This window comes from Lutjanus erythropterus, chromosome 16, assembly GCF_056507025.1.
Source record: "Lutjanus erythropterus isolate fLutEry1 chromosome 16, fLutEry1.hap2, whole genome shotgun sequence".
In the NCBI taxonomy this organism is placed as follows: domain Eukaryota; kingdom Metazoa; phylum Chordata; class Actinopteri; order Lutjaniformes; family Lutjanidae; genus Lutjanus; species Lutjanus erythropterus.
Window position 1 is genome coordinate 38,165,257 of NC_139332.1, and position 69,863 is coordinate 38,235,119.

Sequence of the window (69,863 nt, forward strand, 5' to 3'; positions counted from 1 at the left end):
TTATTTAATCAATCAAATTAAATTTATTTGATCTATGATCAAATAAAGATCTAAAATTTAACACGTTACAAATTATATATATAATATATATGTATATATATATATATATATATATATATATATATATATATATATATTTAACTGACTGGCTGTAACTCATTAAAACATATTAAAACATGAGTCTAACTTTTAAAACACACTCATGGAAGAATTTAGTGTGGTGCACTGCACTGTAAAAAAAAAAAAAAGAAAAGAAAAAGAAAGGACAAGAAAATCTTAGTTACAGTTTGATTTTGACTTAAAACACACCTTCAAAAAAAAGGTCATAATTTTAGACTTTTATTTCTCATAATTGTGACTTATCATGTGATATCTCAGTAGTTATGTTTCAGTCCAAATGTTTCACAAATTTTAACGGAATTTTGAGTAAATCTGCAAAAGAAAATGTCAATGAATGCTTGTTTCTATCCATGAATATTGTTATTGTACTGTGTTCTTCTGTTGCTTCATTTATGTTTTGTAGTTTTATATTCTTATATTTGTACTTTGATTGTATTTGCATTTGTATATGTGTTTTATTGTTTAACACGTTCAGAGTGGAAGGTAAAGTGAGATTTTAAATGTACAGAGAAACTTGTAACAGTAGAAGATAATAAAACCTTCGACAGACTTGAGGAGTCAGTTCATGAAGATGAGCAGCAGGTGGCGCCAATCATCCATCATATCATTACAGGTGAAGAGGACGTCATTAAACGAACAGCAGTGGAACCTCAAACTGTGAAAACAAGCTTTAAATCAGACATTTGGGGTGGTTTTATGTGTTAATGTGACGAAGGTTCCATCGGTTCTGTGTGGAACCATCACACAGTGACACAAACTCAGACCATCTTATTTTAACTTCAGAGAAAGTTTTGAAAACATTTTCCAGGTTTTGTATTTTTTTAAATAACTTCACGGATTCTTGAAAAAACGACTGATTGAAAACAGCTGAGAAATAAATATTACAGTTCTTCTGTTAACATGGAAGCGCTCGATGCGCTCGATGCAGCGTCTACACAAAATAAATAAAAATAAGACAAAATAAGTTGTGAAAATAAACAAATTACATCATATAAAACAAATAATATAATAAATACAATGAAATTAGAATAATAATTGAAAAATAATGACAGATAAAAGAGTAAGATAAATATGTATTTTTTGAAAATATAAACAGAAATAAATGTGAAAATAACTGAGAATGTTTATAGTTTTTCTTTTAGATTTTGTTATATATCTTGATATTTCTATAATTATATTTTTAAGGGTATTTTCTGATTTATAACCTCTTGAAGATAAATTGTGCTACTTTGCTGTTTTAAAGATGAAGGTCTGGGTGGTGCCAAATGTAGACATGTTGTTTAATAAAAATAAAATATTATATACACATTATATGAAAACAAATAAATAATTAAAAAAATAATATACAGGAAAAAAATAGTAATTTATATGAAGAACATAAATGGATATGTTTTTCAAATATATAAATAAATGTATACATAAATAAATGTGAAAACAATGAACGTGATTATAATTGTTCTTTTTTATTTCACTATATGTGTTTATATTCATATATTTATTTTCTTGTTCATGTCTTGGTTCAAACGCGCTGCAGCCTCTGCAGCTCCGTCACCGATCAGGCTTTTATTTTGAAATGTGACCCGGAAATGTTCGCTGGTATCGGCTCGTATTTTGTTCCGCGTTGAGCAGCAGATCCACAAACCTTCATCGATAACAGTATCGATTCGCGTGTCCGTCCCGTCAGTATGATGAAGATGAAGATGAGGATGAAGCTGCAGAGTCTGAAGGTTGTGGTTGAGCAGCGCCTCACTGCGGCTGTCGACGACATCTGTGGACATTTTGAAAGAACAATCAGAGAGTTTGAAGAGGAGCTGGAGCTCCGACATCACACACCGAACACACACACACCTGAGAGACAGAGGACAGGTGAGTCTCACTGGACAGAACCAATGTCTTGTTTTTTTCTCAGTGAAAATTAAAATTGTGATACAAAAAAGATCGTTTCCACTGATTATTTTCAGTCAAAACAATCACAAATATGACTGTTTTTTTTAACCATATCATGCAGCCTTACTGAGAGGCCACTTCATTAGGAACAGCTGTTTGTCCCTGTAGTGTCCTGCTTAATCTGTATAAATACAGGAATGACAAGTGATAAGGTTTGATTGATACCAAAGCCATTACTGATTCTGCTTATCGATACCTGTGGATTTTCTGTTATTATTATTGTTGTTGTTGTTGTTGTTGTTATTATTTTGTATTCATTTTTTACATGAGGCTGATACTGAACTTTAATGCTGAAAAGTTGTGTGTCAGTTGTTGTCAGTTCTCTAAACTACTGCTGCAAATTTTGTGCATTTTCTTTAACCAATAGCTATAAATGTTAACAATTAATTAATTGATTAATAATTTATAAGATATAAAATGCATGTTTTTTTTTTCATTTTAATTTTTCTTCAATTACAGCAATTGTTAGACAATATCAATAAATACATTTTTAATTGTATCAAATTCCTGATAAACAGTAATTAGTGAATGAGTAATTGTTAACATTTGTGGTCAGATCACCTGATTGGCTACTGAAATGTAGATTTGTCTACAAACTCAAATTATATTTAATTATATATAATCAATTATGATTTTGAAAGTAACTAAGTAGGTTACATAGTGTAATGCATACCCAAGTACGAGTAAAAGTACAGACTTGAAAATCAACTCGAGAAAGTACTAGTACCTAAAAACTACTAAAACTACTTGCAGTAATTTGAGTATTTGTAATTACTTACTTCCACGCCCTGGTTTATTATTTATTTATTGATCAAGAACAAAACAAACAGGCCGAGCAGCAGTGTGTCACTTAGTCAAAATAAATGTTTGTTCATTTTAATGTAAAGACTGAGTAAACACACAATACTTGCATATTTTTACTGTTAGTATTTATTTATTTTAGGAACTTCATGTTTTAGAGCCCCACCTTGTTTTCTCAAAAAGCTGAGCACCTGAAGCTCATGATGTTCAGTTTTTGTTGACTGTGTCAAAGTTCATTCAGCTCCATTAAATACTGAAGTCTGACTTCCAGATCAAACGTGTGAAGAAACCCAAGTGGAGGAATTTATTGGAAAATACTGAAATTGGTGATGCCACAATTTCCCATTGCTGCACGTTAAAAACTGATTTGTGTTTGTCTTCTTGTCTGATGTCGTTCAGTGCAAAGAAACATCGTTAACCAACCATCTAATATGCTCGGCTTGGTGTCAGACTGTCAGTTCTGAAACTCAACATATCTACATTTATATCTGTATCTATGAGTTTGATAAAGAAATGCTTTTAAAAAGTGAAAAAACACAATTAATAGAATAAAATAGTGACTGATTTCCAAATAGAATCCAAAGATGAAGTTATGGCAGGGGTCAGTAACCTGCAGCTCTCTGTGACTTTGACAAAAACTTATATTGAAATTAATAACGATGATTTTAACATTTTATTTTTGTCATCTTTAAGTGTTTCCTATGTGCTTCAAATGTGTAGCCTGTACAGCAAATTAAAAAACAAAGTTTTAATATATTATCAACTGAAATGCCTGTCATAGTTCACATCTGTGGCTTGGCATCTTCTCTTCTTTTGCCAGTGGTGAGTCTTGGCCCATCCTCACCAGAAAAACACCAGTAGAGAGACTCCCCTCTGGTGGTGAGAGCTGCTCACTACAGTACATCACCTTAATCCAGCATCTCTGTGTCAGTTTGGTAGAAAGAGGGGTGTCTGTGTTTTTGACAGTATTGAAGATCATGCTGTCAACCATCATTATGTACATTTCTGTTTTTTAGAGTGTTCTGCAGCCATCCAGCAGCTTTTGGTGAATAAAGAAGAGGTTTCCCCTGAGCAGGAGCAGGAGTGGAGCCCTAGTCTGGACCAGGAGGACCCAGAGACCCCACACATTAAAGAGGAACAGGAGGAAGTCTGGACCAGTCAGGAGGGAGAGCAGCTGCACAGACAGGAGGAGGTGAAGGAGGAGGAGCAGGAGGAGGATGAAGAGGAACCTCGGCCCTCACAGCTTCAAAATGAACCTCGAACCAGCAGCTCATCTGGTCAGATTGGACCTGATATAGAGAACTGTGGAGGACGAGAACTGGCAAGGAACTCTGAACCAGATCATTACCTTAAACCAGTTAGTGAAGACAAGACTTCAAACTGTTCTGATGCTGAGACTGAAGTTAGTGATGAAGACTGTAAGAAGAGCAGAGAAACTTTGTCAGGTTTAAACTCTCTGGTGCACAGTGACGTCCCTATTGTGGCTGATGGTAAATGTAACTCCATAAAAAAGTCTTTTATCTGCAGTGAATGTGGCAGGAAGTTTGGTCGTAAGGACAGTCTGAGGAGACACATGAGGTTTCACACCGGAGAGAAACCCTACAGCTGCTCTGTCTGTGGGAAAAGATTCTCTCAGAGGCCAAACCTGATCCGACACATGAGGTGTCACTCTGGAGAGAAACCCTTCAGCTGCTCCTTCTGTGATACCAGTTTTGCTGTTCGGAGTGCTCTGGTGAATCACATGAGGATTCACACTGGAGAGAAACCATTCAGCTGTATGTGTTGTGAGAAAAGCTTCACACAGAAGGGTGGTCTGAAGAAACATATGACTGTGCACACAGGAGAGAAACCTTACAGCTGTCCTGTGTGTGACAAAAGTTTCTCTCAGAAGGCGAATCTGACATACCACTTCTCGGTGCACACAGGACAGAAACAATTCAGCTGCAGCGTTTGCGACAAAAGATTCACGTGGCAGTCGCAGGTCAAAAGTCATAAGTGTGTTGGTGAGAGCAGCAGCAACTGAAGCTGATGAGTCAGGTGTAAATAAAAAGTGAAGAAAACTCAGTGTTTAATGAGGAACATAAGAGAATGACTAGAATACTACAGGGATCTCTGCACAGAGCAGTTGTCACGTAAATTTTATTTAAACAGCCCAAAATTACAAATCACAAGTTTGTCTCTGGAGGTTTTATAGTCTGTACAGTGTATGACATCCTCTGTCCACACAGCCTCAACTTGGGTAAGGAAAAACTCCAAAAACACTTTTAAGGCCCCAATCAGACAGGGTACAGTTTTGGCAGTGTGAGGTGTCTTTTTCTATAGGCTATAGTGTTTTGCACACTGCACACTTCAGTTTAACTTAATTTCTATAACGTCAACCCAGAATCACAAACCACAATCTGCTGCCAGGTGCTTTAGGCCAAATTCCAAACCAGCCCATCCAACACTTCCCAAACCAACACACTCCTCTCAGGTGCAGCACCTCCTGTATGAGGTGAAATTATTTCCAAGGATCAGTTCTAAATTTCTTTGCCTCAAACAGACATTTGATAGATGTTTTTTGTGTACACATGATAGAATGACATGATGAAAAATGTTTAACAATCTTATTATGTTGTGGATGTACCTCATGTAATCACCACTTACATCTTCATCAAAGTTGATTATAAGATTTTTTAATAATTATTTAATTACACCCTCCATCATGATGAATGTTCCTGTTTCCATCAGAGAGAGATGAGGGCGTTCCAAAGCTCACCGCTGTAATTCCACCCTCACCTTTATTTAAGTGACCCTCCACATTGAGTCTGATTCGTCACAGAGTGGGTGTGACTTCAGCTTCTACTACAGTCAGATGTCTTCATTCTGTTTTATGTAGGGCTGCAACGGATCGCAGTTGACCCGTGTCTCGTATGGATCACAGTTGACCCGTGTCTCGTACGGATCGTCCTCTACGGTTCTGACCACATGTGAGCATCATAGTTTTTCTGTCACTGTTAGTTTTGTATAAGTTCTAAAAGCTGAAATCTCCATGCAGAGCTGCAGTGAACAGAAGGACAGATGCTGCTGTGTGCAGCTCAGCTCTCAGTTAAAAGTCGTCACGTCGCCTCGAGTGAAATCCAGACCATAACTTTTTTCACTGATGTAACTCTGCTGTCACCATAGAAACAGATCATCAAACTTTGGTGATATCAGCTGTCTTAACTTGTCCACAGCTCCTCTCTGCTCACCGCTGCAGCTCTGTCTCACCCCGTCTGTCACACAGTGTGTCTGCTGATTGATCATCACTTCTAACCAATCAGATGTGCTGCTGTAGGCGGGACATTGAGCCAGACTACAGAGTGTAGTTGTGTATTATACTGTACAGTGTATAATGATCTAATATATGTATAGTATATACATAGTACAGCACTGTATAAGTTTGAAGTTTTTAATATTATTACCATCATCATTACTATGATCATTATTATTACATTACATCACTATGGTGATAATGATCCGAAAAATGATCCGATCCGTGACTCAAAACCGTGATACGATCTGAACTGCGAGGTTTTTGATCTGTTGCAGCTCTATGTTTTAGCCACAACTTAAATGTTTTAACGTTGAGCACAAAATAAATTTATTTGTCAAAATGACAAACAGTGAGCAGGTTCATCAACATGTCAAGAAATGACTCAGAAAAATATGAAATGTCATAAAAATAGCAAAACACACTGGAGTAGAGCTTTAACAGGGAAACAATCAAGTGGGTCGAACCAGTAAAAGTAAAGCATAATCCATTGATTATTCTGGTGATTGATCGAGTGATCAGATAAGAAATATTGTGTGTTCTGCATTTTTTTTCTATTACATTACTTTTGCTTTATTTAAGAACAATGGTAAGACAGGTCTATTGAATGAACAACTATAAATTACTAAAGTAAAAATACTCAGTAAAGTAACTTTACTTTTACTGTAGATTTACTTTACTTTAGCACAAAGGTAAAAGTAAAGGTAGTAAAATCTGCAGAACCACAAACAGAAGATGAACAAACTCTTTAACTGAAACACCAGAACGTTTTGATCACATGTTAAAATCAAAACATGGTTCTTCTGGAGCAGGACAGACGCTCCCAGAGGACAGGGGACAGAGGACAGAGGACAGAGGACAGGGGACAGAGGACAGAGGACAGGGGACTGGTTTACCAACATGCCACCTTTTTCTCCTCTTATGAGTTTGCAGGTCACGACCCTCTGTCTGTCTGTCAAACTACAGACAGCAGACTGTCTGTAAACATCATGTTTCACTCTGCAGTGTTTCACACAAACACTTTATTTGTGTGAAACACAGGTTTTGTCATTTTTATTTTTTTAATCAGTCCGAGATGACGACGGTATCAGTGATTGATTAGTGATCAGTCTGTCCTCCTCTCCTCCCTCACCTGTTCACTCTGCTGTGAGAAGATCTGAAAGTTTCTCACAGACAAACACAGACTCTCCTGTTTTATGTCCTTATACAGTTGTTTAATTTTCTAAGAGCACCTGGTTGGTGATGATGTCATTAACCATCATGTTAGTTTCTGTTGTCATTAACAACAGTCTCCTCCACACGCAGCTTCTCTGCAGTTGGTCTGTGCGTTTCCTGATCAGATAAACCAGCGCCGGAAAGACGAGAAAAGTTCTGCCAGTTAAAATAGAAGCGTCCCGTCAAAATTTAAAATCTATTAATAATTTATTGGTTATAGGTCCGGGTCCGTATAGGACGGCGTGTGGGTCCAGACTCGGACCGCGATCCGCCTGTTAAGGACCCCCGATGTAGAAATCTCATAAATATTATAAAATGTGAAGAATGTGGATCAAGCAGGGTTTGTTGTTAACTTCAGGTTTAATTCTTCAGATTTTTGATCTAAGTGTTTCAAAACCTTTAATCTCTATCAGGGCTGAGCAATAAATCAATAATATAGATAGATAATATACTATCTAATTGTTAATATAGATCAGAAGATATGCCATAACTGTTGTTTTTTCCTGGTTTTAAAGTCAGTGTTACAGTGAAGTGATGTCATTTCCTGTTCTAGACGTTCTATTATTTAGTCATTATTGCCACATTAGTGATGATTATTGATCCAAAATTTTTTTTGTGGTCATATTTTGTAAAAGCACTAATGATCAGCGTTGGGAGGATTACTTTAAAAATATAATCTGATACAGTTACTAATTACCTGTTTAAAAATGTAATCAGTAACATGATCAAAGTAAACTTTCTGTTTACTTTTGAAATTGTTTAGTCTAATATAGTGTTTTGGGCCTGCGACTAATGATTATTTTCATTATCAATTATTTTCTCCATTAATTGATCAGTTGTTTGGTCCACAAAATGTCAGAAAATGTTGACCAAAGTCCAAGATGACGTCCTCAAATGTCTTATTTTGTCCAAAACTCAAAGATATTCAGTTTACTGTCAGAGAGGCGGAAAGAAACCAGAAAATATTCATATTTAAAAAACTGAAATCAGAGAATTTTTTTTCTTAAACAAGCTATGAATCAATTAATTAATCCCGTCACAGTCTTATCAATCGAAAAATAGATCCAAACATGTGAAGCACATGGACGTGTCGTCCCGACCTGCTCGTCTGGATTAAAAAACCCAGTGTTGATCGCTGTCATGTGACCTCTGAGCCTGACTGTTTTTGTGAGGTTTAGTGAAACCAGATCACCAAAGACAACCTGATGTGTTGAACCTGCTTCGTAGGACAGACGTCTGGAAGAGGACAGGATGCAGAGAGACAGAGACAGATATTATGAGCTGAGACTATGGGACTTTATTTACTGCGTCGGATAAACCAGTGAGGTTTTTACATGTAAATGTAAATGTACTCTAATACTGAGATATTTATAGAAAATAAATGTTCACTGAAGAATTTGGACTCGTTGTCTTCTGTTCAGATCTGACCAGAAAGACATAACACTTTAAAGGGAGAGTCTGTATTATCTGCAGTGTGGTTCTATGAGGTTCTTCTCTACAGTCAGTGTATCACCTACAGGAGATGGAGGTCAGTTTGGAGAAGCAGCAGGAGAACTGGTCCAGGAGGCTAATCAATGACTGCTGTGGACGGGGTCAGCAGCAACACGGATTTCAGACAACTAAAAAAAATCTAGTGGACATTATATTCAGAATATTTTCAAGTCTTTTCCTGCTGTCAGACAGACTTTATATAAGACAAATATCACTGTGTCCAAACCAACCAAACTCCACTGATGAAATCAGTCATTTTATCTCACAGAACACAGGAGTTTTTGAAAATACCAGTGAAAGTTGTATGATGTCATTTTATACAAATACACACATAAATATAACATGAATAAATAAATAAATGTAAGATTTACTATGTAAATGTATTCAATATGTGATTTGTACAAAAATGTCATATATGTCTATTTATTGATACAGGAATGTTTTACTCCATAAATTGGTAATGACATCATCCCCAAACATCCAGGACCAGTCAGGTTGAAAACAAAGGCAGAATCTGAGATTCTCTCTGTCTCTCTGTCTCTCTCTCTCTCTCTCTCTCTCTCTCTCTCTCTCTGTCTCTCTCTCTCTCCCTCTCTCTCTCTCTCTCTCTCCCTCTCCCTCTCTCTCTCTCTCTCTCTGTCTCTCTCTCTATCCCTCTCTCTCTCTCTCCCTCTCTCTCTCTCTCTCTCTCTCTCTCTCTCTCTCTCCCTCTCTCCCTCTCTCTCCCTCTCTCCCTCTCTCTCTCTGTCTCTCTCTCTCTCTCTCTCCCTCTCTCTCTCTCTCTCTCTGTCTCTCTCTCTCTCTCTCTCCCTCTCTCTCTCTCTCTCTCCTTGCAGAGACAACATATTTTTTATTCTTTCTCTATTATTATTTACTTTTATGTATTTATGTATGTAGTTTATTTTTGTTGGTTTCCTTTTATAAAGTTCTCTGTATTCTACTCTATATTTTATAAACTCTTCATGTGTTTTATGTGTAAAAATCACACAAATTATTATGATACTTATTAACAGCTTTTATTTTCACAAGCGACAGGAAGTGACATCTTCTTTAGCAAAATGGCGTCTAGCTTGTTTAGCTTGACAACGCGCTCGTGTCTATGATTACTAAGTGTGTGTAAGGATAACGTGTGTGTGTGTGTGTGTGTGTGTGTGTGAAAATGTCTAAAGTCCAGATGTTGAGAGCGTTGGTGAAGCAGCGACTAACTGCGGCTGCTGAAGACATATTTGGTCTGTTTGAAAGAACGATAGCAGAGTACGAGGAGACACTTTGTCGTTCAAAAGAGGAGAACGAGAGACAACGGAGACTACTGGACGCTGTTTTCAACCCTCAACTTCGGTTACACAGAGCAGGTTTGGACCCACACTCACTCACTGATCACACACATCTGATCACTGATCGATCAGCTCTGATCACTGATCACACACTCATCACTACTCACACTCTGGATCTACTGACAGCAAACAGCAGAGCGCCTCTATTCTCTACTTTACGGTAACTGAACCAGTCAGTGTGACAGGAAACAGGCTGCCACACTGTTTACTGACTGTTTACTGACTGTTATTGACTGTTTACTGACTGTTTACTGACTGTTTACTAACTGTTATTGACTGTTTACTGACTGTTATTGACTGTTTACTGACTGGCTTTGCTGACCATAAGAACAGGGCATATTCTGAGAATATGCTGCAAATAAAAATCGTATCAATATATTTATTGATCCGTATCGGTCTCCATGTTACCGTGAACGCAGGAGGAGTTTTGTCAGGATCCTGTTGGACTGATGACTCTGTTTTTTCAGTGATCAAACTGTTAACATGTTCTGATATGATGCTCTGAAGTTACATCAACAAAAAACCAACATGCTCACAGACAGACTGTGTCAGTGCGTCTCATCCCACTGACCTCCAGTGTTTGACTGACGCCCCCTTCACCTGTGGGTGTGGTTTCTAAAAAAGTTCAAATAAATAAGGAAAGGAAAACATAATAAAGCAGAACCAGAGACTGAATTAAAACAGGTTTCCTGGAATGATTCACTAACAGGCCTGAGATATTTTTGCTCTGTAGAATCGATCCTGCGTCAGTTTGTCGTGGTGGTTTTTCACATCCTGACAGGTTTTTTTAGATGTCTGAGCTTGTTCTCATCTCTGTTCACCCTGCACATGAAAAATCTGGGGTTCTCTGACCTTTTCTGAGAAAATGTGATCAGCTGACCTTTGTGATTTTGTTGTGTACTGGAGGGAGGAAGCTGCTCAGGTGATAAAATAAGTTTGTTGTATTATCACTGGATGTTGTACACAAAATAAGACGTAAAGTGTTATCCAAAATCTATCACGATATATAGTCTCATGTTATTATACAATATAATATTTTGGGATGCACCAATCGACCGGCCAGAGACCGGAACCGGTAGGTTTTCAGCTGACCGGCCCTGACAGGTGACCGGCTGGTCAGCCTCACATATCTGATTCTGTGCGTTATTAGGTGCGTTCGAGATGATCCAGGTCTGCGCAGAATCGATCAGCGGCGGTCGGCGCACAATGCATGTCTGTTAGATTTGTGTCCGACTTGATCCCGACTTGCTCTGATGTCATGCACACGTGGGCAACGATGACCTCACGAGATCGAGGCGGCCGCAGTTTGTAGAGCCAGGCGCCGCAGCTGCTCTCCACCGACTGCAAACACCTGACTGTCACCTGATCAATGAGCTGACAGGCTCTGATTGGCTCTTAACTTTGACAACAAACACCACTTGTTGTAATTTTCTGTGTAACTGTAATATTTAATGACATATCAGTCTTCTGTTGTCTGATGAATAATCAGATATTTAGTGTCTGATAATAATAAAGGTTCTATATATATGACTGATCAAAAGAACAGTTTGGTTCTTTACAAGGCAGATAAAAGAACAGATGAGTCAAAAGGAGGATCTCTTCTATTTTAACTTCAATCAACGATCAAGAACGCACTTTATTTCTTCAGCTGTGATCAATGACCTGCAGACTACAGGTAACCTACAGGTGACCTACAGGTGAATTAACAGGATGTTCATGTCTCTTCCTCTAGTCTCTCTGAAGTCTGTTGAAAACTGTCCGACTTGACTGCAGACTTTCGTCTCCACCTCCTGTTGCGTCCTCCTGATCTCGTCTCTCCAGGCGAGGCGCAGGTCATCTTGAACGTACCTATTGTCACAGGCGAGTTCTGCACGATGTTCATGTCATGCGTGCAGCAGACAAACTGACGATGACATCACCACAGCGCTGATAACAGCTACACACTCTGACACATGTCTGGATGAAGCTGGTGTCAGTAACACGAGTCCAAGAACAGGATAAACAGAAGACAGACAGTCTACAACGAGACAGACAGCTGACAGTGTCACAGAACAGCCGTAAACTTTGTAGCTCTTCATGCTAATGTTAGCCAGCAGCAGACTGCTGTTCACAGAGGGACAGTTCAAATCTCACTTCCTGTTCTGACTGAAGAATAAACAACCTGTGTTGATGCGTCTCCTCAAACATTTTCTCATCCAGACTCCTTTAACTTCTGCGTCTGTTTTTCTCATGTTATACTGCAGCGAACTGTTGCACCGTGTCCGTCTCCAGTTTGTTTACATCTGCTTCCACAGGAAATCACGTGAAATCGCGTCCCGCGAAATCCCACAAGATTCCATGATCTCACAAAATCACATTCAGCTAATTCATAATCTTAATATAAAATTATAATAAGGCCTGGCTGTAACCTGGCTGTGACTTTGGAGAAAATTTAAATAGTATTTAATGAATATTTAATAGTCAGTGTCTTATTATGAACATCCAATTTAATTTTTACAAGAAAAGTTGCTGCCAATTACAGTTCTTAGAAAGACTGAAAATCAGAATCGGCAGGTCAGACCCTTAAAAAAAAATCTGAAATCAGAATCAGCCAAGAAAATTGAAATTGGTGCATTTCTAATAATATTGATATATTGCCCAGACCTTGTGGGAAAGCCATTTGGTAAAACTGGCCATGTCTGGCAGGCCATTTGGGCAGCCTGACCACCCTATTCAAAAGTGTTGGCAGAATTTATCATTTAGCCATTTGGAATACCGATGAATGTTGTGGTCAGGCTTCCTTAATTCCTGCCATGGTGAAATTTTTTCCAAATGGCCTTTGTCCCCGAGATGTTTGGAAAACTTTCTGGTATTTAAGGTGTGTGGCGTGGTATTCCCAAATTAAAGTTTTGTGTTTGTCCAGAATTTCCTGGCCCCTACTGGATGGGGTTCTAAATGCTGACAAATGGGAACAACTTATTTAAATTTCAGTCATGAACACTGAAATGTCATAGCTTGGAAACCCATGGAACAGTTGGAGCGCCATTTTCTGTGACGGGTCCAATTTCTAGTGTTCTCCGGTAGGGAAGGGCCAAAACCCCCCCTTTTTTCCCTAACTCAATAATGGGGTGGCATTCAGAGTGTCCAAGATTTCTATGGGACTAGTGTGCTTTCCCCTTCTAAGGTGGCCAGAATAATATCATTAGGTTCTTACTCTGTGAGTCCTTACTATGTTGCCTGCATTTTCAGTTTCCAAGGGGCACCGCTGGATGCAATTGGATAGACATGCAACCAATCAGAGCGATAAAACATGAGACATAACATAGCTGGTAAATTAAACTTATCAAATCCTGTCAGAAATATAGTCAAGACATTTTTGAAAGTTTTTGTATGGCCACATGTTCATTTTGACTGAAGTTAGACAGAATAAGAATGCTTGTTTTTTGATAATCCAAGGTTTTCTAGTTCAACTATTCTGCAAAACGTTTGGACAGAGGGCTTTGAGGTGTAAGACACAAATTTGTTTAAAGGTACAGGTTTATCAGAGTTGCCAAACATGATTCAGTTTAATCTTTCTAAAGAAACAATAACTTCATCTTCACCTCAATAATGTTAGTCTTGCCTGCATTTGCCTGTCAGAGCAGAAAGTTGATGGTGAGTGAGGACCTTATGTGAAAGGTTAATCACAGGATTCTGCTTTGCTGGCAGAGGAGGTACAGAAGAGTGCCTTATTTGCACAACAAGCTGGTCAGGCCAATGTAAAGTCACGTCCAAAACAGACTCTTCTAGCTCCTCTCAAAGATGGTACTTATCCATGTGACCACTGTGTCCAGTGCCACAACACATGGAAAACTCATGTTTTTAGACATCCAAACACATCTGACTGACACAGGCTTTGACTCTGTTCATAAAAAGGTTCGTAAACATTTAAAGGAAAGGCACTGAATCCCCGTCCACCTTAAGCTGTAATTGTCAGGTTTTACAGCTTGAGCTTTTGGTGTGGAAGTTAACATACAGACAGACTATTTGTCAGTGGACTCTTTTCAGTGCCAAACAGAGATGATCCTGTAATATGAAATATGTATAATGATAAGAATGAAATCACACTTTTCCTCAATGTGTTTTTGTTTTGTCACTGTTTCCCTCAGATGTCCAGCAGCTGTTGTTGATTAAAGAAGAGGTCCCCCCTGAACAGAAGGAGTGGAGCCCCAATCTGGACCAGGAGGACCCAAAGTCCCCACACATTAAAGAGGAACAGGAGGAAGTCTGGACCAGTGAGGAGGGGGAGCAGCTTCAAGGGCTGGAAGAGGCTGATATCATCAAGTTCACATTCACTCCTGTCCCTGTGAAAAGTGAAGAAGATGATGAAGAGAAACCTCAGTCCTCACCGCTTCATCAAAGACAAACTGAACAGGTGAAAACAGAAGCTGATGGAGAGGACTGTGGAGAACCAGAACCTGACAGGAACTCACATCCAGATACACATTTAACACTTGATACTGAAGACAAGAATGAAGAGTCTTCTGAGGCTGGAGACAGTGATGGTGATTGGGAGGAGACCAGAGAACATCAATCAGGCTTAAACTCTCTGATAAATAATGAAAGGCCTGTAAGTGATGCATGTCAAACAAGCAAGAAACTATTTAGCTGCTCTGAGTGTGGTAAAATATATTCCCAGAAGGGCAGTCTGAAGGTACACATGAGAATTCATAAGGGAGAGAAACCATTTAGTTGCTCAGTTTGTAGTAAAAGATTTATCCAAAAGGTACATCTGACAGAACACATGGCAGTGCACACAGGGGAGAAACTATTCTGCTGTAGTGTTTGTGGCAAAAGATTCACTTGGCGTTGCCAGCTCAAACGACACAAATGTGGTGGTGAGACTTCACAACTTCATGTAGTTTGGACCAGTCTGGACCCGGAGGAACCAGAGCCCCCACACATTAAAAAGACACAGGACAAAGTCTGGATCAGTAGGGAAGAAGAGCGGCATCAAGGGCTGGAGGCAGCTGATATCATTAAGTTCACATTCACTCCTGTTGCTGTGAAAAGTGAAGATGATGATGAGGAGAAACCTCAGTCCTCACAGCTTCATCACAGACAAACTAAACAGATGGAAACAGAAGCTGATGGAAAGGGCTGTGGAAGACCAGAACCAGACAGGAACTCACATCCAGATACACATTTAACACCTGACAAGACTGAAGACTCTTCTGACACTGAAGTCAGCGATGGTGACTGGAATGATACCAGCGAACCTCAGTCATGTGTAAACACTCTGAAAAATACTGAAGCCTCTGTTAGTGACGTAGGATGTAACACTAGCAAGAAACCATTCGGGTGCTCTAATTGTGGGAGAACATTTTGCCGCAAGGATCATCTGATGAGACACATGAAAACACACACAAGAGAGAAACCATTCAGCTGCTCAGTTTGTGGTAAAAGATTTGGCAAAAAGACAACTATGGAGCAGCATCTTAAATGCCACACAGGGGAAAAACCTTTCAGTTGTTCATTTTGTGATAAATATTTTTTACTGTCTTCACATTTAAAGTCACACATGAGAACCCACACAGGAGAGAAACCATTCAGTTGCTCAATTTGTAGTAAAAGGTTTGGCAGAAAGGCAACTCTGCAGCATCATTTGAAATGGCACGCAGGAGAAAAACCTTACAGGTGTTCACTTTGTGATAAACATTTTTCACTTTCTTCACATTTACAGTCACACATGAGAACCCACACTGGTGAAAAACCTTACAGCTGTTCACATTGTACTAAATGTTTTTCACGGCGTGACATTTTAAAGTCACACATGATTACCCACACTGGAGAAAAACCTTACAGCTGTTCACATTGTGACAAGTGTTTTTCACGGTATGACAGTTTAAAGTTACACACGAGTACCCACACAGGAGAAAAACCATTGAGCTGCAAGGTTTGTAAGAAAAGATTCACCTGGCGTTGTCAGATCAAAAAACACAAGTGTCGTGGTGAGCCCTCACAGCTGCATGATATCTATACCAGTCAGGAGCAAGAGCAGCGTCAGGGGCTGGAGGAGGCTGTTACTGAATACCCACATAGGAGAGAAGCCATTTAGCTGCAACATTTGTGACAGAAGATTCACTTGAAATTGTTAGCACAAAATACACAAGTGTGATGATGAGTCCTCACAGCTTCATGAACTCTGGACCAGTCAGGAGGAGAAGCAGCTTCAGGGAATAGGAGGCTGATATCATGAAGTTCACATTCGCTCCTGTTCCTGTGAAGAAAGAAGATGATGATGAAGAGAAACCTCAGTTCTCACAGCTTCATCAAAGACAAACTGAACTGATGGAAACAGGAGCTGATGTAGTGGACTGTGGAGAACCAGAACCAGCCAGGAACTCTTGAGGCACATGAACTGACTCTTAAGTCATTCATTGGACAGTTCTGGTGGTGTCATCCACTTGTAATTTAGCAGTATTGAACAGGAAAGACACATTCCCTTGTTTCAGTTTGTGGTTATGATTGGTTATGACATGATGCCCTTTTAAATATGAACTTCCCTCACGGCTAGTTTTGAACTGGTTGTTGTGCCCTCGAAAGACAGTTTTAGATTTCCTTATTTAAAACCAACCATCATTAAACTAAATAGAATGAGAAGATGGTCAAAGCTGGACATTAGGGCTGGGTAATTTCATTTGTCAAAAAAAAAAAATAAGTAAAACAATCAAAAATAAATTTCTCCTCTTTCCTGTTTGCCGTTCATCCATCCTGATAGTTTTGGTGTGACTTGCAGAGTTTTAGAGATATCGGCCGTAGAGATGTCTGACTTCTCTACATTATAATGGGACTAGACGACACTCAGCTTGTGGAGCTCAAAAAGACAAAAAATTTGAAAAATTCAAGAAATCCTGAGCTGGTTACTCAAGATAATCCACAGACCTTGTTACAAGCAGTTTCATGTAGAAACTGTTTTCTTCCTGCAGCAGAACTGTCTAGAATAGAGCCTTTAACATTAAAACTGATTGTTAATAAGTTAATAATTAGGATATCTGTGACAAGATCAGTCAGCGGGTTTCTTTTCTTCCTGACTCAATTGTTGCTACTTTGAATGCAAGTTGATTTACTTTATTATAATATTTGATCTCTGCTTTATTGTCTTTATGTTTATCTGACTTATGTTCTAGGAGTAAACCTAAATATATAAAACCTGTGTAGAATATTGCAGTAAAAGTGAAAAAGTTCAGGCTCTGAATTGTCCTCAGAGTATAAAAGTAAAAAGTTGTCCTCTGAAGGACATTTTTACTGACTGTTTATGTACAAAAACAACTGAACCTCAGCTTTTCTGTCTGTTTCAGATTCTGACGTCTTTTACATTGTTTTTATTTTTAATCTCGTTACTCTCATCTTTAACGTTGTTTTCGTCTTGTAATGTCTTCTTCTCTACTGTTGCAACTTTTTCATAATTATGACTTTTTATCTCATACTTTTGGCTTTATATAAGAATGAGTGAATATGTACAAAATGAAAATGAAGTTGAAGAGGTAAAACACCAAATATCTCGTCTCTGTACTGTTTTTAATTGAATATATGTCAAAAAAGATTACTTTTTTTTGTAAATATTTTTTTGGAACATTTTTTTATCAACAAAAAGCATTTTCCATTTTTTTTAAATACTGTTTCTGAAAAGAAAAGTCAAATGACCAAAAGAGAGACTGACCGAACAAACATGCTGCTGAAAATAATAAGTTCATTAAACTTGGTGTTTTTGAACCACGTTCTAAAATCTTTACTCTGCTTCTTTTGATTCAACACAGATGTTGTTTCTATCTGTGTGCTCCCCCCACAGCTGGACTGATGCTCTAGATATCAGCAGGATTTAAACCAGACGCTGCACCTCTGACATCTCACAGCCACCAACAAACCCACCACACTACCGAGTTCACTTCACAGTGAAATTGAGTGTTTTAAAGTTTTCACTTTAATTATCTGACTTCAAAATTCACTGAAGCTCAGGATTGAACCTCCAACGTCAGATCCTGCAGGCTGTCCTCCATCATCCTGAGCTGCCAGATTAGACAGTTAAATTCTGTTTTTTGGAGGTTTTGAGTCGTCCTCTGGGTGTTTTACTTCAAAACTCAACATACTGCTTGAGGATTGAACCCACAGCCTCAAAGTTTCTGGTCAGTTCTCTTACTCCTTGAGCCATTCAGTCTCACAGCTCTCTGAGAAGCCATGAAAGTGGAGGTTGGAGCAGCAGCTCCTCTTTTCTAACTTCCTTTTACTTTTTACCCTCTGTGATGACACCCATAAGGAGATGTTCTTGTTCTTTGTGCCTGTCACATATTTCATTTAAAAGCATATCAATGTTTGCTGGATCCACCATGATGGTGTTGATTGTTTGCGTCTTCAATCTAGTACTAGTATGTGCCATTCGAATGATTTTAGTGGACTTTCAAAGTTTAAAAGTAAGTGTGAGAATGACAAAGTTTTTTCACATTCACTGTCTTCCTGGCCGCCATACTGGAAATCCCCTCCTTTTGAGTCAATTTTTAGGCTTTTTAGTTTTTTCTTTAGAGCTCAGGCTTCAAAATACACTGAGAATCATAAGGATGAATATCAGAGACTGTGAAGATCACTTCATGACCAAATACCTGAAAAGTAATGTTTCCATCAACACAAAATAGAACAAATTAGGCAATTTAACAGGACATGATGTGATTCAGCACCACAAACTTTATTTTTAGTCTTCATAAAAAATACAAGAACAAATAAAGATAAGAAGTGTGACGATGATGATTTAAGTCAGTGTTTCCCAACCCTGGTCCTCAAGGCACACTGTCCTGCATGTTTTAGATGTTTCCCTGCTCAGCACACCTGATTCAAATGATCAGCTCGTCATCAAGCCTCTGCAGAAACCTGACAATAACCTGATCATTTGAATCGGGTGTGCTGAGCAGGGAAACATCTAAAACATGCAGGACAGTGTGCCTTGAGGACCAGAGTTAGGAAACACTGATTTAAGTGACAAAGACAAACCAAAGAAGACAAAATAGTCACTGTGTCCATTATATATTTATTTATATTTACTTCAAGAATAAAATAACAGGATTGTATGAGCGCCGTCACCTCCGAGTGTCCAGTTACAAACTGAAGCACAGGATATCAAACATTACTATCATCAGATTTTATTTTTGTTCATGCAGGAAATGTCTGTGTTTATCTGACCCTGAACGCATCACTCTGCTCGCTGCTGAAACTGCGACTAAGCTTCAAGGATCTACTGTCACTCATGATAAAAAATAAATTATATTTTTTGAATACTCAAAATGCATAATGACTGTTGTCAAAAATATTTTTTAAGTGTCATATTTAGTGATGATTGCTACATGGTAGAAATAACTGTAGTAATAACTACAAGCTGATGAACATCAGTTTATCACAGAGATTTGTCTCATGTCAGATCAGTTTATAAAAAACAACCACAGCAACAATCAGATCACCAGCACCTCCTTCATTTTATATTATCCCCTCATTATTAAATTCAGTCTCTACTGAATCATCAATGTTTGTCTTTAAAATTTAACTACCACTGAATTAACAGCAGTAAAATGTAAACAGATGAAAGTTGGAGAAACAACTGCAGAAGAGACCGTTTTATGTTTGTGGACAAAATTATTAAAGTTTCTGCACAGAAACTCTTCAGACTTTGTTGGGAGCTGTAGTTTTTTTTTTTTTTTTAACTCATGAAAGTTTTCAGTTTCTGATATCCAGAGCTGAAGTGAGCTGGTTTGTCTGAGAAGAGTTGAGCTACAGAAGCTGCTGAAACAAGACTGAGATAGAAAAGTAAAGAACCTAATACTGAGTGTGATTCTATACCTACACAGTGTAGTGTGATGTATATCTGCTTTATGAACTGGACATCTGTTCACTTCCAGATGAACTCCACAGTTAAGTTACACTTCCAACCTTGGTGATCAGCACACAGCCATCTTTACATGAGTTACTTTACTGTTCACAGTTAGCTTATGGCTTTAAGAAAATATCAAGACACTTTATTATTGCGTTATTATGTTTTGTGCTGCTGAATCCATTCTCAAAAATGTGTTTGATTCAGTGCTTTATTTTGTGTTGTTTTTAAACTCCCGACCAGCTGTGTTGTTATCCATCTTCACTGTTCTGATTGCATTAAAAAATATACTTTTAACTGAGATTTTGGGTTTACGGTGGTTTGTTCTGACAGTTTTCCTAATATTAGATTTAAAAAAAAAGAAGAATGAATAATCTTGCTCACAGTACCGCAAAAATGGGCTGCAACTAATGATTATTTTCATTGTCAGTTAAATGGTCGATTATTTTCTCAATTCATTGATTAGTGGTTTGACTCAAAAATATTCAGTTTACTGTCAGAGAGGAGTGAAGAAACCATCAAATATTCACATTTAAGAAGCTGAAATCAGAGATTTTTTTAAAGAAAAATGACTTAAAACAATTGATTAATTAATCGTATAAAAATATTATCAGTTGAACAGTAGGTCCAAAAAATATGTGCAAACGTGGCACATGGCAATGTTAACAACAGTTTTTTGGACCTACTTTTCAAGTCGCTCCTCTAACAATTATTTTCTAGATATGGTGATAGATTTTGGATATTGTTATATCGTGATATAGTATAACTGTTGTCTTTTCCTGTTTTTAAAGGCTGTATTACAGCACGGTGATGTCATTTTCTGAACTTTCCAGACTGTTCTAGCTGTTCTATTGTTTGTCTTTATCCACTTAGTCATTATATTGATATTACTGATGTTTATTTATCAAAAATCTCACTGGATTCAGAATTTATGAAAGCACCAGTAGCCAACATTATTGTCACAATATTTAGATCCAAAAATAATGTGCTATTTACAGCTGCTTCCAATCCTTGATACAATTAATTACACAATTCACAATTTAATTTATTAATATTAGTGGCATCGACTGATATGAAACTTCACTATGGTATCAGGTATTTCATCCCCAGCCGTATCAAGACACATGTAGCACCCAATAATGTAATAACGCCTGAAAATGTAATAAAATTTGCACTTAACTCAATCGAAAATGTAATAAAACCCAATACTGTAATAACTTGACCAATAATGTAATAAAATATTCTGACTGATATTGTAATAACATTTTTACCGATAATGTAATACCTTATTACATTATTGGAGATTTATTACATTTTCAGGTGGGTCTTTTTATTAAAAAAAATGATAATGTAAAACTTGACAGATAATGTAATATAGAGGTCTATATTTTGTGTTTTGAGAATCTAAGACTGTTAAATACACTGACTTTGAAACAAGAGAATAACTATTGCTTCCCTAAACATACTTCGCTCTCCACAGTTTTTCAACGAATCACTATCTCGTGAAAACAACCACAAACCAACAAAACAAATTTAAGTAACACTTCATTTGATGAGGGTATGCATAAGTATTCATAACACCAACACATTATTTAAAATTTGACATAAATATATCCTCTCATAAATGGTTATCATATCACTTTGAATGACGGGGCGGTATGGCTCAGTGGGTAGAGTGGCCATCTTGTAACCGTTGCTGGTTCGATCCTGGCCTGCAGAGCTCATGTTGAGGTGTCCCTGAGCAAGACACCGAACCCCTAACCGCTCCTGATGGGTCGTGGTTAACGTCTTGCATGGCAGCTCTTCCGCCATCAGTGTGTGACTGGGTGAATGTGATGTATAATGTGAAGCGCTTTGGGTATCGTTTAAGGTATAGTAAAGCACTATATAAATACCGACCATTTACCATCTTCCTCTAGCCTATGTCAAGTGATAGTGGTCAGCTGACATACCGTGAGATTTACCTCTATAAGTACAGGTTTAATAAAAATGTCAGCATAAAAATGACAAAACATAATGACAACTGACTTGGTTATTTTTTAACTTTTGGGGTTTATATATATAATGTTAATAATGTTATATATTAGTGTATAATAACCATATATAAATATATATATATATGGTTATTATACATTATTATAACATTATTAAAACTATATGACCAGAAGGACACAAAAGCAGCAAAAACGGACATAAAATGACCAGAGAGGGACACAAAATAAACACAGAAGGACACTAAATGTTCACAAAAGGACTATTAATATGGGTCTTGCTCCAGTCTATCATTTGTCCTGTGGCTTGTTGTGTCAGATACTCTCTGTGGTCAGGACAATGGCAACCCACTGAAGCCGTTAAGATGCTGGAATGTTTGACTGTTGTGATGTTTCGTCCGTCTCTTTCTCTGTCTCTGGTCAGTTTTTTGTTGGGTTTTTTTTTTGTGAAGCTGCACTTTCATCTTTTCTTGGGTCCTTTGATGGAAACACCCTGTTAAATGACTGTTTCAGGATTGGTTATATGTTATATGTTATAGGCTATTATATTCACTCAGATATATCTGAGCTGGAATTCTGGTCACCAAAGGAGGTAAGTCCATCACACACTCAGCAGGACCAGGATGTCCCTGAGTATCTGCATGTGCATATAGCTGTATGGTATAGGTCTGCAATTTAGTCATTCTGCTGTTTCAAATCCAGTGTAGGCTATATAACAGTCTTGGATTCTCAAAACACAAAATGTAGAACTCTATATTACATTATCTGTCAAGTTTTACATTATCATTTTTTTAATAAAAAGACCCACCTGAAAATGTAATAAATCTCCAATAATGTAATAAGGTATTACATTATCTGTAAAAATGTTATTACAATATCAGTCAGAATATTTTATTACATTATTGGTCAAGTTATTACATTATTGGATTTTATTACATTTTCGATTGAGTTAAGTGCAAATTTTATTACATTTTCAGGCATTGTTACATTTATTACATTATTGGGTGCTACAACACACCTTTAAACAGGTAGAACAGATGCAGATCCCTGCAGCACTGACCTGACATGCAGAGTCAAACTGAGGCAGCATGTGTGTTTAGAAAATGGTCGCATGAGAGGAAGCATCTTCTGGTTGGTGCTCATAGTGAAAAAATGTCAAACAAATAGATACTAAGAACCAAAAGAGTGATACGAGATTGCAACAATGTTTGTCATAAGAATTTTCACGATATTGTTGTCACACAAAAAAAAACCCAGGGGCAACATGTTTGTTTAAAAATGGCTTAGACACTTCATTCCAGCACTCTACCAGAAAAAAAAACACCTGAAGTTGAGGGTGTAACATTATTGTAGAGTTTACAGGAAGTAAACGGACAATGAGTTTATATATATTATATTAAAGATTCAGGAGTGCTTAAATTTCCTGATTAAATATTCAGTTGTGTAAAGGTTCAAATGTTTATGGACTTTATTTGCCTCCCTACAGGAAAATTAAAACTCACCCTTTGCTCGTCTTTTTTAACTGCAAACAGGAACTATTCACTGACAGTCTTTGTTAAAAACAAATTCATGACTTCAGGATGTGAGTGAGATTAAACACACGTATGTTTTTTGACCAGTAACTTCTTATTGAATCCTTTTCCACAAACATTGCATTTATACAGTTTCTCTCCTGTGTGAATGGTCATGTGCTCTGTCAGATGGACATTCTGTTTAAAACTTTTACCACAAGTGGAGCAGCTGAACGGTTTCTCTCCTGTGTGAATTCTCATGTGTGTCTTCAGGTTGCCCTTCAGACTGAATTTTTTACCACACTCAGTACAGCTGAATGATTCCTTGACAGGAACCTTTTTCTCAGTTTGACTCTGACGCAGCTGTGACGCCCCACTGACACACTTGTGTGTTTTCAACTGCGTGTACCAGGTGAACCTTTTGTCACAGGCGGTGCAGCTGAAGCGTTTCTCCTCGGTGTGGACCGACATGTGCAGTGTCATTCGTCTTTTATGTGCAAACCTTTTGTCACAGAAGGGACAGCTGAATGGTTTCTCTCCTGTGTGAATCCTCATGTGCAGCTGCAGAGTTCCCTTCTGACTGAAACTTTTACCACAAAACGAACATTCGAATGGTTTCTCCCCTGTATGAATCCTCATGTGAGCCAAAATGTTTCCACTGCAGCTGAAGCGTTTCTGACAGACAGAGCAGCTGAACGGTTTCTCTCCGGTGTGTGTTCTCATGTGGCTGAGCAGATGATCCCTGCGGCAGAATGTCCTCCCACACTCAGAGCAGCTGAACGACTCTTTATCAGTGTTACATCTCACATTACTGACTGCCACATCATCATCTTTCATTGAGTTTAAACCTGATCGATCATCACTGACCTCATTTTCTGCAGGTTTATCATCAATAACTGCTTTTAAATGATCTGAGCTCCCAGCTGATTCTGATCCTGTGTGAACGTTGATCATGTGACTGACATTGCGGTTAGTTTTTTTCTTTCCTGTGTGGATCCTCATGTGTCTGCTGACGTCTCCACTGTATCTGAACTGTTTGTTACAAACAGAGCAGCTGAACGGTTTCTCTCCGGTGTGAAGTCTCATGTGGCTGATCGAGTTTCCCTTCTGAGAAAATCTTTTCCCACAAAAGGTACAGCTGAATGGTTTCTCTCCAGTGTGAATTCTCATGTGTGCGTTCAGGTGAGGCTTGCGGCCAAATCTTTGACCGCACTCGGGGCAGCTGAACGATCTCTCGACACTGTTACAGTTTATATCACCAACAATCACTTCGGGTTTCTTCTGACACTTTGAACCTGATCGAGGCTCACTGGTCTCCTCCCACTCACCATCACTGACCTCAGTCTCAGAAGAGTCCAAAGGTTTAAAGTCAGAGTTCCTGCCTGGTTCTGCTCCTACACGGTCCTCTCCATCAGCTTCTGTTTCCATCTGATGAAGCTGTGAGGACTGAGGTTTCTCTTCATCATCATCTTCACTCTTCACGGGAACAGGAATGAATGGGACTTGGAGCTGCTCTCCCTCCTGACTGGTCCAGACTTCCTCCTGTTCCTCTTTAATACATGGAAGCTCTGGGTCCTCCTGGTCCAGACTGAGGCTCCACTCCTGCTGCTCCTCTTCACCAATGATCACTTTTCGGACATCTGAAGGTAAAACTGAAAGACAGACAGACAGATATTACTGTAAACCCATGAACCTCTGTTAACTTGATAACACTATTTTAGTGTACCTGGTGACAAATGCACATTTGTACACGACTCTATATAGAACCCAGCAATATTGTTTCCTATGAATTTTTATGATTAAAAGAGTTGCATTTTGGGCAATTTAAGTAATTACCATAATGAGCCAATTAACTGCCAAAAAATGTCTGTCATTTTGCTTTTAGTTCTAACTTTAAAAAAAAGGTGATCTAAGTCCATCTTTGCCATGTCCAGAAATCCTGAGTGTTTCATAACATGGTAGCAATGATGTGCATAGTCTTGGCCTCCCTGCTAATTAATGAAATATAACTTGATATGGAATCATGACAATATTGCCACATATAGTTTGATTTTGACTCAACTTCTTCCAACTATAAAAGCAGTTTATCAGCCACATGATACATCTGTAAATCATCTCTGTTCAACTAAATGATGTGTTTTATATCCATGGCAACAAGTGTCATCAAGAATCTGTGGAATAAGACTGTTTATTTCCTGTGTATTCTTTTATCGATGGGCTATAAATATTTGAAGTATTTAATCATTGTTTTGAATTATTTTTTAAAGAAAATAAATGTCTGAATTCTCTGATTTCAGCTATTGTGAAAGTAGTGTCACATAGTAAGGTGTCTCTCAACGCTGCAAAAAGCTCTGGCTCCACACATACACATTCTGCTATAAGGGAAAAAACTCCCTGTCTTGTTTGCATTTCTTTAAAACGATCACTGGGTGGAGCTAAACCCAGCAAGAACGGTGCTGCTGCAAAATCGTATCAAGGGAAACTTGTTTTGGTGGAACATTTACACATCAGGTGAGCTCTGGTATTAAAATGACTACATAACTGAAAGAGAAATGCTAACAGCTGTTAGCCTGTTTACATTTGTACCATTAGAGCACCAGGCGCTACTTTGCTGTTGTAAATTTTTGACTCTGACTCTGCTTCTTTTGCTTTTAAAGAACTTTTTGCCTCAGCATTAAAATAAAATGCTTTGACATAACCGGTAAAATAAGATATTATTACTGCCAATATCTACTAGCAATTTTTACATTATCTATTATCTGCATTGATAATTGGAATATTTAATTATTAAATGATTATTAAATGGATTGCCATCTATTTTGATAATTTATTAACCAAGTGATTTCTATAACAATTATTTTCATTACAGATCAATCTGTTGATCATTTTCTCCACAAATCAATTAGTTGTTTGGTTCATAAAATGTCAGAAAATGTTCAGATCATCAGTTTCCTGTCAGAGAGAAATAAAGAAACCAGAAAATATTCACACTGAAGAAGCTGAAATCAGAGAATTTGGACTTTTTTCTTAAAAAAAAAAAAAAAAAAAAAAAAAAAAAAAAGATTAATTGATTATCAAAATAGCTCATAGTTCATTTAATAATCAATTAATTGTTGCAGCTCTAGTTGGTGATTAGTTTAATAATTGATTAACAATTGATACTTTTTTAAACAGTATTGCAGTCTAGCAGATCTCATAAAAACAAGGAAAGTTTCTGTTTTTAACAACAAACATGAAGTTTATATTCTAAAGTAAAATCAGGTTCAGTTTTTGTCTCTTAGTGACATGAGGACACATTTAAACTGAAGCTGAGACTTTTTCAGCTCCTCACAACTTCATGAGTCTCAGTTCAGTTCACTGATAAAACTATTAAAAATATAATTTAATTCATATTTTTACATCTCAGACTGAACTGATCAACATCACACTGAACGAAGACCGAGTCTGTGTGGTTTATTGATCACAAGCTAACAGTTAGCTGCGGCTAACAGCCTGCTGCTGTATGAATGGGTTAGCTGCCGTTAGCATAGCATCATTAGCAGGTGAGTAAACAGAACAAACCTTCATGTTTCAGATACGGTTCCGGTTTTAAATCCACATCTAAGAGCTCCTGATCCGGATCCATCTCTGACCTGATGGATAAACCCGGTAGAAGAGTCGGTCTGGTCACATTTATCGATCAGTTTCAGTCCGCTGATTGACTGCTGCAAGAACACATCGACACTTCCGGGAAATGGTTTCAAAATAAAAGCCTCTTGGACTTTTTTCAATTCTGTTATCACCAATTTATTTTTAAGTTTCCACTAAAACATATTTGGTGCCGCTGACATGTTCCTCTGTTCTTTATAATTTATTTTATAATATAAAAATTAAAAAGTTAATAAAGAGAGAAAAATAAATAAAATTAAATTATATAATAAACGTAAATTATTTCATTTAAAATATACCTGGAAAGTTTCTGAAGAGATGACTTAAATTCTTTTTTGTTGTTGTTGTTTTTAAATGTGATACAGACAGAATCATAGAATGACCTCAGTATTATTTTATTATTCATATAAAGCAGGGGTCCCCAAATGGCGGACCGCGGTCCGAGTCCGGACCCACACGCCGTCCTATACGGACCCGGACCTATAACCAATAAATTATTAATAGATTTAAAATTTTGACGGGACGCTTCTATTTTAACAGGCGCAACTTTTCTAGTCTTTCCGGTGCTGGTTTATCTGATCAGGAAACACACAGACCAACTGCAGAGAAGCTGCGTGTGGAGGAGTTAATGACGGAGTTTATTACAACAGAAACTAACGTGATGGTTAATGACATCATCACCAACCAGATGCTAGTATAAAATTAAACAACTGTATAAGGACGTAAAACAGGAGAGTCTGTGTTTGTCTGTGAGAAACTTTCAGATCTTCTCACAGCAGAGTGAACAGGTGAGGGAGGAGAGGAGGACAGACTGATCAGACAACACGCCTACGTCTTGCCGACGTCGGCACGATGAATAAAGTTACATCGCTGCGACGTCGTATGGAGAGCGTTTGCTCATTGGGAAGACGTCGTCGTGACGTTGGCATTTGGTCGAAAATGTTCTCCAGACGATGTTTGGCCGATGAATCAAAGCTGCACAGCGCAGCTTCTCTACAGCTTCTATGACCTTTATTTATTCAGGTCGAATCATAATAATATAATAATAATAATAATAATATCTGTCATAATATCTCATCTTACATGTGATAGGAATATGATAATATGACAATAAAAAAAACAATATGCTTGACCATCAAAATAGCTTCTTAATTTTAAAATAAAGAGACACGAACGATTCAAGTTAATGATCATACATTTATTTCAGACTGCAGTCAAAACAACTCCAGCACAGAAAACATAACCCTTAACTTATAAGTTAATTGAACAACATGGTCTCATGTGTTTTGTCTTTTTCTCCTCTTTGCAGGTCATAAGTCTCCCAGCAGTCCAGACCGTGCTGTCCATGTGCGTCTCCCGACCGGCCACCTGTATGTTTTCATCTGTTCTGTCTTGGTTATCTTTTCTTCTTCTTTTCTTTTTTTTGGGTCAGTGCAGTGTGTGTTGTGTCCAGTGTTCGGGTCCTCCGGGTCCCCTGTGTGTGTACTGACCTGCAGTGTGTCTGCGGAGCTTCACTTGGGGCTTCAGCACGGCATCGAGCAGCCTCCTCTGGCGGCAGATCTCCCGCTCTGAGCGCTCAGCTCTGTCTTCGTACTCCGCCACGGTTTCCTCAAACAGAGACACAATGTCCTCCGCAGCCGCCGTGAGCCGCTCGGTGAGCAGCGCTCTCACCGACACTTCTTCTCCTTTTTCCAGCTGCAGCAGAAAGTCTTCAGCGGCGGCGCTGATCCGCTCATGGACCGACACCCGCAGCAGCTGCACACACAACATGCTGCTGATGGAGTCCAGCACAGACCGACAACTGACAACAAAGACACACACACACACACACACACACTCACACACACTCACACAGCAGTAAACACACACACACACACACACACACACACACACACACACACACACACAGCAGTAAACACACACACACACACACACACACACACAGCAGTAAACACACGCACACACACACACACACACACAACAGTAAACACACACACACACACTACTGACGCTCTGAGACGCTCCAGTGATCAGACATGAGCAGCTGATCAACACATAAACACACTGACTTCTGTCCACTGAGCGAACAGCGCCCTCTGCTGGACCGGAAGACAAACAAATGAAAACATTTTTAATAAATGTTTGAAAGAGCGCTGAAAATCAGTACTCAAATACAAGTACTGTTACATTACTGAAAAATTACTCAACTACAGGTAAAACTACTGGTGTCTGAAAAATCAGCTATCAAACTTTTATCATCGTTTTATTTATTTTGCTGCTTGTTCATGGATAATTATCTGGTGCTGCTACTGACTGTTTTAAACATTTGTCTCTAATCCGTCCACCTCACTCCACATGTGTCCTGCGTTTGTCCTGTTTTTATATTTCTAATATTTTTGTACAGTATTCTGTTATACTACAAATGTTTTTATATTTCTCTTTTGGTGTTTACATGTATTTATATTTACTGTCCATGTGCTGTCTGTTGACTTACTGCTGTAACCTGATTATTTAAGTATCTATCTAACTATTAAAGTTAAAGTACAAAATATTTTCTGAAAAACTACTCAGAGTATTAGTTACCTTTTAACCATTAATGTTTAATGAATTATTAATAGGAGACATTAAATTGAAAATATTTCAGTTTTTGTTTCTTTAATTACTTCTGACTTGACGCTCCAAACCTGTGAAGGCTGCAGAGGTTTTGTTTTTCTCTTCCACAGTTTTCATTGGTCTGTTTGTGATCAGAGATCCTGAAACGTGGATGAAAAGTTTGCATATGTGAAGTACTCAATTATGATTTTCAAAGTAACAAAGTAGATTAAATCGTGCACACATACTTGAGTACAAGTAAAAAAAACTCTTACATCCATTATTGTATTTTTATTAATACAATAATGGTTGTAAGTTTTATATTTTTATATTGCTGTCATATATTATAGATTAAGGTACATGTGTCTTTACACACTTCTTATTGTATATATTTGTTATTGTTATCTCTTTTTATATTATAGTAGAATGTACATGTTTTGACATATTTATTTTCTGTTCTCATAATTCTCTGTGCTTTTATATATTTTCTATTCTTGAACAGGAACACCTGTAACAACAGCCCCCCGAGGATCAGATACTCATACTTGATCATAAAAGTACAAGTACCCCCAAAATTTACTTGACTACAGTAATTTGAGCACTTGTAATTAGTTACTTCCACCTCTGCTCGTACTGCAGTAAAAGTGGTAACACTACAGTGTAGAAATACTCAGTTACAAGTTAAAGTCCTGCATTCAAGGTTTAACTTGATAAAAGTATTAACATCAAAACTCAATAAGCAGAATACAGATTATTGGATTGTAATTACTGATGCATTAATGTGTTTGTGACTTTGATGTTGCAGCTGAAGATGGAGCTGATTTTAATCACATCTGAAATAATCACTCAACATTTATTAATGACTGTATTTTATATCTGCAAAGTAACTGAAAACTGAACTTAAAAATACTAAAATGAAACAAAAGGTGAAACTAAACAGGAAACAAACCAATGAAACATCTGAAGTACAGTACTTGAGTAAATGTACTCAGTTATTTTCCACAGCTCCTTACAGATCCAACCGAGTGAAGGAATCAAAGTTTTACAGAAGCTGTCTGCAGAAATTCGTTTAAGTGCTGAAAGATGAACCTAATATTCTTTATTTCATTGTCAAAATATATCCAACTCATTGAACTGGATTTAACTTCATGAAAGCGAGAAATGCATCAAATCATCGACCTCATCATGCTTTAATTTTTCACAAACCTTTGATATGTATATGAGCCTGACTTCCTGATTGAGTTCACTGTTTTTTAATAGTTTAAACTCCTGAAACTGATGTCTGGAGCCGTTTGTGAGGCAGCAGCGTCTGTCAGAACGAATTCAGGCCAAAAAACAAAACAATAACAACTCAAAAACATTCAGATTCCCACTACATCATTTTAATTCTCATATTTATCTCATAAAATAAAGCTTATTACGATGATTATTTTATTGTCATTGTATATAGAATTACATGCTTTGATTAGAGTTCTTCAAACAAGTGAATTCTTTCACTTTGAAATGTTGCAGATATTAAAACATTTGGCCGATATAATACTGTCAGTTCAGTGATTTTGGGGGATTATAATCACAAAAAAGTCACAACAGATATCTAGTGTTTACTCCTAAAATAGGAAATTATACAAGAGCCAGTAAAAAAAAATGTAGTGTTTCAGTCAGTTCACACACAGACGATTTTTTTTTCTGTCGGTTTGAGTCAAACAGCGTCTTTTCTTCAGGTCCTGCAGTCGTTTCTCCAACTCGTCCACATTCAACTGGTGTTTTATTACTCAGACAAAATCACATCATTCTGTTAAAATGCAATAAATAACCACATCATTGTTCAGCCTGATCTGTAGTGACAGAAATGAAAGTGACGGGAACATTTCAGCTGAGTCTCGCCTAAACAGCAGCTTTATTCTTCATTAATATGAGCGGTGTGATCAGGCTCTGTGTTTATCCAGGAAATCTTAAATCTGTCTAAAGTTTGGTTTGACACTGGAGATGAAAGCTCTCGTCTCACTCGGCCTGGGATCGAGGTCAACCCATTTCCTCCAGAATTTAAAGCCATTTCCAAACTTAGCTCGTTTGTTCTGGTTCAAATCGAACACATCCTCATATCCAACAGAATCTACCGGATTGGAAAATGACTCTCAAAACGACACGGATCAGTCCCTCTGGGAAGTTGCAACGTTATGATTCCAACAATTAATGCAAATTCAGCCAAATCCCCATGAATTCTGCACTGTTTGTTCAATCATCACAACTTTTCCACAGATTTGACTGATGATTGCAAACATCACAGCACACATTACAATTTTTTTTTCGAACAATTTAAGCTGCCATGAGATCTTAGGCCACATCAATCCCACAAAAAGCCCACAAAATCCTGGAGGAACTGGTTTAGAACTGATGGAGAGAACCAGCAATGGGTGTACCAGACCTGACTGCTTCAGTCATGTGGCTTTAGTTTAGGCACCAGAACCACTTGGTTACATTAGGGTTAGGAAAAGATTATGGTATAGGATAAAATAGGTACAATAGCTATGTCACATGACCAATGTGACATAGCTAATTGATAGCTAGCTAGTAATTGATAAGTCAACATTTAACTGTTGTTTTTTTTCCACGGGACATGAACTCTGGTCTCCTTGATAAACATCCTGTGTTTCTTTTTGTTTCTAGATCTAGAAAAAAAATCAGTTTGTATGATTTTATGTGCCAAAAGCATTCTTCAGTTTAATTCAATGTGTGGTTGGACCACGACTGCAGCAGCTCATACAGTCTGTAGTGTGGAGAAGTTGAGCACGGTGTTTTTGACAGTTTGCAGAGTATGACGTCACTAAAATGTGGTATAGGATGGCTATACTCCACACCTGTAGCGTCCAATAAAAATAGAAGCATAAATTACGGAAGGATTATTTCAGGAATGCTTCCATTCACATGATGGCTATTGAAGGAAGTACTCTACTGGTATCACTAATGGTACTGGTATCAGTGCTGGTATTATGATTTTTTTAAACAATACCCAGCCTGGGGATCTTGAAGTTCTTGTTTGCACACTACATGACAGGAGACACACATTACAAGATCTCTGACCAAAAGAATCCTAGACGAGTCCATCTGCTCTCCAAACTATGTTTTAGTCGCAAAAAGACACTCAAGAAGTGACACTTGATTATTAATCAGTGTGCAGCATGTTACTGTTGTAAGTGCTGGAGACTGAGCTAGTTTCAAATACTTTATAACTACATTTTGCTAATTTTTCCCTAGATGCCGGTTGCTGCTCCAGAGCTCTTCCATCTCTCCTTCTCAATGCCTCAGCTTCATGATTTAGATGTCGAGATGCTTTTTAGCCTTTCTCTAGAGGAAAGGGACGCCACTGCAAAACCACGCTACGCCCTCTGGATGTTACACCACACAGGGTAAATTCTACTTGACCAGTTTTGATCAGTAACATCACCAATAGCAGTTAATCTTTAACAGTCGAATAATGAACATCCCTAGACAACCAGGCATGAGTCTGACATGCAAGATAAACACAGACCCCGATTAGGTTTGTTCCGATACCAGTATGCGAAATGCTTCTGACAGCCTACAATGTTGGATCACGTGTCAACATGGACACAAGTCCCGAACGGCCCCAAAATTGGGCCCTGCTACTTCTGAGCAGCGTCTCATATGCTATTTTTTTTTTAACCCAAGCCAGGCCATGACAATAATAATCATATCCCATAACATCCATACAAGGTTAGTACAGCTATTGAGAATAATACACACACACACGTGCGTGTGTGTGTTATTCTTTTAACATGCTGGTTTTGGATTGGTACAGGTATTGGTAAAACAACTTGGTATGGCAAAATCTCCGTTCCAGATCTGGCTGAATCCCTGACCACCTCACTGACTCGAAGGATTTGTATCCTTCCTCCTGACTGATGGAACCTTCATGATGTGTTCACTGGTTCTACAGAGACAGCTTCACGTTTTGCTTTTGCTGAGTCCGTCTGTGCGGACTCATGTTTTGCTTTGGCTGAATCTGTCTCTGTAGACTCAGCCTCTTCATTGTCCACTGTGTGCAGCTTCATGTGTCTCTTCAGATGTCCTGTCACAGTAAAACGTTTGCCGCAGACAGAGCAGCTGAACGGTTTCTCTCCTGTGTGGACTCTCATGTGAATCGTAAGGCTTCCCTTCTGGGCACAACTTTTACCGCAGATATTGCAACTGAATGGTTTCTCTCCTGTGTGGACTCTCATATGTTTGGTCAAGTCTCCTTTTTCAGCGCAGCACTTTCCACAGAATGGACAACTGAACGGTTTCTCTCCTGTGTGCACTCTCATATGTTTCTTCAAGTCTGTTTTCTGAGCGCAACCTTTACCACAGATGGTGCAACTGAATGGTTTTTCCCCTGTGTGGTACTTCATGTGTCTGTTCAGGTGTTCTTTCACATGAAAACTCTTATTGCACAACGAGCAGGTGAAAGGCTTCTCTCCTGTGTGGATCCTCATGTGTCGGGTCATGTTTCCCCGCCCACTAAAGTTCTTCCCACAGAATAAGCAGCTGTACGGTTGCTCTCCGGTGTGACACCTCATGTGTGCCGTCAATGATCCACTGTCTTTAAATGATTTATCACAGCCTGTGCAGGGAAACGGTCTCTCACCTGTGTGGTCTCTTATGTGTCTGTTCAAGTTTCCTTTAAGACTAAATCTTTTACCGCAGTACGAGCAGGGAAACGGTTGCTCCTTTACCGATGTTCCAGTATCACTCTCATGAGTTTCACTGTTTTTCTGACCATTTGTACCTGACTGTGGTTGGTTTGCATCTGTCCAATCACTGTCATCAGTTTCAGTTGAGTCTAGAGAATTGTCTTCACTGACTGGTTGTAAATGTGTGTCTGGGTCAGAGTTCCTGGCTGGTTCTGGTCCTCCACAGTCCTCTCCATCAGCTTCTGTTTTCATCTGTTCAGTCTGAAGCTGTGAGGACTGAGGTTCCTCTTCAGCATCATCTTCACTCTTCACAGGAACAGAAGTGAATGTGAACTTAGTGATGTCAGCCTCCTCCAGCCCTCGAAGCTGCTCTCCCTCCTGACTGGTCCAGACTTCTTCCTGTTCCTCTTTGATGTGTGGGGGCTGTGGTGGGTCCTCCTGGTCCAGATTGGGGCTCCACTCCTGCTGCTCAGGGGGAACCTCCTCTTTACTCACCAACAGCTGCTGGACGTCTCCAGGACACTCTGAAAAACAGAAACACAAATTAAGAAAAGCGTAAGTTAATGTTAGCTACTGAAAATGAAATAGATTTATCCATGATTGTTCAAATACTCATAAGAGTATCAGAAATAGCTGTGGGTATCTGAGTATCAAAGCTTACTCAGTTTAAAAGGAAGAAGCTGTTCAAACACTTGGGAGCAGCTGGAGAAACTGTTTTAAGATTGTGAGGGACTTGTCGATATGAAACTCTGATAACTTCCTGAGGCAAGACCAGACGTTGCTGTCCTTTTTTACACAATGCCTGTGTAGTAACTAAAATTCAGATTCATTCATTATCTACTAGAATCCTGATATACTTATAGTCCTCTACAGAGTCTACCTCCTGACCCTTGATGATAGAATTTTGAGAGGTTCAGGGTTTAAGCCTAAAATCAATACACGTCTTTAGTTTTTGGTACATTTAGTTGAAGAAATGCGTTGTCACGCATTGGGTAGCCACCAAAAGAAGAGAAGAAGAGAGCGTCGATGCAAGTGGCTGAAATGACTTTCATCTGAGTGGTTTCTAAACCGCTGTCTGACAGGAGATACTGAAGTACCTGCTGCTGATCCACCAGACTGAAGAATCCATCCTCTGTGCTCCACCTTATCAGTTAGTTTGTTCGTTGTTTTATCTCCTCAGCCAATTCCAACCAATCACTCAAAGAGGGAACGAAACTGAAATCTTTTTATACAACCTCGCTGTAAATGATAAATAACTGTCTTGTCTTGTCAGAGAGGAGTAAAGAAACCAAAAAATATTCACATTTAAGAAGCCCAAATCAGAGAATTTTGACTTTTTTTATTAAAAAAAAAAATACTTAAGATGATTAATCGATTATCGAAACAATTGCCAATAAATAATAAATAAATATTTCATTAACTGATTTATTGTTGCAGCTCTAATTTAATTGCTGTATTTTTTTTTTTCATTATTACAGTGTTACAGTAACAGTATCTGGGTTATCAGCAGCCAGGATGAGCTGAAACATAAAAACAACAAAGGTAAACCAATGATTGTGTTGACAGGATGTAAAAACTACAGTTCCCATGAGTCTTTGCTGGCGATGCTGTATCTAAGATTCATGGAAGTTGTAGTTGTTACCTGCTAACCGTGCATTTGTTGTTTTATTTCAGTTTCAATACAGACGATTTCATGTTTTACCGTCTCACACTGTGTCTGATAACAGTTTAAATCAGACTGAGGACAGACAACATCAGAAAAATCTTTCACTTCAGTAAAAGCTGATGTTTTCGGGTCGATGCTACCTAGCATTAGCCTCCTCCGGGTCCCCTGTGTGTGTACTGACCTGCAGTGTGTCTGCGGAGCTTCACTTGGGGCTTCAGCACGGCATCGAGCAGCCTCCTCTGGCGGCAGATCTCCCGCTCTGAGCGCTCAGCTCTGTCTTCGTACTCCGCCACGGTTTCCTCAAACAGAGACACAATGTCCTCCGCAGCCGCCGTGAGCCGCTCGGTGAGCAGCGCTCTCACCGACACTTCTTCTCCTTTTTCCAGCTGCAGCAGAAAGTCTTCAGCGGCGGCGCTGATCCGCTCATGGACCGACACCCGCAGCAGCTGCACACACAACATGCTGCTGATGGAGTCCAGCACAGACCGACAACTGACAACAAAGACACACACACACACACACACACTCACACAGCAGTAAACACACACACACACACTCACACACTGACTGAGGGTTCCGCGTCGACGACTGTTCGCTCTGAGGAGAGCGAAGCGGAGCGGCGAACAGCGCCTTCTGCTGGACTGGAGGGAGAACAACCACCGATCATCACGTTAAAAAACACAGACGTTATTAAATTATTAAAAAGTAATATAGAAATATCAACAAAACAAACAAAAAAACATTACTGAATATCTAAAAGAATAAAAACAAAAAAATAATAGAAATCACATAAATAAGCATTATTACAGAAAGCCATAATACAATCATTTATTATTTTCTAAAACTTTTTGTATTAATATTCACTGGTTCAATTCTTGTTAAAGTCAGTTTTATTTTCTGTATGAACTGTTAGAAACAATCAACTGAAATAGAACCGACTTTTTTTAATCGAAAAAGTCTTCTTCAGTTTTCAGTGGCTGAGAGTTAAATTTTATTATCTGATTATCTACACACACACACACACACACACACACACACACACACACACACACACACACACACACAGAGAGAGAGAGAGAGAGAGAGAGAGAGAGAGAGAGAGATTTGTGCTGGCTGTCGTTGGTTTGTTGACAGTAAACACCTGGTTAGCGTCAGATAAAGATCATTGTGTTAAAATGTGAACTCTCGCGAGATTTTTCGCAGATCTGAAGTTCCTTTCTAGAGACAACCCGTTGCTAGGATACAGTAAACTGTGCCGCCATTCCTGCTGGTCAGAGAAAGTGTGAGTGTGTTGTTAACGTTCATCGGTCAGTCGGTGGTTGTTGAAGGACAGTCGGTGGTTCTGTTCTCCGGTCGGTTCGGTCGGTGTGTGTTTGTTGTAAACCGACGGTCGGTGTTGAGGATGGAGGTGGTTCATGTGTACACGAAGCTCCGCAGTGAGTTCGGCCGTCAGTGTCTCTTCTCTGACCGGCCTGCGGAGCTGCTGGTGGACGTCCCTCCGGACCAGAGTCTGTCCCTGCAGTTCATCCAGAGGACACCCCGAGACCAGGGCCTGCAGGCCTGCAGGGACATGTCCGAGCACCAGGTGAGACACACCTGTCCCTCCATCTTTACATTAACCTGTCCTCGGACAAGTCTTTCAAGTCTTTTATGTGACAGTTATTTTTTCAGTTATTTATTTTGTAATAATAAAAGATGATGATGGTGAAAAACGGATCCTGACACAATCTGGTCTGTTGAAAAACTGTTTTCCAACCAGTGATCGATCTGGTAATAATTTTCCCAATAATCAATTAGTTGTCAGAAAATCTCGATCAAAGTCATATTTAAGAAGCTGAAATTTTTCATCTAAAAACTATTTATTATTTATCAAAATGGTTGTTGATTAATTTGATCATTGATTAATTATTAGAACTATTCTACAGTGAAAGTTCTCTGTTCTGTTCTCATCAGATGTTTGTGACTCTTTACATTAAAATCAGATTTTATTGTTGTTTTTGAGGTGCAGCTCATTCTTAACAAATGATATTTACATTATGGATTAATTTGCTGATCATTTTCTATATGAATTGATTGATTGATTGATTGATTATTGTCAGAGTGATTTAAGACAAAGTTAACTCAGTAAGATGAGTTTTTTTAAAATCAAACAACATTTTAAAGTAACTAAATCTGTCAGTAAAATGTAGAAGTGGCACGAAAAGAAAAGACTAGAAGTAAGTAGAGCTGCAAAAATTAATCGATTAATTGGTTATTAATAGACTATTTAATTAATTGCCAGCTATTTGATCTTCCATTTATCAGTTTGAGTAATTTTTAATTTAAAAAAAGTCAAAATTCTCTGATTTCATTTTCTTTAAAGATGATTTTTTTGGACAGGGACAGCTGAAGCTCTGACAGGAAGGGGGGTCGAGAGAGTAAATGGGTCACAGGCGGGAATCGAACCAGCGACCAGCGAGGACCAACAGCCTCCGTACACCACAGAGCCACACTCTGCTAACTGAACTGTGGGAAAACCCAGATTTTAGTTTCTTAAACGTGAATATTTTCTGGTTTCTTTCCTCTCTGACAGTAAACTGATGATCTTTGAGTTGAGGACAAAACGAGACATTTGAGGACGTCGTCTTGGACTCTGATCAACATTTTATGGCGCAAACAACTGATCGATTAATGGAAAAATTATTACCAGTTGAAATTTTTTTTTTTCAAGTGACAAGATTGTGACAGGATTAATTAATGGATTAATTACTGTTAAGAGTGTAATCAATTAAAAAGGTGTTAATTGATAATGAGGGTCAACTAATACGATTTACAGGGCCATTACTAATACTGTTCATCAGTAATCAATGAAACCAATAGCTGATATTGGGAACTGATTATACATTTATAGTGAAAATGAAAAGTTAGAGCAACACAAAACTTCAGTGAAATGTCTTTAAGAATATGTTTAATTAAAATAAAACTTTTCAACATTCAACCAATCAGACAGGGCTGTGGGCGGGACAGACAGAGAGTGACGGCTTCATCAGATACATTTTTCATTTCATTTCATTTATCAATCTTTCAGAAAAGTCTGTCTCTGTGTGTCCTCAGGTGAACACGGAGCGCTTTGAGTCCGACAGCTGTGGAATAAACCATGTGGAGGGGGGGTGGCCCAAAGACGTGAACCCTCAGGAGATGGAACAGACCATCCGCTTCAGGAAGAAGGCAGAGAAAGAGGAGAGCTACATGAACAGCATCCTGCAGCTGGGCAGCGTAAGACACCAAACATCTGTCCACGTCTGTCCAATTTACCTAAACTGACATAGATCACCTGCAGGTCTGAACTGCGGCTGCTGTCAGACTCTCTGTGTCTGCAGAGACACTCTGCGGTGACGGTGAAGACAGCTGTCATGTGTCCTGTGTTGTCCAGGTGATGGAGCACTGCATCAGACAGAACAACGCCGTGGACATCTACCAAGAGGACTTTGAGGACGAGGAGGAGGTGGAAGACATCCAGGAGCCGCCGTCCGCAAAGACCATCAACGTCTTCAGGTACCGAGGAGGATCGTTAACCCTTATCATAACTGTTATACTTAAGATTAATAAACAAAGATAAATCAATCTAGCATCAGTTTTTCAACTAATCAATCAGTTGTTTGGTCCATAAAATGTCAGATGATGTTGATGGTTGCAGGTCTGATCAACGCACGTTTGCTGGTTTTAAAGGGACATTACGCAGTTTTAGTATTAATTCGTCTTGTTGTTGTTGGTTGTTTTTATCACCGATGTGTCCCCAGAGATCCTAACGAGGTGAAGAGAACTGTCACCGGTCTGTCGTGGCATCCTGATGGCGGCAGGAAGCTGGCCGCCGCCTACTCCTGCCTCCAGTTCCAGAGGGCCTCCAAAGACATGAGCCTGGACTCCTACATCTGGGATGTAGGTGGGTGAGACAGACAGACAGATAGACAGACGGACGGACAGGAGAGTCCAGTTGTCCTGCTCACTGCTGATTTACTTCCTGTTTTCAGAGAACCCCAACAGACCGGAGATGACTCTGAAGCCGGCGTCCTCGCTCGTCTGTCTCGACTACAACCCCAAAGACCCCCACACTCTGGTGGGAGGTTGTTACAACGGACAGATCGGTGGGTTTAGGTCCAAACTGACAGAGACAGGTGGGTCTGTCTGAGAACAGGTGTGTTCACCTATAGGTGTGTTTGTTTCAGCGTACTGGGACACCCGGAGAGGCAGCCAGCCGGTGGAGTTGTCCTCTGTGGAGCAGAGTCACAGAGATCCTGTCTACAAGATTATCTGGCTGCAGTCCAAGACTGGAACAGATGCCTTCTCTGCCTCCACTGATGGACAGGTAGACTGATGGACAGGTAGACTGACAATGGACAGGTAGACTGATGGACAGGTAGACTGATGGACAGGTAGACTGACAATGGACAGGTAGACTGATGGACAGGTAGACTGACAATGGACAGGTAGACTGACAATGGACAGGTAGACTGATGGACAGGTAGACTGCTGGACAGGTAGACTGATGGACAGGTAGACTGATGGACAGGTAAACTGACAATGGACAGGTGGACTGATGTCTCTGTCTGTGTCTCAGGTCCTGTGGTGGGATGTGCGCAAGTTGTCTGAGCCCACAGAACATCTGGTTCTGGACCCGAGCAGAGAGGGGAACCTGGACCGAGCTTTAGGAGCCATCTCTCTGGAGTTTGAGTCCACCATGGTGAGTTCAAGGACCCTGTCCACAGTGGGATTCTGGTCCGTCTCAGACTGGAGGTCATTTCTAACTAATTATTGAACGGATGATTTTAGGGGATGCTTGTGAGTCAGTTGAGCCTTTGTTCTGTCTCTGTCTCTCCCCGACTGTCTCCATCTTCGGTGTCCCTGCAGCCCACTAAGTTCATGGTGGGGACGGAGCAGGGCGTGGTGGTGTCCTGTAACAGGAAGGCAAAGACGCCAGCGGAGAAGATCGTCTGTACGTATGATGGACACCACGGACCCGTCTACGCTCTGCAGAGGAACCCGTTCTTCCCCAAGAACTTCCTCACTGTGGGGGACTGGACGGCTCGCATCTGGTCTGAGGACATCAAGGAGTCGTCCATCATGTGGACAAAGTAAAGCTGACATCATTAGCTCTGATTAATCATCAATTTAAAGATCAATAATCAGAAGAGAGCGTCTGCCGTCTCCTGTCTTCATGTCTTGTCTCCTCTTTCATCTCGTTCCATCTGTTTTTAATCGCTTCATGTTTTTTGTTTTTGACTCATCTCGTTTGATTTTAACTTTTTATATTGATCTTTATTTATCGTTTTTAATTTTGTTTTTTTCTTGTTTTATTTTCTTTTATCTTGTTTCCTCTTCTTTAATTGTCTTCGGTCCGTCCTTCCATCCCATCTTTTCGTGTCTCAAGTTTCATCTCTTTGTCTCTTCTCGTCCTATCTCATTTCTCTTCAGTCTGTCCTGTCTAATTCTGTCTCTTCTCGTCTTGAGTCTCCTCCTGTCTGGACCTCTTTGTCCCGTCCCGTCCTGTCTTTGTTTTTGTCTTTGTCTTGTCTCTCTGTGACTCTGTCTCGTGTCCTCTGTGTGTTTCAGGTATCAGATGTCCTACCTGACAGACGCCTGCTGGAGTCCAGTCAGACCGTCCGTCTTCTTCACTGTGAAGATGGACGGCGTGTTGGACGTCTGGGACATCCTGTTCAAACAGAACGACCCCACGCTGAGTCTCAAGGTGTCTCTGTCTCTCCGTCTCACTGAAACTCACATCCTTACATATTTTTACAACCTCATTCTTTATTTTCTCATTTTTCTCTTTGATTATGTATTTTTATATTTGTGTGTCTGTTGTGTGTCTGTTGTGTGTCTGTTGTCGTCAGGTGTGTGACGAGGCTCTGTACAGTCTTCGTGTTCAGGATAACGGGCGGTTGGTGGCGTGCGGCTCTCAGCAGGGCGGAGCTTCTCTGTTGGAGATGAGCTGTGGACTGTCGACGCTCCAGAAGAACGAGAAGAGTCTCCTCGCTGCTGTGAGACACTTTGTTTATTTATTGATTTGTTTTATTCATGTTTGTTTGTAGTATTTTCCACTTATGAGTTGGCAGAAATGTAAACGACTCCACCTCTTCTCTGCACCAACATCCCGATATTATTACTTTTTTATTTTGCAGTACTGCAGTGATGTCATCATAAAGATTAATAAAGAAAAAGAATCTGCAGTGAAGAGACGATAAAATATAAAAAGTCAGAATAAGAGAATGTTCATGTTGTGACGTTTCATTTTCACATTTGAGATAAAAAAAACGTTTATCAAAAGTTTTTTCACATCAACAAAAACAAACAAACAAACAGTAATTTGATTCCTCATTGATCGATCAGTGTGTTTTCATTTGACAGACTCAACATCTCATTGATTAACAATAATCAGCAGATGATAACTAACACAACGCTGTGAGTAATGAATAATCACGTATCCATGGTAACAGATCATCTTCACTGATTGATTTCATTACTTGATCAATAATTGCCTCTGCAGATGTTTGATGTGATTTGTTCATATAAAAACTCAGATTTCTTTTGAAGATTATTATATTTATATAATATATATATAGATATAATTATTGATATGCAACATGACAGAACCGTTTGAGAATTGATCCAATATTTCACTTTATTGGTGTTTGTTCATGTCAGGTGAGGAAATATCAAATAAATAACAGTCTCTGTCTGTCTCTGTCTGTTCCTGTCTGTTCCTGTCTGTCTCTGTCTGTCTGTCCCTGTCTGTCCCTGTCTGTCTCTGTCTGTCTCTGTCTGTTCCTGTCTGTCTCTGTCTGTCTGTCTCTGTCTGTTCCTGTCTGTCTCTGTCTGTCTGTTCCTGTCTGTCTCTGTCTGTCTCTGTCTGTCTGTCTCTGTCTGTTCCTGTCTGTCTCTGTCTGTCTCTGTCTGTCTGTTCCTGTCTGTCTCTGTCTGTCTCTGTCTGTTCCTGTCTGTCTCTGTCTGTGTCTGTCTGTTCCTGTCTGTCTCTGTCTGTCTGTTCCTGTCTGTCTCTGTCTGTCTCTGTCTGTTCCTGTCTGTCTCTGTCTGTGTCTGTCTGTTCCTGTCTGTCTCTGTCTGTCCCTGTCTGTTCCTGTCTGTTCCTGTCTGTTCCTGTCTGTCTCTGTCTGTCTGTCCCTGTCTGTCCCTGTCTGTCTCTGTCTGTCTCTGTCTGTCTGTCTCTGTCTCTGTCTGTCTCTGTCTGTCTGTCCCTGTCTGTCTCTGTCTGTCTCTGTCTGTCTGTTCCTGTCTGTCTCTGTCTGTCTCTGTCTGTCTGTCTCTGTCCCTGTCTGTCTCTGTCTGTCTGTTCCTGTCTGTCCGTCTGTTTCTGTCTGTCTGTCTGTCCCTGTCTGTCTCTGTCTGTCTGTCTCTGTCTGTTCCTGTCTGTCTCTGTCTGTCTCTGTCTGTTCCTGTCTGTCTCTGTCTGTGTCTGTCTGTTCCTGTCTGTCTCTGTCTGTCTGTTCCTGTCTGTCTCTGTCTGTCTCTGTCTGTCTCTGTCTGTTCCTGTCTGTCTCTGTCTGTGTCTGTCTGTTCCTGTCTGTCTCTGTCTGTTCCTGTCTGTTCCTGTCTGTCTCTGTCTGTCTGTCCCTGTCTGTCCCTGTCTGTCTCTGTCTGTCTCTGTCTGTCTGTCCCTGTCTGTCTCTGTCTGTCTCTGTCTGTCTGTTCCTGTCTGTCTCTGTCTGTCTCTGTCTGTCTGTCTCTGTCCCTGTCTGTCTCTGTCTGTCTCTGTCTGTCTGTTCCTGTCTGTCCGTCTGTTTCTGTCTGTCTGTCTGTCCCTGTCTGTCTCTGTCTGTCTCTGTCTGTCTGTTCCTGTCTGTCTCTTTCTGTCTCTGTCTGTCTCTGTCTGTCTCTGTCTGTTCCTGTCTGTCTCTGTCTCCTGTGTGTCCCTGCAGATGTTTGAGCGTGAGACAAAGCGTGAGAAGATCCTGGAGGCTCGTCAGAGGGAGCTGCGTCTGAAGGAACGGAGTCGGTCTGAGCAGAGCAGAGACGAGGACGCAGCACGAGAGGATGGAGACGAAAGTCCTGATCAGCTGATCGCCAAAGCTGAGAAAGACTTCTACAGCGTGGTGGAGACGGAGCTGAAGAGGAGGAGGGACAGAGAGGAGCAGGACAACAGGGTCAGGACGTCCTCCTGCTGAGTTCTGATTTTATCTTCAGAAAAGATTCAGTTTGATTTTCTGTCTGACGGGACAAAACCAGTTTGAGCTGAGTTTCATCAGCAGATGAACTAAATGTTGTTGTTTTTTCTCAGGAGAAAGACGTCTGTGAAGAGAAAGAAGTGAAAGATGAAGCAGAACCTTCAGAAAACGAAACGTCACAGTGAAGAAACAGGAGAACATTTATTCTTTATTGTTTGATTTGAATATTTTCTTGGGTTTTTACAGTTTGATTCGAGCTGAGTGAAACGTTCTGTCACACAAACACAGACTGTTTTTCTACTTCATAAACTTTATTTCAACATTAAAGAGCAGCTGAGGCTCATGGGATTGTCTGTGGTCATGTTGACCCGATGAGGATCAGTAAAGTTTTTTATTGGTGGGGGGGATCTGAACTGGCAACGCAAAAACTGGGGAGCAAAAATAATCCACATTTATCACTTTGGTTTGAATAAAAGTGATGTTTTTTCGTCTTTTCATTCACTCGTGTTGAAGATGATAAATAAACTGAAAGAATCCTGAAGTTTAAATGAGACGAAGTTAAAATGAGAAGCAGATTTCAGACATAAAGAATTTTAAAAGATTTTATTAAGACTGAATTCAAACGTGTCAGATTGACCTGTTGATTTTCTGTTTGTCTGATGTTCCTGTTGTTAAACAGATTTAAAATTTATTACTTCAAACAGCAGCTTCTCACTCCGTAAAATACAATAAAACATTAAATATAACATTATAATTTAGTGAAAGTACAATAAAACATATTCAGTTGTATGTTTTCTAATGTTTTAAGTGTTGTGTGTGTTTACTTCTCCTTAATATCAGATTTGGTGAGATATTGATATTTACAGACTGAAATAAATATGTTTATATGTTAATGTGAATATAATAACAGCGTCCTGCAGTTTTCAGTGTGTTGTTCAGCTGGTGCTCTTATTGTGAACGACTCCGGAAGTCGTGGTGTTACTGTTTTTATTCTGGTGGAATATTACTGCAGAACGTATCTGCAGAACTCTGGACTGTATGAGAGAACAAACGGCTGTCAGAAGAACTTTAACAGGAACAGTAGAGGGCGGAACAAACCACTGTAGTGTCGAGTCTGCTGGGACCGAAGAAGAAGAAGAAGAAGCGGAAGTCGCGGTGTTATCAGCGCGGGAACCAAACAAACACACTGTTAGCTCAGTTAGCAGCTCTCTGTCCTGGTGTCTCAGTGTGTCCTCTGTCTCTGTCCATGATGTCCTCTGAGCGGGTCCAGAAGCTCCGCCTCTTCGTGTCTCAGGTGTTGAACTCCGCTCTGGAGGAGATTTTATCGGCTGTCGATAAAATGATCGATGAATACGAACAGGAAGCAGCTGTGACTCAGCAGGTCGTCGGCAGGCAGCACGCGCTGCTGTGCGCGCTCCAACGACCAGTCAGAGACCTACCGTCCACAGGTGAGTCAACATCACCCGGACAGAACCTGGACCTCCTGAGACTGTCCCAGTTGGAGAACAGTCAGAGAACAGGTGGAACACATGTCCTGTTTTTCATCCTTTGATCTTTACCAGTCAACAAATGTTCCACGTCTTTGACAATCTTGACTAATGTGGGTCTTTGTGTCTCTGCAGACTCCTTCACTCAGCTGCTGGTCCCCCCTCAGAACCAGGAACAGAACCTAAAGGACCCTGACCCCCCACAGGTTCCAAAGGACCAGAAGGGGAACCACCTCCAGGACCAGGACCTGAATGAGGATGAGATCATCCGGTACACCTACCACTGCAGGTCTGCAGCCAGACCAGGACCAACACTGAGACCAGGACCAGGACCAGGACCAAGTCAGAACCTGGACCAGCAGTTAGCCCAGGCTGGACCAAGACCAGGAGCAGCAGGTCTGAATGAGGAGGTCCTGGTGGTCTCCTCTGGCACTGAGGACTCTGAGGACTGGACGGAAATCAGGTCTGTTCCAGACCAGCCTGGACCGCACAGGACCCACAGAACAGGACGAGGGTCTAGGTTTAGGTCGAGATCCAGGTGCTGGACAAAGACCAAAGAGACCCGGACAAAGACCAAAGAGACCCGGACAAAGACCAAAGAGACTCAGACAAGGACCCCCAAGGAGAACCAGACCAGAACCAAGAGCAGACAAGTTCAGACCACCAGAGTCTGGCAGAGACAGACTGGACCCACCTGTAAGGACTGTGGGCAGAGCTTCATACTAGTGAGGAAGAGGAGGAGACACAGGTGTCGACTCAGGACCTGGATCCTGGAGAAAGCAGACCCTGGACCACCTAGAACCAGATCCAGAACTCAAACAACCAGAACCTGAAGGAGCAGGGCGATTGATCCACTTCGGACCAGCTGATTGTTTTGTTTAAATCTTCTCCAAACCTGCACATGGATGAACGTAATCAATAATCAATAATTATCAGTTATTCATGCTGTTAGATGTTCCTACAGGAGGTTTTGAGGTTAAACACAAAAAATGAAGCATTTCTTTGGATAAAAATGTGAATTTTTCTTTAAAAAAAAAAAAAGAAGAAGAAGAATTTTGACTGTAAAAAACTTTATAAAACTTTGTTTTCATTTTATTTGGACAAAAATGTCTGTTTTTTTGAGATAAAAGAAAATTCAGTTGTTATTCTTTGAGAAACTGAAGATATTTTATTTCTACTTATTAAAATATCACAACTTCATCCTCCAGTCATTCAGATGTTTGATTCTCAGAATAAACACTTTGAGATTTATTTTTTTAACTTGTTCATCAAAACTTTTTTTTCCAACATTTGTGCTCAGAAATTTGATTTTTTTTTCTTCAGTTTTGGAGTTGTTTCCATGGTAACGCTTAAGTTTTGGGGTGTTTTAAGTGAGGAGAGAAACTACGACAGGATCAGAGCCAAAACATAAAAATATATCACAAGGAAAATTTAGTATGTTGAAGAAAAGAGTTTAGAACAAATGAGACGTTTCATGTTTTGTAATTTTCTAAGAAACCGTTGTGATGACATCATTTACAAGATCATTTTATTTCCAGATATTTTTTGATGAGATTTTTTTTATTGAAACGGTCACTTTAGTCGCCATCACACATGTGACATCAGAGTTGAAGATTCACACCTGTGTGACATCACACATATTCATTTTTTCATGTAAACTTTATTTCCATTGGTCTTCAGAAAAAAGATAAAGTCAGATAATAATCTTTTTTTTTTTAGCAGAAATATGATTTCTTGTCTTCTTCATGTGTTACCGGGGAGTTCACTGATGGATTATTGTTTGTTGTTTCCATGGCAACGAGAGTCTGGACCTGCTGAGCTCAGCAGCTTTTTGTCAAGACGTTTCTAAAAGTTGAGTTTGATTTTGTTGATGAGCTCAGAAGTTTAGTAAAGTTTCTTTTTCTGACTGAATCATAAATTATTATTATTTTTTTTTAATGTGAAGCTTCAAACGTTTCAGTAAAGTTTTAATTTGAATCATACTGCAGCAGTTTGTTCAGCTCCGTGCTTGTTTGTTTGTTTGTTTGTTTGTTTGTTTGTTTAGTTTTTTAACATGAAGAGAATCAGAATTGATCCTGGATGGAGGTTCTGAAGTTCTGTAGGTTCTGTTTCTGCTGTCTCATCTGAGAACTTCTGATTTCTAACCATTTTTTTGTCTACTTTCATGCAAATATTCTCATCAAACCATCCTGAATCAGCTGATGAAGATAAGAATAATTAATAAAATCTAAAATATATTGCAGCTTGTGATGTTTTTTACATTATATGTATAATGTTTGAAATAAATAAATTAAAAATAAATGTACCTCAAATACTTGAAGCTTTTATTTCCTGTGGGAAAAAAATAAGACTAGCTTAGCAACATGAAGGCTAAAAACATCCCATAATGCCCCTCTCTCTGAAGGCGTCTGTGTATTTATTGATAAAGGATATCTGCTGTTAATCAAAATGTAAATATCTCCTCCAATCAAACAAGTTCACAAGATCAATCAGGTGTGATCATTCATCAATAATCTATTACTTGTATCCATCCAGTGTGATGACAAAAAACAGCAAAGTGTGTTAGCAATACATCGGTCTGGATCAATATATTGATTCATTGATCAACAATCCAATACAATCGATGCATAAAGTTAAAATATCGATCTATATGAGCATCTTTAAGATGTGCTTTTTGAAATTCTCACGTTCCTCTGTGTCACATGTCGAAGACTTCAGTCAGAAAACGTTTGATGGACAGATCAAGATTGTGATGTCAGCAAATATCGTCTCTTAATGAAACTTGTTATTTTTGCTCCAACTAACAAAAACACAAACAGCTGCAGATAAATAACTTTATTATTGACACACTGTACTTTTCACCACGTCAGCTGAACAATTCATCCAAATTTTATCGAAATCAAAATCTGTTGTTCGGCAATTTTTAAATCTCAGGAGGAGCAAACTGTGTGAAAGGAGCATTTTAAATTAAACACTGTGTCCTGGACTACACAGAAAACATCTTTGTTTCGTACGGATCTTTGAAAGAACCACACAACGTTTTAAATGAAAATAAGAAGAATGACGTAAAAATGAGAATTCCTTCTAATATCATAAATCATCAGTTCTCAGTCCAACACACCGATTCAAATCATCAGGTCCTCATCAGGCTTCTGCAGAGGTGTGATGATGAGCCGATCATGAGAACCAGGTGTGCTGGAACAGAGAAACAGAGCAGCAGACCCCGAGAACCAGGACTGAGAAACACCGTCACAAATCACAACACTTACAATATCAGTCCAAATTATTATAATTAGATATTTTATCAAAATCATTCAGTCCAAGCTGTGATGCAGACAGACACGGTGCTGCGTTCAGACACTCTGCAACGCCTTTTTTATACGGCAGCGTTTACATACACGTCCCTGCTGATTGGATAAGACCTGTGACACGCCCACCAAACGACAGACGACATGTCTCAAAGCCTGCTGATGGACCGGACCATTAATGAGACAGAAAAGAAAAAGGTGCTAATAAACAACTGTCACCGATGTTGATGAACACAGCAGCCATGTTGGATTCTGAGGTCAGGGTTTGTGAGGTTCCTACAACGTTCTGGGTCAGAAGTCCACCCTCCGGGGGGCGTTCCAAATTAAACTTACAACTGAAACTCAGCTGGACTGGAAGGCACCGTTAGATCTGCTCTGTGCTCGACTCGTCTGTGATGAGAGGAAAGAAAATGGTGAAGATGAGTCAAAGATATAAAAGACACATATTTAAAATCACATATGTCAGTTAATGTTAGCAAAACACCAGCTAACTAGCTAGCTAATATAAATCTACTGAGCTAGGTAACTAGCTAGTTGCATCTGATGGCTAATGTTAGCAAAAAGCTATAGCTAGTTTATCTGCAATCAATCAATCAATCAATCAATTATTAGCTAATAAGTTTGCCTACATCTAATGGCTCATGTTAGCAAAATGCTAACTAGCATTTGGCGAAGATTAGCCATTAGGTGTAACTAACTCAACTGAGAAGTATTCATAGCAAGGGTTGTCAAGTCCAGTTGCCCGTGACAACCTTTGCTACGAATACCATAACCTGGATGACTGGGAATCTTCACAGACAAGTAGCTTAGCATGCTAGTTAGCTGGGGTTTTACAACAAGCCGAGCAAAGAGCAGATCTTAGTACAGGAAACAGGAAGTAGACATTTGACTGAGGTTTAGCTGTGATCAGCTGTTACTGGAGCACAATGTGAAAAGGGGCGGGGCTTAGGAAGGGCCAATAAAACCTGTGTGATGTCAGTGATAGGTGTGTCCTGGTTCACAGACTCAGTTTGTGTCTCAGAGGTTTGTCCCTAGAGTCCTCAGACTTCCTGTTGGTCAGCGCGCTGCTCCGACTGTGGTGAGGGAGGCAAGGGGGCGGGGCTGAGGGTTGAGGGGTGGAGCTCCAGACATAGGAGAGAAGTGGGGGTGTGGGGACGAGGCCGCTTTGTGGGGGCCCGTCACATGCCTTCTGACCTGCCTGCCGCTGGTGTCGACCTCTACGACGGCGGCGGTTACCAGGTGTTCGTTTTACATCAGCTGGTTGAGTCTCGTGTGCTAGGTCGTCACCTGATGCTCGTGTCTCTTCTCTGGCGGTGGCGTTCTGCAGTGACGACTCTGCTCCAGCGGTATCCAGCAGGCCCTCTGTCTCTGGTGGTCTCTTGTCCTGCAGCAGCGGTCTCTCTTTCTTTGGTGGTCTCTCAGTGGCGAGCCCCCTCAACGGCTCCTCCCAGCTCTTGTCGATTGTGGCGTTGCTCCTCTTGGCGCCGTGCTGCAGGTCGTTCAGGTAGTTAACCCTCTCGATGCAGTGCCCTCTGCTGGAGTTGAACAGGTCCACGGCGGCAGCAGCATCCAGCCCGTCCACGTCGATGAGGTACCTGCAGACCAGGTACCCGGTGCGGTTCAGGCCATGGGTGCAGTGGACGCCGATCAGCCGCTCGTTGTCGTGGTTCTCAGACAGGAAGTGTCTGACGGCCCGTTTGAAGCTCAGGATGGCGCCGTTGGAAGGCACATGGTGTCCCTGCGTCTGAATCTTGATGTAGGAGATGGACTGGGGGACGTCCTTCAGGTTGTAGTACCTGTCGGTGAAGGTGAGGTCGATGATCAGACCCAGGTCCAAGTCCCGACTCTGCAGGTGGTCCAGCAGGTCCCACACATTGAATGAGTCCGAGTCAGAGACTCGACAGTTCAGAGATGGTTTTAAAGGGACTTTGAAGGCGATGAATCGCGTCCCCGGGACCCTCTGTCCTACAGGATGGTAGTCCAGCCAGCGGTCCGGGACACCGCGACTCTTCTTCTTCTTCATCTTTTTGTCTCGCAGCATCCAGACTGAAACAGCACAAACATCAACCGTCAGCTCAAACCAAACTCCAGTCAGAAAACAACTAATTTAAGGAAACTTCATTTCTTTTCAAACAGATGAAACCTTTAGACTTTATCAAACACTTTTATTCAAATTGCTACCAAACTTTTCACTTCAGCATCAACTGATTCACTAATCAGAGCCACATTATCACTCAGCTGATATCATCAGCCAATCGTAGATGAGCACAGCTGTGTAGGACAGTATCAGTAACAGAACAGATGTTTTCCATCATTTTTTTTTACAGAACATAATGCAGATAATTTTAATTTATCTTTTAATTTTCAGTCTTAACGGCAGCATTTTATATTTGATGCCTTTTCTTAGTTCAAGTTGTTAAGTTTTTTTTTAATCTATAGTTATTTATAATTACTAAAAAAATACAAGTAAGAGTTTACTGTCTCACTGCACTGATATCCTGTCAGATTATATATAAACAGGGATGTAACAATATATTAGATATCATGATCCCACAACCAGACTGTGATTGTTAAATATTTCATTTTATTAAATTAAAGGGCTGCTCCTGACTGCTGTACTGTTGTAAATAATTCAAACGTTCATTATAAAAAATAATTCATGACATTTTTTTTGCACATGTTCAGGTCCTAGCTTCTACGTTTATTTTATTTATTAAAGGATAAAAACAAAATAACTTTAAAAGGAAAAAATAATTGTATATGAACAAAAAATGCTGAACACATCAGATGTATTATTTAATAAAGGACTTTTTTTCCAAGCAGTAATTTTCTTTGTTTTTTAAATTTTATTATATGAATATTATTATTTTATTCCTTTAAACTTTTCATTATTATTATCATGTATTATCATGAGGTCTGATATCATGTGCTATAATACAATCATTATTAATACTTATTTCACTTGTACTGTTTTTCTGCTGGACACTGTTATTTTGCATTTTCTCCTTATACATTTTATTTCACATTTCACTTTATATTTAATGCTGTTACTGTATTTTTGGAGCAATCTGTTGTGGACTTTTTATCTTGGTTTTATTGTACATTTAGTTTTTGGTGTTAGTTAATTCATACCACAGTCATACTTTTTACTGCACTAGTTGCAGTTAAGTTTGAAGGTATTATATATTTTAATATGTTTAATCAAACGAGACTGCATAAACTAGGTTAAATAATAAAATGCGGATCAAATAAGATAATAATAACATAACTTTATCACATTACAGCTTCTTCCATCACTGATTAGAGACCTGTTATATTTGACCAGTCCGTTCTGTCTTCACACAAAACTCAATATCACATTTCACTCTGTTCTGTTTCATCACCACAGTGAACGTTGGTGAGCCGAGCAGCGTCAATATCTTACAAAACACTACACATTTATTACAGTGACGTACTTGGTGATGATTTGATTGTCAGCCGAATTTATTAATATGTTCTTATGGTTCACAAAAAAACTTCATTTGTCTTTCTGAAATTATTTATCTCTACAAATTAGTAAGGAAAGCTTCAATAGACAGATTTTTAAAAGGAGTTTGGTGTAAAGTTCGTACCTGGTGTAGCGGCGTGTCTACAGCTGAGTTTTCATCTAAAACAAAACAAAAAAATAAACCTTCAAGGAGACGCTAAAAAAACTTCGTAAAAACACGAAAAAAACACATATATATGCGCTGTTTTCACTTGAGCTCCAACCACGTTCCAGCTGACGCAGCATTTGACGTATCATCTGAGCGTAAGCAACGTCTGCGTCTGACGTAAAGACGCAGTTCCGGGGATGAGGAAGCGTCCTCGCATTGTTTACCTGCGGCTCTTTGTTCCGTTTTAAAGCCGTCAGAATGTCCAGGAAGCGGCCCGGGACGTGTCCGCGGCTCCGCAGGCTGCGGGCGGTGATCGACGTGCAGCTGACGGAGGCCGCGGAGGACATTTTCAGTCTACTGAAGGAGCGCAAACAGGCGGAGGTGGAGGAGCTGAAGGAGGCGGTGACGGAGCGGATCAGCGCCGCCGTTCACAACATCTTCACCGAGTTTGAAACGAGCAGAGCGGCCGAGAGAGGAGAGCAGGAGCCCGGTGAGAGACTGTAGCTCACAGAGTAATCAGATTACTCCAGAGTACTAATACTTCTCTGTGACTGAGTCTTTACTGCAGTAACAGAACTAACAACAAGTCCAAAAAGTTGTAAAAAAAACCCAAATATAAACAGAATGAAGCGATTTACAAAAACTTTCCCGCCTGTATTCATCTGAATCCAGCGCAAAGACCAGATGTTTCATGTTCGTGCTGATAAACTTTATGGTTTTTTGTAAATATACAGCCATCGTGTTATGACAAAATTCATTTTTCACCATTTTCTGATATTTTATTGACCAATCAACTAATTGATCATAGAAATTGATCACTAGTTCAAAAATACGTCCCAACATGTGAAAACATGGATGTATGTCTGTGTTTTCATGTTGGGACCTATTTTTCATCAACTTTCATCAAGTTTTAAAGTGAAATTCTGTCTCATTCTTTCTTGATATTCGTCTTCAGCTGATCAACAGTCCACAGTCTCTGTTGTCCTATTTTGTGCTTCATGATGCACCACACATTTTCAATGGGAGACACGTCTGGACTGCAGGTCCAGGTCTGGACTGCAGGTCCAGGTCAGTCTAGGACCTGAACTCTTTTACTATGAAGACACGCTGTTGGAACACGTCCACAACGTGTCTCAGCATCGTCTCTCTGAAATAATCAGGGACGTCTCTGAAGAAGATGTCAGTGACGGCAGCATGTGTCTCTCCAGATCCCCAGAGGAGTCAACAGGCTCTGAAATGTCCTCAGAGTATAAAAGTAAAAGTCGTCCTCTGAAGGACATTTCTACTGACTGTTTCTGTAGAAAGACAACTGAACCTTTTCTCCATCACAGAGTCTCCGTCTCCGTCTGTCTCACAGTCTGATGGCTTTTACATTGTTTACATTTAATCTTTTAAGTCCTTTTTTATGTTGTTACATTGTTTTTTGTCTTGTTGTGTCTTTTACATCACTTTCATCCATGTTGTTTTGAAAATGTAAGGAGCAGAAAGTACAGATATTTGTATCCAAATATAGGAAGTAAATTGTCAGAAAAATACTCATGTAAAGTACAGATACCTGAAGAATCTACTTAAGAACAGTAACAAAGTATTTGTACCAAGTGACTCACCTCTGGTTACAATACAGAAGTAAAGTCATTTGAGGAACTGTGACAACACTGATGAAAGCTTCTGATTGGGCGGTTAGGGGAAACTCTTTTGCGTCTCCGACACACCCAGATATGTTCTGTAACCCTCCCCGATACAGAAACCTGAACTTTGAGTATCAGCCAACGTCGAGTACCAATCAGTACCAGTTTGTTTTCAAGAAAAACACATAGAAACATAAACAGAGCAGAAGTTAAAATATGTGATCGTGTATCTCCTCCAGATGTGGCTGATTGTCGCCTTTATTTTGGAGGTCTGCTCAATGATGTCATTGCGTTTCTTCAGGTGAAACACAGACAAGTTGAATTTATTGATAAAATTGTTTCACAGATATGAGAATATTGACCCTGTGTTTGTTTGTCTCTGCAGAGTTGTGTCTGTCAGTCGGTGTCCGGAGTCTCTCTGATGAAAAATATCTGAAGCACAACGACAGACTGAAGGAACCTCTTCCTGGCACCTCCTCCACACCAGAGGACATCTCCGATCCCGACCATCACCCAGCCTCTTCGGACAATACAGCCGAGGAGGAAGATGAAGATGAGAACGATGAAGAGGCGACGCCTCACTGCTGCAGAGTGTGTGGGAAGTCCTTTGACAGGAAAGGCTTCCTGATGAAACATGTGGAGAAACACCTGAAGGAGGCTGAGTGTCTTTGCGGTCTGTGTGGCGAGCGTTTGGAGTCCAGTGACAGCTTGAGGCTTCACCTTCAGACACACCGCGACAGCAGCAGGACCTGCGACGTCTGCGGCAAGAAGTTCCCATCGATCCGAGCGCAGGAGACGCACCTGAGGCTGCACACTGGAGAGAAACCCTTCAGCTGCCACGTCTGCGGCAAAGTTTTTAATCAGAAGGGCAACATGGTGACGCACATGAGGATCCACACGGCGGAGAAGCCGTTCAGATGCACCGTCTGCCATAAAGAATTCAGCCACACCGCCTCCCTGGAGCGACACATGAAGGCTCATGACGGACAGACGCCTTTCAGCTGCAAAGACTGTGGGAAAGGCTTCAGCAAGAGTGTCGAGCTGAGGCGACACGTCCGGAGCCACGAGTCTGACAGCACGCCTGCCATGAGGAGCAGACGTAGGAAACCGAGTCTGACTCCATCTCACTGCTGTAAAGTCTGCGGGAACGCCTTTCACAATAAAGGTAACTTTGTGCGTCATGCAGAGACTCATATAAATGATCCTGAGTGTCGCTGTGGCATCTGTGGCGAGCATTCAGAGTCCTCCGAGAGTCTGACCCTTCACATCCAGAGCCACAGAGAGACCAGCAGGATCTGTGACATCTGCGGCATCAGCTTCAGGGACATGGAGATCCACATGAGGACACACACCGGACAGAAACCCTTCAGCTGCAAAGACTGCGGCAAAGACTTCCCCAGGAAAGGCTCTCTGGAGAGACACATGAAGCTGCACGCCGGCGAGCGTCCATACATCTGCGAGTTCTGTGGGAAGACATTCATAGAAAACACGGTCCTGAAGAGACACATCAAGAGCCACACAGGAGGGAAGCCCAGGATCTACTCCTGTGACGTCTGCGGCAAGAAGTTCACCATGAGCCAGCACCTGGACGTGCACAAGAGGATCCACACTGGCGAAAAACCGTACACCTGCAGGGTCTGCGGGAAGAACTTCCGTCAGATCGGCAACCTGGACTCCCACATGAGGATTCACACGGGCGAGAAGCCGTTCATCTGCAGCCTCTGTGGGAAGAGGTTCCGCCAGAAGATCTCCCTGGAGACGCATGAGAGGTTTCACAAAAAAGAGAAACCATTCAGCTGCCAGCTCTGCAGCAAGGGCTTCGTCCAGAAGATTGACTTGAAAAGACACATGCTGACACACACCGGCGAGAAGCCGTACAGCTGCCGGGTCTGTGGGAAGAGGTACCAAGAGAAACGTTCGGTGGACTCACACATGAAGGTCCACACTGGAGAACGAACTGTCAAAGAGCTGGCTGTGACACAGAACCTGAAACGGCAGGAAGGAGTTCACACAGACTTCATCCAGCTGTGACCGTCCTGGAGAGACACTGAGAGTCAGTCTGTCACGTCTGGACTCATGTCCTGTGGGTCAGATAGTTTTACTCAGTAAACAGAAACAGTTTTTAATGTTATACTGACCTCTGAAGCCCTGTTTTACTAAATAATCCCAAGAACCAGTTGAGTTCCACTGTAGGAACTTTTCCAGAAGCCAAGGAAATTTGAGCTGCATTTCCACCAGCGGTACTAAATAATTGATTCTTATATGAGTCGCAGTTCTTTCCTGAGAGATTATGAAAGGATGCAGAAAAGTCAATAATTAGACATTTAAAACACGGTTTCCTACATTGTGGTCGCCTATGCCAGTTTTGTAAGACTGTGCTGAATCAACTGGATGGTGAAACATAATGGACTTAAACATGTGTGTCATGTTTACATTCTGAACTTCAGCTGAAGATAGATACAATCCCAGCGGCACCTCGTCTTCAAAGCTTAACATTTTGAAGAAAAAGATGCATCATCATTGCCCCCGAGAATCAAAATAGAATTGTGAGGTGCCAAAAGATTCCCACACTTAGTTTCCACCCGAGTACCCAGAACTTTTAGTGGCAGGAACTAAAATGTTCCTTTCCTTTCCTTTCCTTTCCTTTCCTTTCCTTTCCCCAGTCTGTTCTGTTTCCTCCACAGACTAAAGACCTGCAAAGATTACACAAACTAGTTTGCTGATGTGTGAAAAAGCAGCAGCAGTTTTTACACATAATTTTTGTATGCAGCTGTACAACAAATACATTGGTCATTTGTCGTGAGTCCGTCTGTTATTCATTTTCTTCAGTAGCTCCACGATGACGTGTTGAAGCATAATGAACAAAAATCAAACTGGTTTGCAGCTGCAGATTTTTAAAAATGATGTTTGAAATAAAATGCTGTGAGTACTCGACGAATCAGAAATGTTCTGCGCTGTTTTAGTTGGACCCTGCAGTGGAAACCCAAATTCCTCCAATGGTTCCTCATCCCTGGGGACAGTTTTGGTACTTTACCTGCCTCTCCACTGCAGGAACCTTTAGCTTGTGTAGTCAGTATTTTCTTTCATCCTCAGTTTTTAATAATCTGCAGCTGAAAACCAGTTCAGTTTTGATTCAGCACATGAACATGGAGCTACAGACACGACAGACAGACCAAAGATGAAGCCCAGGCTGTGATGAAGATTAATGCTGAGGATGAAACTAATGTTAGCTACATGCTAATGCCAACAGCTAATGCTGGCCACTTTATATGACATCATGGCTGTTTTGTAATCATGGAACAAAAGTTACATGTGAAAACAGCTGTTGCTTTTTCATACATCAGCAGACTGATTTGTCTGGTCTACAAGCACAGCACAAACTCCCAACATCAACGATCTGAAGGAACCTTTTCAACATGTTGAAGAGTAGTTCCTGGGACTAAAAGTTGTGGGTGCTTTGGGTGGTTCCCAACAAGTCACTTCTCTGTGGGCGGTCAGGATCTGGAGGTCTTCATGGTTCTTCAGACGCACGACGTTTAGTTTGTGTAGCTCCTTTAGCCACGTATCTTCTGAAAGAATTTTATGAAACACAACGTTCTGCTTCTGTTTCCACTGACGAGTTCCTGGAATTATATGTGACTCTGTCCAGGAGGAGATCAGGGAATTTAAAACTGTTGTCAACATTATGATCACCTTTAATGCCTGTTTTAAACCAGACCTGCACCAGTTTGGCTTCTAGTTCTACAGAAAGTGAGACAGTGAGAAAATATAAATCGTGTAGATCTGAAAAATTTTGATTCATTGATAATCGTTTCAAAATCACATCGTTGTCCTCTGAATCAGAATCTAATAGAATCGTGAGCTGTCAGGAGTCTCAGGCGTCTGTTTGACAAACTAGAGACAGTCGGCTCAGCAGAATCATTCAGCGTCCTGCGAGTCAGGCGATAAAGTTTCTGACCGCTGAGCGACACACTTAGCCGGCGTTTTGCTAACATGAGCTAACTTCAGGTGTGACGATGCGACTTCAGGTTCTCCTGCAGCATCTTTTCACATCTGCAACGTGAGTTTGTCTTTTCAACCTGGACGAGTCGAGAACAGAGCTGATCTGAGGACAGGAAACAGGAAGGAGGTTCCTAACTAACTCAACTGTTATTGGAGAACAGAGCAAGAGGGGGCGGGACTTAGGACGAGTCAGCTGATCAGTGAGCTGTGTAGAAATGATCATCATGGTCGTTAATTAAAGCTTCAACAGCAACACGAATTTAAAATATATCAGAGAACACAGAGAGAGAACACAGAACAGAGAGAGGACACAGACAGAACAGGGAGAGAACAGAGAGGACAGAGAGAGAACACAGACAGAGAGAGAACACAGAACAGAGAGAGAACACAGAACAGAGAGAGAACACAGACAGAACAGGGAGAGAACAGAGAGGACAGAGAGAGAACACAGACAGAGAGAGAACACAGAACAGAGAGAGAACACAGACAGAACAGGGAGAGAACAGAGAGAGGACAGAGAGAGAACACAGAACAGAGAGAGAACACAGACAGAGAGAGAACAAAGAGAACACAGACAGAGCAGAGAGAGAACACAGACAGAACAGGGAGAGAACAGAGAGGACAGAGAGAGAACACAGAACAGAGAGAGAACACAGACAGAGAGAGAACAAAGAGAACACAGACAGAGCAGAGAGAGAACACAGACAGAACAGGGAGAGAACAGAGAGGACAGGGAGAGAACACAGAACAGAGAGAGAACACAGACAGAACAGGGAGAGAACAGAGAACACAGAGAGAGAACACAGAACAGAGAGAGAACACAGACAGAACAGGGAGAGAACAGAGAGAGGACAGGGAGAGGAACACAGAACAGAGAGAGATCACAGACAGAGAGAGAACACAGAACAGAGACAGAACAAAGAGAACACAGACAGAACAAAGAGAGAACACAGAACAGAGACAGAACAAAGAGAACAGAGACAGAACAGGGAGAGAACAGAACAAAGTTCTTCCTTCATGTCAGTGAGTGGAAACGTGTCGTGAAGCAGCAGTGAGAAAAATCACCAAACATATTGATGATTATTTTATTCAAACATGTTGATTTGTTTGGTTTTATTGTTTTGGGATTTTAAACATTTAATATAAAAGTAGAAAAGAAATTTTAGCTGAGTTTTATCTTTTTTAAAAAACACGACTTCTTTCTGTTTCACACAAAATTTTACCAATAAATTAAAAATGTTTTTGAAGTATAAAAACAAAAAGCAGCAGTTATGAATCAGACCGACGCTCAGATGTTTAATACTGTAAAAAAAAAAAAGTCATTTTTTTCCTGAACTTTGTGATTTTAAACCTGAAAACAAGAGAAAAAACAGAACAGCTTGAATCCTTCTGTTTCCTGTTCATGTAAGAAAACACTGATAATAAAACACATTTCATATTTTCTGTTTGACTCTTTATTTGATTCTGAAACAGAAGAAATGATCAGAGTGATTTAATTCTGTTTCTGTTTCATGTCTTTCTCATCTGATCACTTGATTAATTTAAACCCTCTGTTCTCAAACTGTGGCACGTGGACCCCTGGTGGTACGTAGAAAAATGTCAAATATTTAAAAACTAAAACATAATTTAAAGAAATGTGATACTGTGAAAATACTTCAAGTAATTATATGAAAATACATAAATTTAGATTTTTTTTTAGAGATAAATTGGTGTCTGTGTCATAAAATGATGAAAATGTCTAAAGTGACATTTTTCCTTTGAATTAAATTCAGTTTATTGTGAAAAGCAGAAACTCTGAGACATAAATTGATTATTTTTAAAATATTTTTTTCTTTGAAAACTGATGAAACAATAAGTTGATTATCAAACAGTCGACTGATTGTTTCAGCTCCTCCAGAGTTTATGTGACTGTGGTCACTTTATTAGGAACACCTGTACTGAAGCTTATAATAATAATATTCTCATATTGAACTGTATCAGATTATATTAGACTGTTTTATTAAATCATATATTTGATTATAGACTAAATGTAAAGTCAGAGGTGACGTGTCTTTGCTGCGTCTCCACATCAGACAGACCTCTGCTTTTAAATCACATCTTAAAACTCGTCTTTCCTCCTCGGCTGTTAACAGCATGTGAGACGTTGAATGTATTGTTTTTTGTCTATTCTATTCTATTTTATTTATATCTATTGATATATATTTATTTTATCTGTTTATTGTTCTATTTTTATTGTTTTAAACTGTACAGCTGTTTTATGTCTTTTAATCTGTTCTTGTATTTTATTTCTGTACAGAACTTTGGTCCACTGTTTTAAAGTGTTTTACAAATAAAGTTGGATTGGATTATGATACAGACAAACACTAAGTATAATTAATCATATATAACTGATGTAAACTGAATTTACTGCCAATAATCAAACACACACCGTCACTCTCTCCTTTTTATTTTTACTTGAATTGTTCCTCTGTAGTTTCTGTTTTTATTTCTGTTCTGTTGTTTTATGAAGGTGTGTAGATCTTTAATTATCTCTGTGGAGAAGTTTCAGTCAGCAGCAGAAAAACGGAAGAGAAATCTAATAAATTCATATGAGACCTGTGTTCCTTTAAAACCCGATGACAGATTGAGTTGAATTATTCTGAACTTTCCTGAAAATTAAAAATAAAATAAAAAGTATTTGATCTAACAGTCGTGAACTTATTATTTTCTTTAAAAGTCACCAGAAAGAAATCAGATTTGATGAGTCCGTCTGTTTCACCGTATTTATTGATTTGTTTTTTCCGTCGGTGGTTGTTCTCCCTCCAGTCCAGCAGAAGGCGCTGTTCGCCGCTCCGCTTCGCTCTCCTCAGAGCGAACAGTCGTCGACGCGGAACCCTCAGTCAGTGTGTGAGTGTGTGTGTGTGTGTTTACTGCTGTGTGAGTGTGTGTGAGTGTGTGTGTGTGTGTGTGTGTGTGTCTTTGTTGTCAGTTGTCGGTCTGTGCTGGACTCCATCAGCAGCATGTTGTGTGTGCAGCTGCTGCGGGTGTCGGTCCATGAGCGGATCAGCGCCGCCGCTGAAGACTTTCTGCTGCAGCTGGAAAAAGGAGAAGAAGTGTCGGTGAGAGCGCTGCTCACCGAGCGGCTCACGGCGGCTGCGGAGGACATTGTGTCTCTGTTTGAGGAAACCGTGGCGGAGTACGAAGACAGAGCTGAGCGCTCAGAGCGGGAGATCTGCCGCCAGAGGAGGCTGCTCGATGCCGTGCTGAAGCCCCAAGTGAAGCTCCGCAGACACACTGCAGGTCAGTACACACACAGGGGACCCGGAGGACCCGAACACTGGACACAACACACACTGCACTGACCCACGCTTCCGCTCTACTTCAAAATAAAGGTCCCGTCAGCCGCGCAGAGGAGGCCGGATCAAAGTTTAGAGTAAAAGTTCGTCGGTGAAAACAAATAAATAAATAAACGCAAAAATAATAGAGACGAAACCACGCCCCTTCCGGTGTGCCCCCACGGGACCTTGTAGTACGGTCATTCCAGCCGCGTCGCCAGACAGATTTCACTGGGGCACGTGCCCCAGTATTGATCTGCAGTGCCCCAGTAAAAATTTCACCAATAAAAAAAAATCACTTCAGAGTTTTAAGTCTACATAGCATAGACTACAGCGCACATACTACTTAGTATGGTAATTCATTGCTACTGTATTCACTCCACATAAACAATGCGCACATGGCTAATTAATATGGTAATTTATTCACGTGTCGCGACTTCGGCTGATAATACTTCCGTGTCAACTCGAAGTCGCGAGAGAGAGAGAGAGAGAGAGAGAGAGAGAGAGAGAGAGAGAGAGAGACAGGCGATGAGAATCTGCGTGAGGTAGGTAGTTAACGTTAGCCGACAACAACTTGTTAAATATATTATTTTGATTTTTATTTGACTCGAACTGTAACTCCTAGATGGATATCAGAAAGTTTTTCGCCCGCAGCAGGGATACAGCAGCGAGGAATGAGAGCGGTAAGTGAAGTCCTAGCTAGCTAGGCAACATAAGTCCGTCTTAAGTTAATGCTAAGTTAGCTAACGTTATTCCTTGTATCAAGACAACCATATTAATTTGCTGTGAGCTGTGGGGGGAATTTCCAGTGAGTTTCATGAGCATGAAACATAATGTTGGTTATGGTCTGCTGGTTCTGCTCAGGACTTGTGTGTTAGCTTGTGTTAGTTGACAGATGTAGCCTGTGGACGGTGCAGTGGTTCTCAAATGGTCTATCTTCAGGAAGAAAAACATTTTTCCCTATCATCAAGTCGTGAGCCAAATTTTTAAACCATTCAAGTTTATTTCACAGAAAAATAGCACAGTAGACTTGTCTTGTTAATCGGTTTGCCTTTGGCTAAAATAATCTTGTTTTGTCACCAGAAAAATGGCTACAGCTAAAGCACCTGGTTTTGTTGCCAGAAAAAATAGTAAAATTTCTGTATTTGTCACCAGAAACATGGCTAAAAATATCAGGTTTTGTTGCCCCAATTAGATTTTTTATATATATATTTCCATGTCTGTCCAGACAAAGTGGAACAACAGAGTGCTGGAAGAGGTGAGGGAGAGATGAAAGTTGATGAGCAAGAGCGGAGGTGAGTTGACTATCAGTGAATGATGTCCCAATCATGTTTTTTTTCTTTTTTTGCCTCTGAGTCATTTGATTTTGAATATCGATGGCAGAAATACAAAACCTCCCATATGAGGAAAAAACAAAAAACAATTTTTTGGAAAACAAAAAAACTGTCAGTTTCTTACAGAATGCTTTTTGGTCAGGTGACTTTTTTGTCACAAGGAAGGGTGGGATAACTTTGTAAACAGAGCAGCTTTTGCTATTCTTATAATCCCATGTGAAAACTGAAGACCATAAAAAATGCAGATAGGAGACTTTGAGCTATGTACATATTTGTACAGCAATAGACAGTAATATTTTCATGTTGCTTCAGACTAAGTGGAGCGGAGTGCAGAGGCGGAGAGATGGAAGTTGATGGGCCTCAGGGAGAGATGACACAGAGAATAGACACTGAGAGGTGAGACCTGGTTGACAATGTAGTTAGTTAGTTTAAACTACCCCACTTGCAGATTTGATAAATGTTAGTTGTAAAAGTTATCTGAGGCGACAGTTAATCATATTCAATTTTTTGTATGTTGCACCAGGCAGGAGAAGCAGAGTGTAGGAGAAATTGAGCTGGCTGAATCAGGGGAAAAAGAGAGAGAGGAGGAAGGGCAGCAAGAGACAGACAGCCAGGAGAGACCACACCCCAGAGATGAGACTGAGAAAGCAGTTGCCACAGTGGCAGAAAACATCAGACTGGGGGCAAGGCCGAAAAGCAGTGTCCACAATGTTGAGGGACATATAAGTGATCTAGGGGAAAAGGATTCTGGTCCAAACCAAGTAAACTTGTCACAATATCCCCAGTCAAACTTTGGTGTAAAGAAGCGATCCTTTAACGCTAAGTGGTTTGAAAGCTTTACGTGGTTGGAATACTCCAAATCTAAAGATGCAGCCTTTTGTTTTTCTTGTAGGATTTTTGGCAAACATTTGAAGCATGACACCTTTGCAAACACTGGCCTACAGAACTGGAAAAAAGCTCTGGATCTTTGTAGAGAGCATGAGAAATCACCTGCCCATAAGGCAAGCATGCTCTCCTGGCATGGCTATAAATCCAGTGCAGCTCACGGTAGTGTTGTTGAACAGTTAGACTCAGCAAATGAGAAAGAAATCAAAGAGAGACGTGAGTACCTCAGCCGGGTGGTGGCTGTTACAAAGTTTTTGGGTAAACAAAACATCCCATTCCGTGGCCATAATGAGGGCATCTCCAGCGACAACCAAGGAAACTTTCTTGAGTGTATTAATCTCCTGAAAGAGTTTGATCCTTTTCTGCGGTCCTATTCAGCTCCATCACACTGTACATATCTATCACCTTCATCCCAAAATGAAGTCATTCAGTGCTGCGCTCAAGAGATAGTCGCAACTATTGTTCGTGAAATAAAAGATGCAGGAATGTTTTCAGTCATGGCAGATGAGGCTAGAGATGGCAACACCGAGCAGCTAGCTGTGTGTGTCCGTTATGTAACTAAAGGGAGTGTGAAGGAGCATTTGCTGGCTATGACGGAACTGAAAGGATTTGATGCAGAGTCTGTAACTGCTGCAATTGAAGAACAGCTAAGATTAAATGGCATAGATCATCTGAAGGTGGTCGCGCAGGCTTACGATGGTGCATCGGTCATGAGTGGGAAAGTTGGAGGGGTCCAAGCTAAGTTCAGAGAGAATCATCCCATGGCCATTTATGTACACTGCTATGCACATCAACTTAATCTAGTCCTGTGTTTCACCTGCCAAGCCATACCTGAGGCCAAGGATTTATTTGACCTGTTACAGAGTGTGTACACATGCTTCTCTGTCTCTGTTGTTAACCATCACAAATTCAAGGAGACTCAAAAGCAGCTAGGCTTACAGCCATCTGAACTTGTGCAACTCTCTAAGACGCGCTGGTCGTGCCAGTTGCGTTCCGTGAATGCCATGTTAGACAATCTCCCTGCAGTGCTTCAGTGCCTATCCAGTATAAACAGCCCTATGGCAGTGGGGCTCCATGTCAAACTGGCTAGGTTCTCCACAGTGTATCTGTTGATGATGTTCAAGACTTTTTTGTCTCTGACTGAAAACCTACACAAATATCTGCAAAGTCAAACAGTAGACCTGGCCAAAGCTGAGGAGTACAAATGCGCTGTGTGTGCCACTCTAAAAGATATGCGCACAGATGAGAAGGCTGCTGAGCTTTGTGACAGAGCAAAGACCTACTGTGCAGCCAACCAGATCCCAGAGTCATGTGCTGTTACCAGACAAAGGCAGAAGCAGAAACGCATGGAGGACTATGTAGTGGACTCTAGTTGTGGGGCAGTGAGTGACCTAGGTGATGCAGAGAAATTGAAAGCAAACTTGTATCTACCTTGCCTTGACAGGATGGTTGCTGAGATGGATCAGCGTTTTTCATCTCTCAACAGCCAAGTTCTAAAAGGTGTTCAGGCCTGTAATCCAGGATCTGACAACTTCCTCTGTGAGGATGACCTCAGAGGTCTGGCAGATCATTACAATGTTGATCTAAAACCTGAAGAGGTGTTAGTGGCCAAAAACTATCTGGCCAGAAAGCGGGAGAGCCTTCCAATCACAGACATGCAATGTGTTTTCAGCTTGCTGGATCAAGTCATGTTCCCAACCTTGACACAGGTCATTCAGATCTCTCTGACCATCCCAGTGTCCAGCTGCACTTGTGAACGGACGTTCAGTGTGCTGAGACGGCTCCACACTTGGCTGAGAAGCACAATGGGGCAGGATAGGCTTCACCATCTTGCCATCATGTCAGTGGAGAGTGAGGAACTTTACAAGTTAAGCCACAGCCAAGTGATTGACCACTTTGCAAAAATGAAAACAAGACGTTACAGTTTACTTCCCAAAAAATGATTCCCTGAAGAGACACACAACAGTTGTTCATTTATTCTTCTACTATGGAAATAAAAGAACCCAGAGATGTAGGGGTGCTTTATTTTATTTTATTTTTTTACTTTTGTAAATGTTCAATTTGCAGATGTTCACTGAAATAAATATTTCAAAAAGATTCATTGCTCTTCCTTTTTGCTTTTATCAGTAATGGTTTAGAAGTCTAGAGTGAAGTGCACAAGTAGGCCAAATGCATTACTGCAGTACATTTCAGGTGGTTAATCAAAGATCTAGACAACAACATAGTCTGATATGATTGAATAGTTTAAAGAACTATTTATGTTTTTTTATGATAAATAAGTGCTGAATATGTATTTTTTTCTCGCGCACTTTGTGCGCTCTCATTAATTCTTTGTGCCCCAGGTGTGCCCCAGTACAGTATTAGGTCTAGTGACGCCCCTGGGTCATTCCCAAACACTGGGTCGTGATCCACAGGTGGGTCACAGGAGACTTAGTTTGGGTCCCTTAAAAAAAATAAAATTCTGTGGAAGAAATTCAGAACATTTCAGATTTATATCTGATGAACAGCCTTTATGAATCATGTAAAATGTGTATATTGTTTTGCTGGTAAGAGACAGAGAAAAAAAACAAGAGCCTGTTAATCTAAAATGTTTTATACTGTAAAAAAAGAAAAAGCAACTTCTTCTGTACATTTTTGAGTTTTGACTCCAATTCAAACTCTAAAGTTTTAAAATCCATCGTGTCTGCAGGTAAAAATTATTTTCCATTTTAATGAGCCTGATGAATAATTTGAGATAAATTGGTGTCTGTGTCATAAAATGATGAAAAATGTGTCAACGTGTGATGAAGTGACGTCTGAACGTCTCCCTTTGAATTAAGTTCAGTTTATTGTGAAAAACAGAAAATCTGAGACATAAAAGATTTTTTTGTCTTTTTTCTTTGAAAAAGTATGAAACAATAAATTGATTATGATTAACAGTCGACTGATTGTTTCAACCTTTTTACAACTAATAATGTTTTGTTGAGATAACCTGCTTTACTTCTTTAGATAAACTTCAATCTTTGAATTTTAGAAACTGCCAAAAATTGTATTTCAGAAATTGAGTAAAGTCATTGAGGTAAAACTTCCCTTGAAGTTTTGAGTTATCACAGATTTTTTAGGGTTTGTTTACTTGATGAGAGGAAATAAAAAGTTGAGACATTCTGTTAACTCAGTCTGAATGCATTTACTTTTTAACTATAAGGTATTTAATGTGCATATCTCAGAATTATGTCTTTGCTTTTTATTAGGGGTGTCACGATTCTCCAAATCCTCGATTCGATTTGATTTTCGATTTTAGGGTCACGATTCGATTCGATTCTTGATTCTTTTTCTTTTTCTTACGGCACAGAGGCCTGTGCCATTTTTAGACTAGTCTGGTCTACGATCATTGGTTTTATTCATTAAATTTTGTACAGTAAATCTTATTTCAAAAGATGGGCTACATATAAGTGATGCAGTTTCCATTATTCTTGTGTAATGTATCACATTAGGCACTAATGGTCAAATTTAAATAATTTATTTACAATATAAAGGTAACAATCTTGTTCTCAGTCAAGTAGAAAACAACAAAAACAAACATAATAACAATAATAATAACAAAAATGAGAAGTCTGCCATCTAGTGACTCTTTGGTTTCAGCAGTGAGCACAACTCTTAAAATAACAATATGCAACAAAACAAAATAAATACATAAAAAATATAACAGTCATGTCCAAAGTCATGGAACAATCAGAGCCTTAACAAACTATATCCTAACAGTTAAACATAAAAAAATAAGTAGTCTGGACTTTGTTGTCTCCTGAGAATGACTTTGTCATTTTTACATTCTTCTTTCAAGTTTTTTTCTTTAACAAAGATAAGTTGTTATCTTTATCTGGAGAAAGAGATGCTCTTTGAGTTATCAAAATATTAACTATTGACATAAATGGCCAGACAAGACAACAGTTATTTTTGATTAGTCATTATTGACGTAGTTTGCTGTGACGGTGATGTAACTCTCCAACCATCTGTTGTTAAGGCAACTAATTCTGCGTTGCTCAGACCCCCGAAACTTTTTCTTTAACGTCTTCATACATGGAGGCCGACACTTTTGTTGTAAGATGCGACCTGCTGGGCGTACTGTAGCGTGGCTCAAGTACGCTAATTAAATGTTTAAATCCAGCGTTTTCCACCAGAGTAAGGCTGCAGGTCTGTTGCTATAAATAGCCCTGTAGCGTTAGTTATAACTTCTGCGCGAGCTGAGTGGAAGTTTTATTGCAAATGAGGATGGAATAGTTGTCTGGACCAGTGATGGTGTTTTCCCAGTTGTCAAATCTACATCTTTGTGATGCTGGCGGATGTGTCCTGCCATGTTCGTAGTGTTTCCCGTGGACAGGTATGGTAAACGCACATAGCATATCTTACACACTGTGGTCTTCTTGTTGATAACTCACCGGGAACGCAAAATATCTCCACACTGGTGTTTTAAGAGAAGCAGGAGCGGCTTCAAGCTCCGGTGCTGCGTCTCCTTTATCTGCACTTGCCACGGTGTCAGAAACTGCAGGTTAACTAACGAGGTGCATCAGGGGATCGTCGACCCTCTCTTTGATTTCGATGCTCGAGACCATGGCGTAATTTTGATCGATTTCTATAAAAAATTTAAATCGTGACACCCCTACTTTTTTTTAGGATCTGTCAAGGGGAGCTGGCCATATTGACTCCGACAAGGCGTATAAATGGTATTTATAAGAACTCTCCAATGACAAACAATTTAAAAACAAGTCTATATGATGCTGTAGGTTTTTGTTTCCAGGTTGAACTGATGGTCTGGAGTCAGAGAACATTTTCTGTCAGCATGAACGTCACTGAATTCACACAATCATTTCAAAATGTGAAATTTAATTTATTTAAACTTCACTTTCCAGTTTCCTCTTAATTTCTCAGCCTAATTAATTAGGACAGGTTTCTGTTTTATTCCGTGTTTAGAGAGTAACTCATCAGGTCACATGTAACCCCTTTGAATCTACTAGGCTTCACTTTTTGTCTGATTTCAGTGATTCGTGTGATCAGTTGTCAGGTGTTGATCAGCTGTTGTTTTGTCTCCTCAGACTCTCTGCAGACGGTGACCCTGAACCACACAGACCTGAAACAGACAGAAACTGAAAGAGTCAACAGCGATGCTTCTTGCCCACCCTCACCTCGCTCTGCTTCACCTGTCAACCATCCACCCATCTCACCGGGCAGCTCAGCCATCCACAGTGACGCTGATCCAGACAGCGACTGGACCGACCAGAGCCAGACTCCGAGGAAGAAGAAGAGAGGACGGCCGCCACTCGCCGTTAGAAACAAACGGAAGCGGTCAACTCCAGCTCAGAGTTTCACCTGCCAGGTGTGCAGTCGCACTCTGCAGGGGAAAGGCTTCCTGCTCAAACATGTCCTGCAGGTCTGTGCCAAGGACCCGGACCACCGCTGCGGCCTCTGCGGCGAGCGTTTGGACTCTGCAGACGACCTGGCTGCTCACCTGCAGGATCACCAGGAGAAGAGTAAGACCTGCTCCTTCTGCGGGAAAACCTTCCAGTCCATCCTGGCGCAGGAGCTGCACGTGCGTCTGCACACCGGTGAGAAGCCGTACAGCTGTGACGTCTGTGGCAAGAAGTTCAGCCAGAAGGGAAACCTGACATCACACATACGCGTCCACGCTGCTGAGAAGCCCTTCAAGTGTAAAGAGTGCAGCCGGGCCTTCTGTCACATGACGTCTTTAGAGCGCCACATGCAGGAGCACAGCGGCGAAGAGGAGGTGCACGCCTGCAGTGTCTGTGGTGAGGAGTTCAGGAAACGTCGCAGCCTGCAGCGACACATGGCAACTCATGAGAAAGACACTGCAGAGAAACCCAAGAGACGCCGCAGCTCAAAGACATCGCACCGCTGCAAAGTGTGTGGGGATGCCTTCGAGAAGAGGACCTTCCTGGTGAAACACGTTGAG

At 40.2% G+C, this 69,863-nt stretch overlaps 9 protein-coding genes across 9 annotated transcripts in view; 6 read left to right on the plus strand and 3 right to left on the minus strand.

Annotated features, from left to right (window-relative positions):
• Nucleotides 1-1,749: 1,749 nt before the first annotated feature.
• Nucleotides 1,750-5,449, plus strand: LOC146313669 (uncharacterized). The gene is made up of 2 exons (XM_084739625.1): nt 1,750-1,986; nt 3,885-5,449. Exons 1-2 carry the CDS (start codon nt 1,806-1,808, stop codon nt 4,889-4,891), a joined length of 1,188 nt encoding a protein of 395 aa, XP_084595751.1. The 5' UTR covers nt 1,750-1,805; the 3' UTR covers nt 4,892-5,449.
• Nucleotides 5,450-9,999: 4,550 nt separating this feature from the next.
• LOC146313670 (uncharacterized) lies at nt 10,000-16,679 on the plus strand. The gene is made up of 2 exons (XM_084739580.1): nt 10,000-10,218; nt 14,328-16,679. Exons 1-2 carry the CDS (start codon nt 10,026-10,028, stop codon nt 16,274-16,276), a joined length of 2,142 nt encoding a protein of 713 aa, XP_084595706.1. The 5' UTR covers nt 10,000-10,025; the 3' UTR covers nt 16,277-16,679.
• A 6,970-nt stretch (nt 16,680-23,649) lies between these two features.
• On the minus strand, nt 23,650-27,328 carry LOC146313671 (uncharacterized). The gene is made up of 2 exons (XM_084739602.1): nt 27,135-27,328; nt 23,650-25,225 (listed from the first exon to the last, which is right to left on the minus strand). The coding sequence occupies exons 1-2, from the start codon at nt 27,196-27,198 to the stop codon at nt 23,655-23,657; spliced, it is 1,635 nt and encodes a 544-aa protein (XP_084595728.1). The 5' UTR covers nt 27,199-27,328; the 3' UTR covers nt 23,650-23,654.
• A 6,275-nt stretch (nt 27,329-33,603) lies between these two features.
• LOC146313672 (uncharacterized) lies at nt 33,604-36,924 on the minus strand. Its single transcript, XM_084739606.1, has 2 exons — nt 36,349-36,924; nt 33,604-35,025 (listed from the first exon to the last, which is right to left on the minus strand). Exons 1-2 carry the CDS (start codon nt 36,626-36,628, stop codon nt 33,743-33,745), a joined length of 1,563 nt encoding a protein of 520 aa, XP_084595732.1. The 5' UTR covers nt 36,629-36,924; the 3' UTR covers nt 33,604-33,742.
• Nucleotides 36,925-37,528: 604 nt separating this feature from the next.
• On the plus strand, nt 37,529-44,605 carry dnai2b (dynein, axonemal, intermediate chain 2b). The gene is made up of 12 exons (XM_084739593.1): nt 37,529-37,752; nt 39,261-39,422; nt 39,580-39,701; nt 39,947-40,089; nt 40,178-40,291; nt 40,373-40,512; nt 40,765-40,887; nt 41,055-41,278; nt 41,757-41,892; nt 42,038-42,184; nt 44,081-44,305; nt 44,440-44,605. The coding sequence occupies exons 1-12, from the start codon at nt 37,570-37,572 to the stop codon at nt 44,509-44,511; spliced, it is 1,791 nt and encodes a 596-aa protein (XP_084595719.1). The 5' UTR covers nt 37,529-37,569; the 3' UTR covers nt 44,512-44,605.
• An 884-nt stretch (nt 44,606-45,489) lies between these two features.
• LOC146313674 (uncharacterized) lies at nt 45,490-46,646 on the plus strand. The gene is made up of 2 exons (XM_084738397.1): nt 45,490-45,774; nt 45,949-46,646. Exons 1-2 carry the CDS (start codon nt 45,573-45,575, stop codon nt 46,644-46,646), a joined length of 900 nt encoding a protein of 299 aa, XP_084594523.1. The 5' UTR covers nt 45,490-45,572.
• Nucleotides 46,647-49,402: 2,756 nt separating this feature from the next.
• Nucleotides 49,403-52,872, minus strand: LOC146313675 (RNA/RNP complex-1-interacting phosphatase-like). Its single transcript, XM_084739632.1, has 2 exons — nt 52,733-52,872; nt 49,403-51,167 (listed from the first exon to the last, which is right to left on the minus strand). The coding sequence occupies exon 2, from the start codon at nt 51,160-51,162 to the stop codon at nt 50,119-50,121; it is 1,044 nt and encodes a 347-aa protein (XP_084595758.1). The 5' UTR covers nt 51,163-51,167; nt 52,733-52,872; the 3' UTR covers nt 49,403-50,118.
• Nucleotides 52,873-53,013: 141 nt separating this feature from the next.
• On the plus strand, nt 53,014-56,485 carry LOC146313676 (uncharacterized). The gene is made up of 2 exons (XM_084739588.1): nt 53,014-53,246; nt 54,770-56,485. Exons 1-2 carry the CDS (start codon nt 53,015-53,017, stop codon nt 56,413-56,415), a joined length of 1,878 nt encoding a protein of 625 aa, XP_084595714.1. The 5' UTR covers nt 53,014; the 3' UTR covers nt 56,416-56,485.
• A 4,820-nt stretch (nt 56,486-61,305) lies between these two features.
• The window catches only part of LOC146313677 (uncharacterized), a 9,204-nt gene continuing 646 nt past the window's right edge, over nt 61,306-69,863 (plus strand). The window contains exons 1-2 of the mRNA XM_084739597.1: nt 61,306-61,665; nt 68,989-69,863. The exon at nt 68,989-69,863 is cut by the window's right edge and continues 646 nt beyond it. Of these exons, the coding sequence (XP_084595723.1) occupies nt 61,386-61,665; nt 68,989-69,863 (1,155 nt within the window). The 5' untranslated portion in view covers nt 61,306-61,385. The remainder of the gene's footprint in view (nt 61,666-68,988) is intronic.

Bases quoted from the DNA above. Each gene is read 5' to 3' on its own strand.
- LOC146313669 (XM_084739625.1), top strand. From the start codon at position 1,806: ATGATGAAGATGAAGATGAGGATGAAGCTGCAGAGTCTGAAGGTTGTG. The intron at 1,987-3,884 runs GTGAGTCTCACT...TCTGTTTTTTAG, and splicing joins ACCTGAGAGACAGAGGACAG to AGTGTTCTGCAGCCATCCAG.
- LOC146313670 (XM_084739580.1), top strand. From the start codon at position 10,026: ATGTCTAAAGTCCAGATGTTGAGAGCGTTGGTGAAGCAGCGACTAACT. The intron at 10,219-14,327 runs GTTTGGACCCAC...TGTTTCCCTCAG, and splicing joins ACTTCGGTTACACAGAGCAG to ATGTCCAGCAGCTGTTGTTG.
- LOC146313671 (XM_084739602.1), bottom strand. From the start codon at position 27,198: ATGGATCCGGATCAGGAGCTCTTAGATGTGGATTTAAAACCGGAACCG. The intron at 25,226-27,134 runs GTTTGTTCTGTT...TCTGTCTTTCAG, and splicing joins ACCGTATCTGAAACATGAAG to TTTTACCTTCAGATGTCCGA.
- LOC146313672 (XM_084739606.1), bottom strand. From the start codon at position 36,628: ATGTTGTGTGTGCAGCTGCTGCGGGTGTCGGTCCATGAGCGGATCAGC. The intron at 35,026-36,348 runs GTCAGTACACAC...TCTGTTTTTCAG, and splicing joins GCTCCGCAGACACACTGCAG to AGTGTCCTGGAGACGTCCAG.
- dnai2b (XM_084739593.1), top strand. From the start codon at position 37,570: ATGGAGGTGGTTCATGTGTACACGAAGCTCCGCAGTGAGTTCGGCCGT. The intron at 37,753-39,260 runs GTGAGACACACC...GTGTGTCCTCAG, and splicing joins GGGACATGTCCGAGCACCAG to GTGAACACGGAGCGCTTTGA. The intron at 40,888-41,054 runs GTGAGTTCAAGG...GTGTCCCTGCAG, and splicing joins TGGAGTTTGAGTCCACCATG to CCCACTAAGTTCATGGTGGG.
- LOC146313674 (XM_084738397.1), top strand. From the start codon at position 45,573: ATGATGTCCTCTGAGCGGGTCCAGAAGCTCCGCCTCTTCGTGTCTCAG. The intron at 45,775-45,948 runs GTGAGTCAACAT...GTGTCTCTGCAG, and splicing joins CAGAGACCTACCGTCCACAG to ACTCCTTCACTCAGCTGCTG.
- LOC146313675 (XM_084739632.1), bottom strand. From the start codon at position 51,162: ATGCTGCGAGACAAAAAGATGAAGAAGAAGAAGAGTCGCGGTGTCCCG.
- LOC146313676 (XM_084739588.1), top strand. From the start codon at position 53,015: ATGTCCAGGAAGCGGCCCGGGACGTGTCCGCGGCTCCGCAGGCTGCGG. The intron at 53,247-54,769 runs GTGAGAGACTGT...TTGTCTCTGCAG, and splicing joins GAGAGGAGAGCAGGAGCCCG to AGTTGTGTCTGTCAGTCGGT.